Source organism: Pinus tabuliformis, chromosome 1_2 (genome assembly GCF_031772625.1).
Source record: "Pinus tabuliformis cultivar Carrire ecotype Pingquan chromosome 1_2, CPIR1, whole genome shotgun sequence".
Taxonomy (NCBI): domain Eukaryota; kingdom Viridiplantae; phylum Streptophyta; class Pinopsida; order Pinales; family Pinaceae; genus Pinus; species Pinus tabuliformis.
In genome coordinates, this window is record NC_142298.1 from 334,842,604 (window position 1) to 334,914,692 (window position 72,089).

The 72,089-nt window shown below is 35.8% G+C and overlaps 1 protein-coding gene and 1 pseudogene across 1 annotated transcript; both read left to right on the plus strand.

Annotated features, from left to right (window-relative positions):
- The first annotated feature begins 17,360 nt into the window (after window positions 1–17,360).
- Window positions 17,361–28,918, plus strand: LOC149205732 (aldehyde dehydrogenase family 2 member C4-like; annotated as a pseudogene).
- Window positions 28,919–59,366: 30,448 nt separating this feature from the next.
- LOC149205733 (aldehyde dehydrogenase family 2 member C4-like) lies at window positions 59,367–65,211 on the plus strand. The gene is made up of 11 exons (XM_089393542.1): window positions 59,367–59,565; window positions 59,700–59,830; window positions 60,290–60,432; window positions 60,529–60,682; window positions 62,014–62,243; window positions 62,352–62,441; window positions 62,522–62,695; window positions 62,783–62,920; window positions 63,862–63,999; window positions 64,155–64,216; window positions 64,331–65,211. Exons 2-11 carry the CDS (start codon window positions 59,737–59,739, stop codon window positions 64,602–64,604), a joined length of 1,497 nt encoding a protein of 498 aa, XP_089249668.1. The 5' UTR covers window positions 59,367–59,565; window positions 59,700–59,736; the 3' UTR covers window positions 64,605–65,211.
- The last annotated feature ends 6,878 nt before the right edge of the window (window positions 65,212–72,089 follow it).

Here is a 72,089-nt window from a genome sequence, read left to right on the forward strand (position 1 = left end):
GAATATGTACAAAAAAAATTGTAGCCATTGTTATATTTGGATGTTTGTTTTGTTATATTTCGATGTTTGTTAAATAGTGAATTGGAGTTTTTATTTTCTCAAGGGACCATAATAAAGTGGATTTCAGTTAATAATTTATGGTAAAGAGTGCTTTGATAATGTATCATAATCATAAAGTGAATTTAAATTAATAATATATGGTAAAGAAAATTTTGGCTAAGTATTTAAATTAATTGTATTACAGTTTTTTTATTTTTATTTTTTATATTATATTAGAGGAATCTATTTTCTTTAAGGGACAGTTATGAGTGGATTTGAACTAATAATTTATGGTAAGGAGTGATTTGATAATGTATCATAATTATAGAGTGAATTTAAATTAATAATTTATGGTAAAAAAAAATTTGACAAAGTATTTAAATTAATTGTATTACAATTTTTTATTTAAATTAATCGTATTACAATGCCATCAAAACTATTTTTAAATTTGAAAATATAGAGTTTAATGTTAATGAAAATTATATTTGAGTTTAAAAAGAAAAATAATCTTATTGGCCCATTATGTTATTGCTTATATCTGTTTGATCGTTCGAAATACCTAGTTATTATTTTCCAAGAGGAGAAAGAAACTCGGAGTGTACATGTAGTTTACACATGACGACGTTGACATTTATCAATGGTTTTGTCAATTTCCTAATTGACTATCCCAATTATACAAACCCTCATTCTACGCATTGGGTACAGTGATAAATATCCACAGACTTGATTTATTGTGGAACTATACATTCTTTATCGTGGACTTTAATTTTTGGAGGCCACTTGCCAGGACAAGGGGGTGACCTCCTTGGGATGCTTCTCAATGGAGGACAAATGTCCCTTGCTGCTTCGAGGTTTATTCCCCATTGAGGGCTCTCCTTTTTGCGTTGACTCGGATGGTGGAGGCCGTTGCTAGCAGTATTATGCTTAGTTGAATACATGAAAGGTCTTTATTGTTGTTCTTGCTCGCGATGGAGGGTTTCTGCTCTTGTCCACGCACAGAGGGTTTCACTGTGGTAAAACTCTGAACCCAACTTCTGTCTTTTCATCCTCGCCGCTGCTCGAGAAGGCCTTTTGCTCCTTGATTGTTCTTCCTTCTTGACTACAGTGTACTACTTTGGCTTTGGGCGTGGCTACAGGGGTACCGAAGGTGTTTTATGATAGCTCGGGTAAGTCAACAAAACACTAAGGCATTGTTTATTTAGAGTTGCAGTGTTTGATTCAGTCGCCAATGTTTTCTAACTAGCCTCAATATCAGGGTATGCATGTGCAACTTGAGAGGCCTCACTCCGGCTGTCGAAACTCAGCTTGGTCTTCAATGGGTATGAACTTCGTTCTGTATATCTTTCAAGAAATGAAGGGCGTGCCCCTGGTCTCATGAATTGTTATGTTGCATGTATATGTTAGCAAGAGCTAGGGTTGCTCTAGTTTAGAGCTTCTAAGTTTTTAGCTAGATTCAGCTAGTTGACATGTATTCTCTGTTAATGAGACCATGAGTCTCTAGCCTTTGAGGCATTATTTTTAGTTTTATGAGGGTTGGGCCGGAAATCTTTGTTCCTTCCGAATGTATGGTACTTTTCTTTAATTTTTGTGGTGACTGCTGTCCTCAAATTGGTTGCATGAATAAGCCGGCTCGGCTTGAGTTTGATTATGTAAAACTGGGACATTTTCCTCTTGAACTGTAATTTCTGATGGCAGTCTTTATCTCTCGTTAATGTATGGTTCATGGTTATTTCTTATGAAAAACCTACGGCTCATTTGCTTGGTGTCTATACTGGAATATAACTTTAAGTGACTCCTTCACTCACTGATATTTAATACTCTGTTTTCTTTGCTTCCTGGCTTGAATGTATTTGATCTCGCAGACTGTTTCTTTTCGATAGGTTTTCCATGTTTAAATCTTTCCTTTCATGGATAACTGCAGCCTTGCGGTTATATTTCTTACAATTTCCTACTGATTGCTTCCTTTCCAACTAAAGAATTAGTTCCAGTTTCGTTTATCGGTACCCAGATTTGGGGATTCCACCGGATTGGAATAGAGTTATGTTTTTGTTTTAATATTGAGAAGGAAATGGTTCTCTGTATTTATTGAAACATAGATGTTGTTCTTTCCTACTGGTATTGGGCCATTATTTATGCTGCTATCTGGAAATTCTTCTGAATAGATACACAATGTTATCTCTTAAGCTTTTCGAAAATTCTGTCTCATGTTGCCAACTCCTGAACTTAAAGGGGTTTCAATTTATACATGTTTAGTGAATCAATTTTCTTTAATTACTATTCGTATATGCGACTATATTTGGGATTAGCATTTTGTTTAAGGGTTACTGCTATTAGTAATTAAGCAAGATGTTTCAGATGTAACATATTTGGTTTGTAATTTAGAATTCTATTTTATTAGTTATTGTTGATAGTATTCAAGAAAGATATTCCAGATGTAAACTTGTTTCACTTGTAACTCAGCATTCCATTCTAAGAAAATTACTGCTAATAATAATTAAGCGAGATATTCTAGATGTAAACTTGTTTGTCTTGTAATTTAGCATTCTATTTTAAGAAAATTACTTCTAATAATATTTAAGCAAGATATTCCAGATGTAAACTTGTCTAGCTTGTAATTTAGCATTCTATTCTATGAAAATTATTGCTAATAATAATTAAGCAAGATATTCTAGATGTAAACTTATCTTACTTGCTGAACTCCTGATAATCTTATAACTCGTTTAACCTCCCAACCTTGAGACTTGCACTCCAGCGCCTTCAGTCTCCCCTCAAGGTACCCGAACTTGGTAAATTATTCAAGAAAACCCCGTCTTGAATAGCAGCAGATATTCGATCTTAACCAGACTTATCCACTGCTTGTCTGTCTGTCTCTACATCACAGAGATTCTCCTTTCTTACTCCATTCCCTTGATCGCAGATTCCCATGTCTCCCATGCTCTTGATCTCTTAGGGATGGATTTTTCATAGGAGCAGTTAGGGTTGGGTAACTGCCCCACCAACTGTTTCCTGAGAACTCATTTCCATCACCCTTATGACAAATATATCTCATGAATTAAAACAGTTTCTTTCCTTAACATATTCCAGTACTAAATTTCTTTTAATCAATTTGATTTTTTTTTCTAATTATAAAAACTCAAATTAGTTCTAGTTTGTTTTACTGGTAGTAAAAGTAAATATTCACAATCACAGGGGATATCACATCCCCCCCCCAAGGATTGAACATCGTCCCGATGTTCCTCTATGGGAAACAACCATGGATATAACTCCCTCATAGTTTGTTCTTCTTCCCAGGTGGCTTCTTCAGGTCCATAATGTTGCCACTAGATTTTAACTTGGGTGATAACTCGTCTCTGCAGTATCACTTCTCTTCGATCGAGTATACCCATTGTCTCCACCGACCTGCTTGACAAAATAAAAGAATTCGGTCATTAAAAAAAATTCATTCAACAACTAACTTTTACTTCTGCATCTGTATATCTATACATTTTTATGTACGTCTACAATAGATTGTTTTGAGAGATTCGTCTTTCTGACTCACCTGGATGTCCTGCTAGTTTATTATATGTTTAGCATCATAAATATATCTCTTAAGTAAAGAAACATGAAAAACATCATGCACATGAATGTGGCTGGGTAGAGCGAGCTGGTATGCCACTAGCCTGATTCGAGCTAAAATCTGGAAAGGCCCATAGAATCGGTGTGCTAGCTTAGCACATCCGGTCCATTGCAAGGTGATTTTCTTGGCCTTAACCCGAATGTACACGTGCTCCCCTACTTGAAACTCTTAGAAGATCCTTTTCCGATCAGCAAAATTCTCTTGCCAGTCTTGAGCAGCCTTTAAACTAACTCACACACTTTTCACCATATTTTCCATCTCTTCCAACATATCTGGTCCCAACATTAGTTTGTCATCTGGCCCGCTCCAACTCAGAGGTGTCCAGCACTTACGCCTATATAATACTTCAAATGGGCTCATCCGTAAGGATGTATGGTATCCACTGTTGTAGGAAAATTCTACTAGATGCAAGTAGTCTTCCCATTTAGATGGTTGTTTCATTACATAGGCTTGCAACATATCTTCGACAACTTGATTTACTCTTTCCATCTGCCCATCCGTTTGAGGATGATATGCAGTACTGAAACGTAATTGGGTCCCCAATCCCTCAAATAGGGCCTTCCAAAAGGCTGACGTAAATTTTACATCTCAATCAGAGATGATCATCTTAGGTAAGCCATGCAACTTAAAAACATTTTGCATAAAAATGTTAGCAATTTGTACTGCTTTATAAGTTGATTGTACATGTATGAAATGAGCAGATTTTCTCAGCTTATCTACCACCACCATGATAGAGTCATTTATCTTTTTTGTTTTAGGTAGTTCAGTAATGAAATCAATAGATATTGTCTCCTCCTTCCATTCTGGAATGGGTAGTGGGCGAAGCAATCCTGCTAGGCGCTGGTGCTCTTCTTTTATGAGCTGGCATTCCAAACAGTGTCCTAGGTATTCTGCTACTTCTTTCTTCATACCAGGCCAAAAGAATTCCTTCCTAAGGACAGAAATCAATTTCTGATATCCTTGGTGTCCTACGTAAGGACTTTTATGATATTCATTCAAGATTAATTCTTTAAGAAATTTTTGGTTAGGCACATAAGTCTCTTCCTATAAACCAACAACTCATTTGGAGTCACTTTGTACCCCATTTGATGTTCGTGCCTATTTTCCACTTTTTCTTGCTACCACAAATGGTTATATACCACATCTTGCATGTCTGTTTCTTGAATCCGATCATAGAAGGTAGTGCAGGACTCATTAAAAGAAATATCGTATAAGAAATTTACCTTCCAGCTTAGAGCATCCGCTACTCGGTTTTCTTTTCCCTTCAAGTGCCTGATTTCAAAATCAAATTCACTTAGGAAGTCACCATAATGAGCTTGTCTAGCATTTAATGTGGGGTGTTTGAAATAGCTTGTTAGGCTTTGATTATCTGTTAAAAGAAGATTTTTTTTGCGCAACAAGTAGTGTTGCCATAGTTTCAAAGCATGAATTACCGTTGTCAACTATAGTCATATGAAAAATAATTTTGCTCGTATTCCTTGAGCTTTCTTGATTAGTAAGCTATGACCCTACCCTCTTCCATTACTATGCCACCTACCCCCTCCTTGCTAGCATCTGTGCACACTACATATTCCTTACTAGGATCAACAATACTCAAAATTGGAGCAGTGGTGAGCAGGTGCTTAAGCTGGTCAAAGCTTCTTTGACAATTAGTGGTCCACCTAAAGGCTCTTCCTTTCTTTTGCAAAGAGGTAATAGGGTATTCTACCCTAGAAAAACCTTGCATAAACCACCTAGAATATCTAGCTAGGCCCATAAATGATTTTATGTCAGCCACATCATTCGGTACCAACCACTCCATAATGATTTTTATTTTTTCAGGCTCTACCGTGATTCATTCCTTGATGATAATATGTCCCAAGTACTGGATTTGTTCCTTGAAAAAGTCACACTTGTTGTACTTAACATACAGCTGGTGTTCTCTTAGAAATTGGAGGACAATGCGGAGATGTTCCTTATGTTCTTCCATGCTTCGTGAGTAGATCAAGATATCATCAATAAAGATCAACACGAACTTGTCTAAGTATTGATGGAATCTGATGTTCATGAGGCACATGAAGATGGCTGGGGCATTGGTCAGTCCAAAAGGCAGCACCAAAAACTCATAGTGCCCATATCGAGTTCTAAATGTTGTTTTGTTATATCTTCCTCCTTTATTTGGATCTAGTGATAACCTGATCGGAGGTCAATCTTGAATAAAACGGCTGCCCCCTTAACCTGGTCAAATAATTCATCTATACAGGGCAAGGCATATTTGTTCTTAATGGTCAGCTTGTTTAACTGATGGTATTCCATGCACATTCTCATTCTTCCATCTTTTTTCTTAACAAACAATACTGGAGCTCCCCAAGGGGACACACTGGGTCGTATATACTTCTTATCTAGCAACTCCTGCAACTGCATTTTTAATTCTGTCAGTTCAAGGATACCCATACGGTAAGGGGCTCGAGAGACTGGGGCAGCTCCCAGAATTAACTCAATGGTAAAATCTATGTCCCTTTTTGGGGGTAAACCTGGAATTTCCTCAGGGAAAACATCAAGAAAGTTTTGTATTACTGGTATATTTTCTAACACATCAGATTTCTCCTTAAGGACAACATAACCTACTTGAATGGAAAAAATCTGACAGCCTTTTCTGATGCATTTTTCTAGTTGGGAAGCTATTACAGGTCTTATTTGCAGAGGCTTTTGAATGCCCCATATTTCTCGTCTTTCCCCCTTATTGTCTCGGAAATTAATGGTTTTAGTTTTGCAGTTAATAAGGGACCAGTGCTTTTCCATCCAATCCATACCAATAAGGATATCATATGATCCTAAGGGTAGTATATTCAATCTGCTTGCATGGATTGGGCAAATAGCTCTAAAGGGAAATTATTGACCTTGGCCAAAACTCTTCTTTTTTCTCCCGTGGCTAATTGCACCAACTGTAGATTTTTAAATTTTACTGCTTGTAGCATACATTGTTCCACAATCTTGGGACTAATGTAACTTAAGGTTGCCGTGAGGTCAATCAAAATAGCTACAATTTGGTTAAAAATTTTACCTTCAAACTCGACCATTGTCGGCTGAAATTCTAGCTGGTGGTCTTCGAGGGTTGCGTTAATTTTGGGCAGACTCCTTGCTATTTCCCCTACTGTAGTGGCTTCTTGTAGCTAAGATATCTGGTTAGTTCCCCTACACTGTGGGCAATTTTTGACATAGTGCAGCCCTCCACATCCCAAAATTGTACAGGGGCAACTTCAATTTTTCCCAGTTGCTCATTAGTTTTTTGCTTCGCCTGGTAGCTTAAATCTAGGTGGATTTTTATTGAAGTTTCTATTAGTCTATCCCTTAAAAATTCCCTTGCTTCTTGAGCCTCTGTTTCCTTTATGTCCGAGAATGAACTTATTTATCTTTTTTCATTCCATTTCTTGTTCATGTCCCTTTTGGTCTTTTCTGCTGATAGGAAATCCGTGCTTTGTGGATCACTTCATCCATGGTCTTTGGGTTGTCAAATTCTAGTTGTTCTTTCATAAATAAAGGTAAGTTGTTGATGAATCGCTACACCTTTGCTTTTTCTTCACGTATGTGGGGCACATAACGAAGCAACGAGCTTAACTTTGTTATAAATTCATCCATGGTCAATTTTCCTACCCGGAGATCATGAAACTCTTTAGATTTCTCATCATAAAATCTTTCTGTTAGGTACTTTTCTTTAAAATATATTTGGAATCTCTCCCAAGTTATACTTTGTTCATCCATTCCCCGAACAGTCTTTACTTCCTCCCACCATAATGTGGCCTTTCCTTGTAGTTGGAAAATGGCTAAACAAGCCTTCAAGTTATGGTCATATTCGTATAGTTGGAAGTATTTGTTCATATTTATGAGCCATGCTTCTGCTGCTTCTTCCTGCTCTACATCGAAAAGTGAGGGATTTGTTTTTCGAAACTCCCCCTGGAGTTCCATTTTCTGTTTTTCTGGGTTCGGTGGTTGGATACATTATCAGACTCTTCTTCACAATTCTCCTCACCACCCTCGGTTTCCCCATCTTCTGTCCGGAATTATGGCTCCCTTGACATATTCCTACATTCAGGGCTAGGAACTAGTGGCCAATTATTTTGTCTATTAGATAACCCTTTTATAATATTTTCTTGTTCCAACATCAATCTCTCGTTATCTACCCGTAAATGGGCCATTTCATCTTTTAACCCTTGTACTGTCTCTCTAATGTCTGTACCGGTATCTCAGGGTTCCTCACCCAGCTGTACCCATACTTCAAGATTGCCCTCCTAAAATGGCGGGGCTCCTGCTCCTATTGCAGGTCTGGATGGTAGGTTCCTTGTTCTTCTCATGCTGATTGTTCCTACTTCCTACATGCATACGACAAAACTTGTTATTTCTTACCCAGAGGTCTCAGTTTTACAACCTGAGCGCTATGATACCATATGCAATGTCTCCATATAAAAAAAATTGAAAATGATTACAAATCACAACATATCCATAATTGCTAATTATATTGACTTATCATTAACGATATTATTAACTACAATAAGCACTGTATACATATGTCATCACTATACATTTGGGGTTGGGCGGATGTTGTTACAACCATAGCTTAATTTGTAGGCAGGTTTATGATTTCCAAGGTTTACATTTATCAATTGTTTTGTCAACCACCTAATTAAATATCTGAACTATACAAACCCTCATTCTACGCATTGGGGTACTATCATAAATATCCACAAACTTGATCTATTGTGGAACTCTACATTCTTTATGGTGGACTTTAATTTTCGGAGGCCACTTGCTAGGACAAGGGGATGACCTCCTCTGGGTGCTTCCCCATAGTGGATAATTGTCCCTTGCTGCTTCGAGATATGTACCCCATCGAGGGCTCTCCTTGCCGCATTGAATCAGATGGTGGAGGCCGCTACTGGCAGTATTATGCTTCGTTGAATACAGGAAAGGTCTTTATTGTTGTTCTTGCTCGCGATGGAGGGTTTTTTCTCCCGTCCACGCGCAGAGGGTTTCACTGTGGTAAAACTCTGAACCCAACTTCTGCCTGTTCATTCTCACTGCTGCTCAGGAAGGCCTTTCGCTCCTTGAATGTTCTTCCTTCTTGACTACAATGTGCTGCTATGGCTTTGGGCATGGCTAGGGTACTGGAGGTGTATTGTGACAGCCTGGGTAAGTCAACCCAACACTATGGCATTGTTTATTTAGAGTTGTAGTGTTTGATTCAGTTGCCAATGTTTTCTAATTAGCCTTATTGTTAGGGTATGCAAGTGTAGCTGGCCTGGGTCCGACTGTCCAAACTCGGCTTGGTATTCAACGGGTATGAGCTTAGTTTTGTATATCTTTCAAGAAATGAAGGGCGTGCCCCTCGTCTCATGAATTGTTATGTCGCGTGTATATGTTAGCAGAGCTGGGGTTGATCTAGTGTAGAGCTTCTGAGTTTTTAGCTAGGTTGAGCTGGTTGATATGTATTCTTTGTTAATGAGACCACGAGTCTCTAGCCTTTGAGACGTTATTTTTAGTTTTATGAGGGTTGGGCACGAAATATCTGCTCCTTTCGAAAGTATGGTATTGTTCTTTAATTTTGGTGGTGACTACTATCCTCAAACTAGTTGCATGAATAAGCTGGCTCGTCCTGTGTTTGATTATGTACTATTGGGACATTTTCCTCTTGAACTGTAATTTATGAGGACGGTCTCTATCTCTTGTTAATGTATGATTCATGGCTATTGCTTATGCAAAACCTAGAGCTCATTTACTCCGTGTCTGTACTGGAAGATAATTTTAAGTGACTCTTTCGCTCACTGATATTTAATACTCTGTTTTCTTTGCTTCGTGGCTTGAATATATGTGAACTCGCATACTATTTCTTTGCTATAGGTTTTCCATGTTTAAATGTTTCCTTTTGTGGATAATTGCAGCCTTGCGGCTATATTTCTTACAATTTCCTACTGATTGCTTCCTTTCCAACTAAAGAATTAGTTCCAGTTTTGTTTATCTGTACCTAGATTTGGGGATTCTACCGGATTGGAATAGAGTTATGTTTTTGTTTTAATATTGAGAAGGAAATGGTTCTCTGTATTTATTGAAACGTATATGATGTTCTTTCCTACTAGTATTGGGCCATTATTTATGCTGCTATCTGGGAATTCTTTTGAATAGATACACAATGTTATCTTTTAAGCTTTCCAAAAATTCTGTCTCATAGCTTAATTTGTAGGCGGGTTAATGATAAATAGGATCAGAGCTGTAAAACAATTCGTTACTTGAATTTCATTAACTTGTTTTTGTTGACTCTGGCGTGGTATCTACTAAATCAAGTGCAGATGTATGAGTGGCTGTCAAGAAAACGTTGTAGAGATATCAAGAAGTATTATTAATTGACAAATAATATTAAAAATGGAATGTTACACATCACATGTATTTGAAAGTCTGAGAAAGATCGTTACGCCAACTCTCTATGGGTTGACTCTGTTGGAATTTAATTCCAACTGCAACAATGAACAGCTGTACATGAATCTGATTTGCAGTAAATGTTAAAGCTGTTCGGTGCAGCCAAGTCGCCTTTGATATTTCCGCACATTAATATGCATTAAAGTTTCAGTTGATTTCCCCTGCAGACAGCCGACTTGTTTTTTGATAAAGGCATCACCGCCTTGCTGCAATAAATTCTGAGATAAACATTAGAAGATATTTTGTAATATTTTATTGTTTTAATCAGATATCTTTCAGCATATAAATACCGCACAGCAGTTCTGTTTTAAAGCTAGCGTTAGAAGCAGCAGCAGCAGCTGAAGAATCACACAGAGCAGAAGAAAGCACGCAGCCGCGTGAAGAGGAAGAAGAATAATTTCAGAACAGTGAAATGCACAACAGTGCAGAAATTTGAATGTAATTTGTTTTTATGTTCATCTGTGTGGAACAGAATCGTTCCTTAGTGAATTTCTGAAGTAGATGTTCAGCAATAGAAGTTTTGAAATTCCCTCTGTATGAGGAAGACAAATCTGTAACAGTTAGTTTATTTTGATAAATACAAGTTAAATTTTTCCTGTTGTTGTTACACCGTCACCGTTGCTGAAACACCTCGTAACTCAAAAATTACTTGACGTCAAAAGTTTACGTTGCTGAAACACGACGATCAGCGTTGCTGAAACACCTGTTTCAGCAACTGAAAAAAAACTGTGTTGCTGAAACACCGTTTCCAGCAAGCGAATTTTTCTGTTTTTCTGTGTAAAAACAGAGTGCGATTTTTGTCTGTTTGTTATGGGATTTATCAGAAAATTCCAACATGGTATCAGAGCTAGTCTAGGCACTCAGTGAGTCAAAAACAGAGATTGTTTTTCACTGTAGGAGCTGTAAGAAGTTTGTTAAGCAGATTTTTCTAGCAGAGAAAGTTTTTGCTTGTTTTTCAAAATACAGTCAGTATCTTTTCTTTACCAGTACAGGTTAAGATGGCAGATGCTGGAACAGGTTTGACAAATCCCCAACTGCCTCAGTTTAATGGGAAAAATTACAGTTATTGGTCCATAACAATGAAAGCATTGTTTGCTTCTTAAGGAATATGGGAGCTAGTTGAAACAGGGTATACTGAACCTGCAGATGCAACAGCACTGGCTGCTTTGACAGCAGCAGAAAGAGACCAGTTGAAGAGTGACAAGAAGAAGGATGCCAAAGCCCTCTTTTTCCTCTTCCAATCAGTACATGAAAGTGTTTTTCCGCGGATTGCAGCAGCAACAAAGTCTAAAGAGGCATGGGATATTCTCCAAACTGCCTATCAAGGCATGGAGAAGGTGAAGACTGCAAAGTTGCAGATGTTGAGGAGAGACTTTGAAAATCTCAGCATGAAGGAATCTGATACAATAGACTCATTCTTCACCCAGGTTATTGGCTTGATAACCCAAATAAGATCTCATGGTGAGATTCTTGAAGATAGAAGGGTTGTAGAGAAAATCTTGAGATGTTTACCCTCAAGGTTTGAATCTATTGTGGTGGCAATAGAAGAAACAAAAGATCTCTCACAGTTCACGGTAGATGAGCTGAGTGCTTCTCTGTTGTCTCATGAACACAGACTGGGTAGAGGAACAGATTTCTCTTTTGAGCAAGCATTCAAGACTCAGATGTCTTTTGGCCAAAGAAGAGGTGGAAGCAGAGCAAATTACAGAGGTCGTGGAAGAAGCCAAAACAGAGGCAGAAATTATCCAGCTAGCACAAGCGGAAGGAGCTGCAATCAGAACCAAGCTGAAGGTTCAAGCAAACAACAAGCTCATGGACAAAGGTATGACAAATCCCAAGTCCAATGTCATTATTGTAAAAAATTTGGGCACTATGCCAATGAATGCAAGAAAAAACAAAATGACATGAACAATAGGCAGAATGTTAATTTTGCAAATGAAGAAGATAAGAACCCAAAGAATGTGCTGTTAACATGTAACATAGCACAAGACAAACAAGATGATTTTTGGTTCTTAGACTCAGGTTGTAGTAATCACATGACTGGAAATATTGCAATGTTTGCCAATCTGGATGAAAATGTGAAATCTGAGGTAACAACAGGGACTGATGATAAGATAACTGTCAAGGGTAAGGGCAGTGTCAATATCCGAGCAAAAAATGGAGAACAGATGACTGTGCAAGTTGTATACTATGTACCTGGTCTGAAATGTAATCTTTTGAGCATTGGACAGCTCATGAACAAAGGTTACAACGTGTTCTTCAAAGATGATTTGTGTACTATTAGAGACATACCTCCAAGTAAGAAGATCATTGCACAGGTGCAGATGACCAGCAATAGAATGTTTCCTCTCAAACTCAGGGCAGATTTGAAGGAAGGCAGAACTATTGCGGCTGTAACACAAGAAGTCTTTCAAGAACAGGTGAAAGATGTGAATTGGTTGTGGCATTTGAGATTTGGACATCTCAATTTCGGAGGCCTGAATCTATTGCACAGAAAGGGCATGGTAAAGGGATTGCCGTTGATTGAGAAACCGGACAGCCTTTGTGAAGGCTGCATCTTGGGCAAGCAACATAAAGAAAGTTTTCCAGCAGGAAAGAGTATAAGGGCAAAAGCACCATTGGAAATTGTTCATTCTGATGTGTGTGGACCGATGCAAATACCATCATTTGCTGGAAATAGATATGTTTTAACTTTTATTGATGATTACACCAGAAAGACATGGGTGTATATGCTGAAACAGAAGAGTGAAGTGTTTGAGAAATTCCGCCACTTCAAAACTCTTGTTGAAAAGCAGAGTGGGCATTATATCAAAGTGCTCAGAATAGATAGAGGAGGAGAGTACATCTCCCAAGAATTTCTGCGTTTTTGCAGAGAGAATGGCATACAAAAGCAGTTCACAGCAAGGTATACACCTCAGCAAAACGGTGTTGCTGAAAGAAAGAATAGGACCATTCTTGACATGGTTAGAAGTATGCTGAAGGCAAAACACTTGCCGTATGAGTATTGGATAGAAGCTGTTACTTGCGCAGTTTACATCTTGAATAGATGCCCAACTAAAGTTGTCATGAACAGAATACCAGAAGAGGCATGGAGTGGTCAAAAGCAAATTGTCACTCACATGAGAGTATTCGGTTGTGTGGCATATGCACATGTACCAGATCAGCTAAGAAAAAAGCTTGATAGTAAGGGGGAGAAGTGTGTCTTTATTGGCTATTGTGATGAGTCAAAAGCATACAAACTCTATAATCCATCCACCAAGAAGTTAATAGTAAGCAGAGATGTGCAGTTCATTGAAGATGAAGCTTGGGATGGAAGCTTGGAAAAAACAGTGAATGTGAAGACAATAGTGTCTCATGAAGAAGAAGAGGAAGGGACAGCAGCAAATAATCCTTCCTTGCTGGCTCCTCCTACACCACAACAAGTACAACAAACCACACCACAAGCTGGAATCCGAACAGCCTTGAGAAGTCAAGGAAGAACAGTTGCTGTTACACCACAAACAGCTACTGCTGAAACACCACAGGGATCAAATACACCCTCAAGTTCGGATGGAACTCCAAGCACACCAAGAAGACCAAGATTCAGAAATCTGAGTGAGATTTATGAACAAGGAGAGGTAAGTAACAATACTGGTCTGAATTCATTATTTGCTTTGTATTGTCATATTGATGACCCAAACCATTTTGAAGATGCTGTAAATGAAAATAAATGGATTGAAGCAATGAATGAAGAATTTGGTGCAATTGAGAAGAGTAAAACATGGGAGTTAGTGGATCTCCCTAAAGGCAAAGATGCCATTGGAGTTAAGTGGGTCTATAAGACCAAAAGCAATGCTGAAGGTAAGATTGACAGGCACAAAGCAAGACTTGTTGTGAAAGGCTACAAGCAGCAACAAGGCAGAGACTATGATGAAACCTTTGCACCAGTAGCAAGGATGGAAACAGTCAGAACAGTGTTGTCTATTGCAGCACAACACAAATGGAAGATTTATCAGATGGATGTTAAATCTGCATTCCTGAATGGAGTGTTAAAAGAAGAGGTTTATGTTGATCAACCTCCGGGCTATGAAGTTGAAGGACAAGAGCATAAAGTTTGTAAACTGAAGAAGGCTCTTTATGGGCTGAAGCAAGCTCCAAGAGCATGGTACAGCAGAATTGATGCTTATCTGATTGAGAATGGGTTTGCTAAGTGTGATGGTGAACCCACACTCTACATAAAACAGGATGACGGTAAGATTATTATTGTTGTTTTATATGTAGATGATCTGATTTTTACTAGCAATGATGCTTCTCTCATTGCTGATTTTAAAGCAGTCATGAAGAGTGAATTTGAAATGACTGACTTGGGCTTCTTAAGATATTTTCTTGGAATTGAAGTAGACCAAAGTGAAAATGGTGTTTTCATTTCTCAAGATAAATATGTAGAAGCTGTTTTGAAGAGATTTAACATGCAGAACAGCAAGGCTGCTGTGACTCCAACAGTAGTGGGGCTGAAATTAACCAAAGAAGACAGCAGCAAATATTTTGATCCAAAATTGTACAAGAGCATAGTTGGCAGCCTTATGTACTTGACTGCAACTAGGCTGGACATTATGCATGCTGTGAGTTTAATCTCCAGATTTATGGAAAGACCGAAAGAGACTCATTGACAGGCAGCCAAGAGAATTCTAAGGTATGTGAATGGAACGAAGGGGTTTGGTATTTTATACTCCTCTTCTGAAAGTTTCATGTTGACAGGTTACACTGACAGTGATTGGGCTGGAAGTGTTGATGATAGGAAAAGCACATCGGGATATGTGTTTCATATGGGATCGGGAGCCATCTCATGGGCTTCCAAGAAGCAACCAGTTGTGGCTTTGTCAACAACAGAGGCAGAGTATGTGGCAGCAACAGCAGCAGCGTGCCAAGCAGTATGGCTGAGAAGAGTTCTCAAAGATTTGTATCATGAACAAGAAAATGGCACAACCATTTACTGTGACAATAGCTCAGCAATAGCATTGTCTAAAAACTCTGTTTTTCATAAAAGAACAAAGCACATAGACACCAAATATCACTTCATACGTGAATTGGTTAACAATGGTGAGATTGTTTTGCAGCACTGCAGAACAGAGGATCAGCTTGCAGACATCTTGACAAAACCATTAGCAAAGAAAGGTTTTGATCATTTCAGAAAATGTCTGGGTATGCAGTAGTTGAAATTAAGGGGGAGTGTTGGAATTTAATTCCAACTGCAACAATGAACAGCTGTACATGAATCTGATTTGCAGTAAATGTTAAAGCTGTTCGGTGCAGCCAAGTCGCCTTTGATATTTCTGCACATTAATATGCATTAAAGTTTCAGTTGATTTCCCCTGCAGACAGCCGACTTGTTTTTTGATAAAGGCATCACCGCCTTGCTGCAATAAATTCTGAGATAAACATTAGAAGATATTTTGTAATATTTTATTGTTTTAATCAGATATCTTTCAGCATATAAATACCGCACAGCAGTTCTGTTTTAAAGTTAGCGTTAGAAGCAGCAGCAGCAGCTGAAGAATCACACAGAGCAGAAGAAAGCACGCAGCAGCGTGAAGAGGAAGAAGAATAATTTCAGAACAGTGAAATGCACAGCAGTGCAGAAATTTGAATGTAATTTGTTTTTATGTTCATCTGTGTGGAACATAATCGTTCCTTAGTGAATTTCTGAAGTAGATGTTCAGCAATAGAAGTTTTGAAATTCCCTCTGTATGAGGAAGACAAATCTGTAACAGTTAGTTTATTTTGATAAATACAAGTTAAATTTTTCCTGTTGCTGTTACACCGTCACCGTTGCTGAAACACCTCGTAACTCAAAAATTACTTGACGTCAAAAGTTTACGTTGCTGAAACACGACGATCAGCGTTGCTGAAACACCTGTTTCAGCAACTGAAAAAATACTGTGTTGCTGAAACACCGTTTCTAGCAAGCGAATTTTTCTGTTTTTCTGTGTAAAAACAGAGTGCGATTTTTGTCTGTTTGTTATGGGATTTATCAGAAAATTCCAACAGACTCGGTTAGTCCAGAGTTAATTTTAATCACAAATGACATTCAACAGTTTCTGGTCGTGTGAATGGAAGGTAACGGAGGTAAAAGGAGAGTATTTAACAGTTTTTTATGGTGATATTGGAATGTAACGGAGGTAAATTTGAGAATGTGTGCATCACTCCCATGTACAGAGTTGACGTGTCTGTGCCCCTCACCTAGAGAGATTCTCGGCTCTGTCACTCAGTCATTAGATTCCTATAAATAGGATATCAATATGTTGATTACGCTGTCTGAAGGTATTGCTCATAATGGAATTCTTTCAATTTCATTTCCTTTTCAACTTTCTTGGTTTTGGGTGCATGGCGTTTCCGGTGGATCTGTTTCAATGTTAACACTTTCTAATTATAACGAATGGTGTGCGGTCTTGAAGGATTCAAGAAATTCGAGTTGCGTGAAAGAATGGCAGGCTCAGATAATGGTACCAATATCGTGTCTGTCAAATCACCAAACTTTTCATTTGTGGATGCAATTTCAGATATTTATATGTTATTTTGAAATATTGGGTTTCGTTGGTTTATTTTTGGATATAAATTAGGTAGTGTAAGTATGTTGAGAAAATAATAGAAATTGTTGTATGATTTTGATAAAATTTTGTGGTAATTTTATTAAATCTCTATTATAATTAACAATTATTTTGAGTGCGGTAAGGATTTTTGATGGTATAGAATTCATATATAATATCAAAAATGATTTAAACATTCCTACACTTGAATTTTTTTTTTTAAGAAATTAGTAATCTTACCTAAATTGTAGTTTTTTTAAACAATGCTAGTGAGTAAGTTGAAATATTTGGAGTTTTTGCTATTTTATTTTTGGTTATAGATATAAAGGGCCTTGTCTTCTTCCAAGGCCACACATTCTCCTGGCAATTTTTAACTGAATTTCGAGATTTTTTTTTCAAAAAATACTATCATAAGAATGTTTGAATTTGTTTTTTTTATGGTAGAAATGGATTTATCACTCTCAAAAATCACCGGAGCACTTAAAATCTTGAAATTTGATAACTATAATTCAGATTTCTCAAAATTTCTGCAAAATTTTAATGTCACACCGAAATTTCCACTATTTTCCAAACAAATTTGTATTTCTATATATAAACTATGTATAAACTGACATGATTAACCACTGTTTCCGAACTGGAATGCTAAAATATTCTGATCTTGGCGTTTCTGTGGATTAATATTGGATGCGAGGATGAGGCGAAATTTCTGTGCAGGGAAGACTTTTGAAACTTTGGATCCTCGAACAGGAGATTTGATAACGCGCGTCGCAGAAGGTGATAAGGAGGATGTGGATTTGGCTGTGAAGACTGCCCGGGAGGCTTTTGATAAGGGAACTTGGCCTCGAATGTCTGGCATAAATAGATTGCCTTGTGATTTGGATCTGATGAAGAATTTCCGTTTTTGTGTGTAGAAAAGGGGTCGCTTTCTCAATAAGTACGCTGATTCGGTAGAGCAGTATCTAGATGAACTAGCAGCTCTTGAAACCCTACATAATGGAAAACCACTCATCCATGCTCGTGCGGTCGATTTGCCGGGGTGTATCGAGACTCTCAGATACTATGCAGGTACTGAACAGTCAATACTCCATGATACCCGTGCTTAAAATAGCTCCCCTAAAGGAATTTTGAGTCTTATATGTATCTTGGGGCAGGTATAAGATTGAAAATTCCTATTATATTATGTGTAGGTTGTGGTAGGTGTTAAGGATGGAATGTTTTGTTGTTGTAGGGATTCTGTTGTCTTTTTGGATATAGGGTTTGAATCTCATATTATTATATGTCTGTGGATTATTGTTTTTTTTCTATTTCTAGTTTGAATATTATGTTATGACATGTTTATCCACATGTATAGATCTATCTTAAAAACAGATCTAACATGAGTTTAGAGGGATCTTATTTCTTCATGTACAAATTTTTCTATGAGCCTACATTATTTAAATGTTTTGTATGGTTTTTTATTTTCAGATTTTTAAAATTCTTTATTTTCACTAACATGAGCAAAATTTCAACTTTCATGAGGGACAGACAACTTTACACATCACACTGAGTTGTAGAATAAGCTTCTCAACTCAATAATATAATTATCTATCTTGATTTCTGATTTCTCATTTCTCAAAATAAAGATAAATATTATTTGTACCAAATATAATAAACTATTTAATATTTTAATATTTTTTTATCTTATATAACATATTTGTTTATAATGCCACATTCTATTTAAATTTTTTATATTTTTTATCTCTGATAACATATTTGTTTGTAATGTCATATTGATTCCTTTATTTTGATTTCTTATAATAGAGATAAGCGTTATTTGTACCAACCAGATTATTACAATAAACCATCTAAACTTTTTTCTCTCATGTAACCTATTTGTTTGTAACGCCACCTTGATTCCTTTAAATAGCCGGTAAAGGTAAATGTTGTCGCTAGACTGTTGTCTTTTTATGACATATTTATTCCTTAGAATAAGAAATAGGTGTTGTTCGTGTAGTGTGTACCAATAAAACAATATGTATTCTGTGGTAGGTTAACGAGAGTTTGTCAATATGGTTCATTGTCAAGGTTGTAACTTATAAGTTATCACAAGTATAAACATCGCAGGACCTCCACTGTCCAGTAATAATAAAAATACGTCCACTGTCCAATAATACTAAAATATTATATTGACTTACACTGCTCTGGAAATGCAATTAACAATGGTTTCTATGTGATTAGGCTATATAAATTTCATGACGTGTACAGGAGCGGCTGATAAAATACATGGGGAAACCTTAAAAATGGGAGGGCAATATCAGGCATATACTTTGCATGAGCCTATTGGAGTGGTCGGTCCGATTATACCATGGAACTTCCCACTTGTTATGTTTTTCATGAAAATCTCTCCAGCTTTGGCTTGTGAATGCACTATAGTTATCAAACCTGCAGAACAAACTCCTCTAACTGCACTCTATTGTGCACATCTGGCCAAGGAGGTAAGTCATTATATGTGTCTGTAATTTCTATTCACCGTTGAAGTCAGAAATCATTTCTTATCCCCTAAGAAGTTTTCATGCCAATGTTTTGCTGTTGTGTTCTTAATGTGATAACTGGTTTTGGAGAAACGGCTGGTGCTGCAATAAGCAGCCATATGGATATTGACAAGGTAATCATGTTTCTTATTTATCTTTCTTAGCATCAAGGTACCATGGAAGCAATATTGGTAAAGAAGAATTTGTTTGTGTGTAGGTCGCCTTTACAGGGTCTACTGATATAGGTCGGGTTTTCATGGTGGCCGCTGCCCAGAGCAACTTGAAACCTGTAACCCTTGAACTCGGGGGAAAATCTCCGTTGATTATCATGGTTGACGCTGATATTGAGGAGGCCGTGAATCTTGTCCATACGGCCATATTTTTTATCAGTGTAAGCACAACTGAACGATGTAGTCATAGTCTGTTATTAGGTCCGCTTCCATTAATCAAACCAATTACTGTTTCATTGGGATGGCAGGGACAAGTATGCTGCCCAGGATCCCGGATATATGTTCAAGAGGGCATCCACGATAAATTTGTGAAGAGAGTAGTGGAAAGAGCGAAGAAACAGGTGGTCGGCGATCCTTTCAACCCAGAAGTTGACCATGGTCTTCAGGTAAGTTTATGTTGATCTGTGCAATTATGTCCGCAATTTTCTGTAAGGGGCTGACATTTTTAGAACTGTATTCATCAGAATCTGGGTTACCAATATCTGTTTGAATTCGGCATCATTTCCTTTAAAATTTCAAATTGCAATTCCACAAATGAATTCCATACTCTCTGAAAGCTTATTGCAGTATAGTTATCTAATATTAATTAAGCCTATTGCAGTATAGTTATCTAATATTAACTTTATGTCCATTGCAGATTTTAGGAATAACTTTATGTCCATTGCAGATTTTAGGAATATTTAATTGCAGGGAAACTGTAATGAAGTATAATTATGCAGTGGTGAATTTATGTCTATTATAGATTCCAGAGATATCTAGGAAACTGATTGTTGGGAGAGAAATGAATGGTTTGATTTTTATTTTCAGATCAAAGAATATTGCCTTTATGCAATATCTAAAATTATTTACCAAAAATTCTAACATATTCTCAAAATCTACAATTCACATAATAAAGTTGTAGTTTATACAACATGTAAATCTCATATTAAAAAAAAATCTTAAAGTTTTCAATTTTTTCATAGAAAATGAGCAATGTCTATTATTTTTGCTAAGTAGATTGAAAAGGCGCAATTTGAATAGAAAGAAGCACTATAATTATAAAAATGTGTATGCTGAATATTCATGTCAATATTCTTTCCTGTCTGAGCAGATTGACAAGACACAATTTGAGAAAATATTGGAATACATTGAGCATGGGAAGCGAGAAGGAGCAAATCTATTGAGAGGCGGTAGTCGCGTGGGTGAGAAAGAATTTTACATCGAACCAACCATTTTTTCCCATGTGTAGGTTCTCTCACTGAACACTATACAGCTGGATGCCAAAACTTTTTACTTTGACAACAGTTTAAAATATATATATATAAAGTTTCCTAATGTTTTAGGGTGGATTTCTTTATGCGTTGATGTATTTGGAAGACATGAAGATTGCGAAAGAAGAAATATTTGGACTAGTCATGTCCATTTTCAAGTTGAGGTAACTTCGAAATCTAAATAAAAAAATATTAATTATTACATTATATTATTTATTTTTTGTTATCATTCTTGTCACACTTAATTGTTTTTTGTAACTTTACAATAATATTTGCAGTGAAAAAAATGGCAATGTTTGTATTAATAAAATGAAACTTATTGATTAGCTTTATTAAAGAGAGTTTGAGCTAGAAGAGTCTGGCTCTGCAGAACGCTCTAGATTGTTTATGCACATTATACATTAAATAGAAAACATGGTTTTAGGGAAGTTACAACAGCATCCTAAGAAATAGAAACTAATTCCTATCGTGAGGTTACATGAACTAACTCTATCTATTCTAAAATATTCTCCATTATCTTCAACACTCGGGCCCCTTAATGGAGAATGGGTTCACATATATGCATAACATCTCCCTACACATTTGAAACTTAACTTTTCCAAGAGGCTTAGTGAAAATGTCTGGAACATTATCAATTGTATTACAAGATTCCAAATGGATTTCTTTGGATTGCAATTTTTCCCTGACAAAGTGGAATTGTGTATCAATATGTTTAGTGTTTTTGTGAAAGAATGGATTGTTGGCCAGCTTGATTGAACTCTGATTGTCGCATCTGATTGTTGTTGCGATTGTTTGTTCTTCCCCAACATCCTGGAGAAGTCTTCACAACCAAACCGCCTCACACATTGCTGCACACATGGCTTGATAAGTTCTGCTTCTGCTGAGGACAAGGACACTGTGTTCTGCTTCTTGCTGCTCCATGTGATCACCGCGGATCCAAGACTGAATGCATAACCTATTATAGATCTCCGATCATCTACATTTCGTGTCCAATCTGAATCTGCAAATCTTGCCAATCTAACATCAAAAGAGTCAGTGTAAATAATTCCATAATCTACAGTACCTTGTAGATACTTCAAAAAATTCTCCGCTGCATTCAAATGGCTTTCAAGTGCCTTAGACATAAATTGGTTTAGCACACTGACTCCATAAGACAAATCAGTTCTAGTGATGGTTAGGTAGACCAGACTCCCAACCAGTTGTCTGTAAAGTGTTGCATCCGCTGCTTTTGAGCCATCCTCACACTGCAATTTGATGTTCTGCTGCAATGGTACTAGTGCCAGCTTACACTGATCCATTCTAAACTTTTCTAACAGGCCTTTGATATACTTTTCTTGAAACATAAATGTTTGACTTGAATCTCTCCAGATCTCGAGACCTAAACCGTATCTGAGTTCACTGAGATGCTTCATCTCAAACATCTGTGACGTCTGTTGCTTGATTTCATCAATTAGATATGTAGCATCACCTGTAATTATCAAATCATCTACATACAATGAAATCAACACTACTCACCCTTGTTCATCTTTCATGGTGTAAAGATTAGGGTCATTTTTACTTCTATTATAGCCAGCTTGTAGAAAAAATGAATCAATTTTCTCATACCACGACCTGGAAGCTTGTTTTAGTCCATAAAGTGCTTTCTTCAATCTACAAACTAAATGTTCTTTTACCTTTTGGACGAACCCTTCTGGTTTCTCTAGATAAACCTCTTCTTTCAGTTCTCCATTCAAAAATGCAGACTTTACATTTAGTTGGTGTATCATCCAATGTTTCTTAGTAGCTAAAGCAATTAACATTCTGAAAGTATTTAATTTAGCTACAAGGGCGAAGGTTTTTTCATAGTCTATCCCTTATTTTTGTGAGTATCACTTTGCAACCAACCTAGCTTTCAGTTTTTCTATAGCATGGAAAATTTTAGGGGCGAATTTTCGCCCTTTGGCAAAATTAAGGGGTTTTAAATTTTTAATGGGTGAATATTTTGTATCATAGTACATTTTTAAATCACCTGAAACTTATTTTATAAAAAAATTAGGTATGGAGGTTAGCCCACCTTATTTTAAGGGAGAGGGAGGTAAATTTAGCGTTTCAAATTAGGAGTTACAACCTTCCATTCACCCTAATTGTCAATAATAGGTTTTATTTAAGTGAATCCCATGTGCCAAATACCATATTTATAAAAAAGGTATGGTAAATTAATAAAAATATAAATAAATGAGAGGTATGGTACATAAATAAAACATTTTTTATATTTACTCCATAAGTCACCTTATATACATGCAATGCAAGGGTGTAAACAAATAAAAATATAAATAAAATGGAGGTATTGTAAATAAATAAAACCTCTTTTTATACTTACTCAAAAAGTATGGTAAATAAATAAAAATATAAATAAACTAAGGGTATAGTAAATAAATAAAACCTCTTTTTATATTTTGTCCATAACCCTCTTTCTATTTATGAAGGCTCCAAAAAAAGGTTTTATTTAAGTGAATCCTATGGGCCAAATACCATATTTGTAAAAGAGGTATGGTAAGTTAATAAAAATATAAATAACCTAGAGATATGATAAATAAATAAAACATTTTTTTATATTTACTCCATAAGTCATCTTATATTTAAGGACACTCAAAAAATGCGTTATATTTAGGTGAAACCCATACCATGGGCTAGATTATTATTAATACCATGAAAAAAACATTATTAACCCTAATATTAGTATTAATAAAAATAAAAATAACACATGGTATTGACCCATGGTATTCATGTGGAATGTACCCTATTTAAAGGGGGGAATTAAACCAACATAGATCCATCTTTACTTTGGATCTACTAAGCTGCGAGAGGGATCAAATATCGTGATATGCAAACTAGCATAGAGTGAAAAAATATTTGATTCCTCTTAGGGCTTGGTGGATCAAGAGTTAAAATGGATGTTCTAATTTAATGTATGTTAAACATTTTAACTTGGTTAAAATAAAAAATAAAATAAAAATCAATTATTAATTTTATTAATTTTTATAAATTATTAATAGTAATTTTTAAGCTCCAGGTTTATCATAACCCATGGTATTGACCCAAGGTAATACCATGGTATTCATGTGAGCATAGACTATTTAATGGGGAAATTCTATCATCATAGATCCATCTTAACTATGGGTCTACCAAGTACTCAGAGGGATGAATAGATTTCATCCCTCTAAGAGTGGTAGATGTGGAGCTAAGATGGATATAGGTTGGTTTTTATGATAATGAAGATATTAAATAGACTTAGGAAATTATATTGTAAAAACATCTTAAGGTGAATGGTTAAAGCTACATTTAGTCACTTCACAAAATTTAGTAAAAAATGCCAATATCTCCATTAATATTGGTTTTTCTGATTTAACAAAAAAAATTCAAAACTGTGAAACCTTATCACTATTTCCGCATCACCCTTGCAGAAGATTTCCCGTCGTTTTTCAAACATTCTCAATATGATATCTCCATGAAAAAGTTTAGGTATTGATGTTGAATTAGTTGTTTGAAAAATAAGCTGGTTTGTAGAACCTTTCATCTTTTGTGCTATTCTTAGTTTGTCCTAATGATTTGTAGGGGTTGGAGCCACTGCACCATATTTTCCTAAAAGGTGAAGATTGTTCACCAAAAAGGAAATTAATCTACATGTTACAACGCTGTTAAAAAATGGAAGACATATGAGGGTAGTGAATTATGCTAATAAGCAATTTAGATTAGGAGAGACGTAATTAAATTTTATTATTTAATTAAAGATTTCCAATTAAAATAATAATAAATCTACATTTATATATTCATATATTGATTGAAAGGCTTCTTACAATGGTCACTTCTTTCAATTAGATCCCCTTCAAGCCTTTGGGATACCTAATACTTTATTATATAATATAGTTGGGGCTTGCTACTTGTTGGCGTGTTGGGGTAAACAAACTTGATGTGTTTTTTTATCTCGCAGTTGGAGTCTATGGAATAAGAAAGAATTTTGATAACTCGAAAAAAGTGGTAGCTTGACAAAAGTTGTAGAGAAGAGATTAATCTCTCCTACCTTGACAAAACTCGTGGTCAATATCAACACCTACAAGAACTTTGTTGTGGAATATTATTAAAACTAATAGAAGGATATGAAAGAGTGTATTGTAGAACCTTGACAAACATGCCCAGTGAAACTTGGAACATTGTTTGTAGGAAGATAAAATTATGTTTCTTTTCTCCAAACATGTATGTTAGTATATTACAATTTATTGAATATGTTTTCTTATTATCATATATGGTTTCTTACTTTAACAAAACATTCACCAAGACTTCACAATGTTTTATTATTCAGTAATTGATCTGCCAAGACCTTACAAGATTTTATAATTCAGTGAAAGATTCTCCATCACTATAAAAGATAATATAATCTGGTGAGAGATTCACCAAAAATATTATATATACATATTATATTATTGATAAAATCGCCTCCCATTTTTTGTATGTATCATGGGGATTAGCCCATTTATTATAAATATAAATTTAGGGTGGTTGTTAAAATTTTCCCTGTTTTATAGTTCCATCTGCATTAATTTTCGGTTTATATAGCCATTTACAACCTATGGTCGGTTTTCCTCTAGGAAGTTCAACCAATTCCCAAGTGTTATTTTTTATTATTGAATCATATTCCTATTCCATGGCGGTTTTCCATTCACTACTTTCATTTGCTTCTTTATAACTAAACGGTTCAACCACATTCATCATACTAGTTATAAAAGCATTTTCCCTATATCTTGCAGGCATTTGAGCTTTCCTACCTGATCTCCTGAGTGTTGGGGTGGTGGTTTCAAACCTTATTTGATCATCATTTGATTTTTCTTTCTGCTGCTGTTGCTGTTGCTCATCCTCTGCCTTAGTCTGCTACTGACCCTGACTATTCCCTGCTTCTCCTTCATCCACAAAGTACGGAATGTACCATTCCTCATTGTGCTCATCAGGTTCTTCATGATCCTGCTCATGGAATTTAACATCTCTACTAACAATCTTGTGAGTAGAGGGATTAAATAATCTGTATGCTTTATATGATGAACAATACCCTATAAAAATATATTTGATGGCTTTTGAATCTAATTTTCTTCTATCTTCCTTTGGAATGTGGGAAAATGCTTTAGATCCAAATATTCTCAAGTGTTTTGCTACAGGCTTATATCCATATAATGCTTCAAAAAGAGTTTTAGACTCAAGACTTTTTGTAGGACTCCTATTTTTTAAATAAACTGCAGTATTCACTGCTTCAGCCCAAAAACCATTTGAAAGATTTTTACCTTTTAGAATACTTCTAGCACATTCCACCAGTGTTTTGTTCTTTCTTTATGTTACTCCATTATACTGTAGAGTATAGGGTACTGTAAACTGCTACAAAATTCCATGATTTTTACAATATCTGATAAGCTCATCCTTCCTGTATTCTCCCCCTTGATCAGAACGGAGAATTTTTATCTGTTTCCCTATTTTTCTTTCAATCATATTTTTAAACTGCTTAAAGTATTCGAATGTATGACTCTTCTTACTTAAGAAATACACCCAAGAAAACTTCGTATAGTCATCAATGAACAATAGGAAATGCAGTGCACCTCCTAATGATTTTGTCTCCATGGGTCCATAAAGGTATGTGTGCACTAACTCCAGTATATCCCTTTGTTTCTTTTCTACTGGAATAGGGAATTCGTCTCTATGCATTTTTCCTAATATACAGTGATCACAATCATTATGAACTTGCTTTAGCATAGGAAGATCTCTTACCATTTCCTTCTTTTGTAGTAACAAAAAATCATTGTAGTTGATGTGGCCGCATCTATGATGCTAAAGCTTTTCTGTAGTCAGGCTCATTGCTGTCAATGCTCGAACTGGTGCAGGTCTCACATCCAACCTATACAGTCCTCCTGTTCAGATTCCTGTAACAATTGTCTTCATGCCATCTAGCAGATCTTTAATGTAATGGTTAGATTTTAAAAATTCAACTTTCAAATCTTGATCTGTAATCATAGATACATAAATCAAGTTCTTTGTTATACTAGGCACATACATAACATTATAAATTTGTTTGATATTACCATTAGGTAGGATGACAAAAAATTTCCCACACCCTTTGACTCGACGACTTCTGTCATCACCTAGGTAAATCTGTGCGCCTTCGTTCATTTCTTTAAAATCTTCAAGCCAATGCTTATTCCCTGTCATGTGCGTTGACGCTCCTGAATCTACATACTAGATATCTGCATCAACATTCTCATCATGATCTTCCATGAACAATCTTAAATTCTGCACCTGATCACCATTCGCGAGATGACCTGCATGTCTTTTCAACTTTTGCTATTCTTCATGATATTTCTTTTTCTTACATTCCCTGGAAATATGACCCAATTTTCCGCAATAAAAACATTTAGTTTCAGAGTATTTTTTATTCGGATGCATAACTTGGGTCTGATTTGGCGTTTCTATGAACTCGCTCTGTTTTGTTGTTGTGGACCTCCTTTCCCTTTGTAGAAGTTTTTCTTCGCCATCAATGCAAGATCGACACTCTGGGGCTTCAGAGTCGATCTTCTCTCTTCTTCGTGCATCAATATACCTGTCAGCTCTTCAAAATGTGGGATTTTCTCTCTGGCATTTATCCCAGTGATGGACATTAGATAATCATCAGTGACACCATTCATTGTAATGGTTACAAGATCTGTATCGTCAACTGTATGACCAATGTCTGATAATTTGTTTTTCAGATCCTTGATCCTTGCTACGAATGAAACAATTTTTTTATTCTCCTCTATCTTCATGGATAAGATCTTACTCTTGAGGAACAGAAGATGATTTGAATTCCTCATCTCATACAATTCCTTCAAAATTCCCCAGATCTCGTTAGCTGACTTACATTCTCTGATGTGCGGTATGATGTAGGCTTTCACTGACATCTAGGACTTGCTTTTCTTTCTCCTTTCTCCCAATCTGGGATCGATGCTGATCCAGCCACGGGCTTCGGCTCATTCCCATTCACAATCATCCAAGCACTCTGCACTTATAGCAGAGTCTACATCTTGAACTTCCAATTTGCATAATTGGAACCATCGAGCTTGTTATGCTCATTCATGCATGCTTCAAAAATATTGTTATTCATCTTGGCGATTTAGAAAAAAAATTCGACAGGTAAAAGATGTTAAATTTACCCCAGATCTGTGACAGAGACAGATCACTGATCTTCAATGTTGTTTGATCTCATAGCACACCTGCTGATCACCGTGGCTTCCTTCTCAATCTCTAGACAAATTTTTGTTTTTAGCTACAGCCTTGTTCTTGGCCTCTCCACGCAGCTTCTCTGATAGCAACAACATTTGTTCTTGGCTTCCCCACGCAGCTACAGTGTTGTTGTTGGCTTCCACGATCGTCGCAGAAGTTCATGTCTTTTCTACGACGTCGTCGCAGCTATACACGTCTTTCCTGCGACGAACTGCGATGAAAAAAATTAGAAAATATGTGCGAAGGTGCTACAGTGCCCTCTTTGCAGAGGTACACTCATAACTAGTGATGATTTTAGAATCGTCGTAGTTATCTGCCTTACAACTGTGATGATCTCAGTTCAAGAACCACCCACCAGCCAGCGTACAGGTTCCTCATCCCTGACGCTCTGATACCATGATAAAAATGGCAATGTTTGTATTAATAAAATAAAACCCACTGGTCAGCTCTACGAAAGAGAGTCTAAACCAGGAGAGTCTGTGTCTACAAAACACTCTACATTGTTTATGCACATTACACATTAAATAGAAAACATGGTTTTAGGGAAGTTAGAACAGCATCCTAAGAAATAGAAACTAATTACTATCCTTAGGTTACGTGAACCAACTCTACCTATTCGAGGATATTCTCCATTATCTTCAACATGCAGGACCATTGAAGAAGCCATAGAACTGGGCAATAAAACGATATATGTTTTAGCTACTGGAATTGTGTCGAAGAATATAAATACAGCCAATAGGCTTTCAAGATCTATTTGAGCAGGAGTGATTTGGGTTAACTGCTACTACACATTTTTTCTCATGCTCTATTTGGAGGGTACAAGATGAGTGGGATCGGTAGAGAGCAGGGTCTCGATGTTCTTAAAAATTATTTGGCAGTCAAGTGTGTTATAATTCCTCTCCATGATTCACCTTGGTTGAAGAACTATGATTTAACCTCTATCAAATGTGTTTGTCAAATTCTTCATAGCTTTATATATTTACGTTGAAGCTTCAATAAATTTTTGTATGTAATCACTTGAGTCAATGATGTCATTTCATTCACATGAATTCCTTAAAATATTTATGTATCAAATTAGTCATTACATTTACATGGGTTTTTATTTAAATAATTATACATATAAAATTGAAATGATATTATTTATAATATTATATTTTTTAATTTTTTGAATGAATTTTGAACTATTTATTATTGATATGTAAATTTTTAATAAATTATTTGTTTAGTATGAATTTAAAATTAGATAAAGTAATAATGGTGAAGAGGATTTTGATTATGTTTAGTGATATAATTTATGTTTATTAAATTTTAAGAAATTATTTAAGTTATTAATTTACAAGATTTAATAGCTTTATAAATATTTTGAAATTGCTATATATAATATTTTTGAGATAAAATCTTTTTTGTTGTCTAGTTTTTTAATAAATTCTATTATAACCCCTGGTTTATCATGTGTTGAGAGGGATCAAATCCGTTGAGACGTATGAGTGGCTGTCAAGAAGATGTTGTAGAGATATCAAGAAGTATTATTAATTGACAAATAATATTAAAACTGGAAGGTTACACATCACATGTATTTGAAAGTCTGAGAAAGATCGTTACGCCAACTCTCTAAGCGTTGACTCGGTAAATTACAAGATTTAATAACTGAAATTTCTATATATAATGTTTTTGAGATAAAGTTTTTTTTATTGTCAAGTATTTTAATAAATTCTATTATAATCCTTGGTCTATCAAGAGTTGAGAGGGATCAAATCCCTTGAGGTGGAATTTTCTTAAAAGAAAAAATAAATTAAGAAAGGTTTTCAAGTCAAGGGATTTGATCCATCTTGACGTTTGATAAATCCAATTCCACCATTAGTGTAGATATATGTTGGTTCTAACTGTTGCGTCTACATAAAAATTTAAATGATCATCAATTATGTACATTTAATTTTTTTATTATTGAATATCTTCTATAATCTAAATAGTACTATCAAGAAAACCACTTCAAACTTTACATAAGGAATAATGTGAATATGGTAAATAACATTGTTCAATGATGATGATGGGAATGGTAAGATATATCACAAATAGATTATAGAATAATCTCAATCAATATTCGTCGCCATTTATTATAGCTATACTTGGTAGATGGGAATGGTAAGATAGATCACAAATAGATTATAGAATAATCTCAATCAATATTCTTCACAATTTTTTATAGCTATACCTGGTAGGCTTCTTATATTTTTGTATCAACCATAGGGAGGTTGAATTTGATTGCCATTCAAAATTCCAAGTCAAGACAACAAGTTGTACCCTACCTCTCCTTTCCAATACTAATAATTACTTTCTCCAACATTAATTGTTGCTACTTCATGATGCCTCAAGAAGCACCCCACTTATGAAGGTGGGTATCATAAGGACTACTCATCCAAATTGATGAAGTATCAATGAAAATTTCAACACCTTGGGGTGTACTTGGGATTACAAGAGACTTCCTTAGTCTTTGTATTTTGAATTGATCATCTTTGAAATTAGAGTCCATGTGACATTTGCTACCTATTCTTAGGCATCTAGGCTTAATATAAATTATAGAAGTTGGTTATATGACCTCTTCATTTAGATTCTTACCATTTGGTCCCTTATAGTTGAAGATGTTGGAATGATCTCGCCTTTTCTTTCATAATTCTAGTTCTAGTAGCTAATGATTTGGGGCTCATGTAAGCATTTTCCTCTAATCATTTTTCTATGGTCGTGATTTGAGATCATCTAAATGACTACTTATATTTTGTTTAATTTTTAAGTTATATTATTGTACCAAGTGATTTCCTAATGTTTTTGATCTGTGAATAATTATGGATACTCCATTGGGTAGTTCAACCCAACATATCTAATAAATTTTATACTTAAAATACAAAATCTATATTATGAGGATCATTTTCCTTACCATTATGGATGTATTAGGTTTCTATTTTTATGGATATAATATAAAAAATGAAGAAATAGAGAATATACAAAATACAATTACTTATAATCATAATAACACAAGATATGACTCGAGAAATTGTTTTGGGAGAGAACCCAATTGGAAGGTGATGTTGCTCTACTATCTCTTTCTATAAATGTACATGGATCCAAATACAAAGAAGTGAGATCTATGGTTCATATAATACTATAGTGCATAAACCATCTTTGTTCTCTCTCACTGACCAGGTGCTTAAAATTAGGCTCAAAACTCAAATTGTCAGAATCTCCATAAAATTAGCTTTAGATTGAAGATCTTGTCATCTTGATTCCAACAGTGTGAACGACTCTCAAATCTGAGCTCGTATGAAGAAGTTAGAGCAAGTCAAAGTTTAGGTTTGCAGGTGGGTCAGTGTTAAAAATCGGCCCCAGAAATAGCTAGGGTGATGCAATAATCATAATCGCACATCGCAACAGGGAAGGCAGAAAGACATTAAAGAATCAACCCTTGAGAAGGGAAGGGTTGCGATGCAATAGTCGCAACCGTAGATCATAATAGCACAACACAGAAAACGTAGTTCTGTAGATATAAGACTATTAGTACTCCACCAATTGTGAATTATGAAAATATCCCAGATGTGATAAGTTTATGAGTTCTGGTTAATAGTTCTGTCGTGTCCGCCATATCGCAATCGCACTTCACCCCGCCGTATACACAAACCATAAGCCCTTCAGTTCTCACCAATTGTGATTTGCGATGGGATAATCGGTGTTGACAGATTATGGACCGTTGCATGGTAAAATTTGCGCTCATTTAGCACATTTTGGATATAATTTTTAGGATCATGCTGGATTTGGAGCAATTTGTGGAGCGAATAGTGGGAAAACTAGGAGAGGCTGTAACTTCTTCAATTTTCAACCAAATTGGATGCAAAAAGAGGCTAGATAGCTATTTTTGGTTATTCTGAACTGATTAGAGTAGGTTTCAAAAGCATTTGGCCATTGTAAACACAAAATTTTACACTTTGGAGCATAATAGGGAGGCCCAAGCCATTGGAAGCTAGACGAAGGAGACGTAGCCCACGAGGGTTGAACTCCTTTATCACATTCCTATTGTAATGTGTTTTTGATGATGTTCTGTACATATTTATTTAGTTGTTCAATCTCTTATTTATATTAAATTGCTCATAAAATTAACATAAAAACTCATTATTTCACTTGCAAAAAATCATGAATCCTTAAGCACAATGAAAGCAGTTTGTTTCTAATCGGAGAAGGATCTTAGAACAATAATCTAATATTCCAAATCAGATCATTTTGGTATCAGAGCTCTAGGTTTTCTTTGTGAAATAAGGATTTAATTGTTTGCAATTTTATGTCATGCTTACAAAGTTAAAACTCAAAAGAGGAGAAGGGAAGCTGGTTGGACGCGCTGAAGTTGGGTCAAGGGGAAAGAGAACAAGGTTTCCACAATCTCCAACACCAGTTCAGCCTCGAGTTGCAATTGACACTCCAGAGATCATGTCTCATGAAGGAGAACCTACAAATATGATAGAAGATGAGAAGACCTTCAGAATGACTTTCTTTGATATGAGAGAGATGGAAAATGTCCTCTCTAAAGAGAGGAATACCAAGTTGCAAGGGGAAAGTTCCAAACATCCCAAAGGAGAATTCTCTTCAGAAGGAGGTAGTGAAAATGGAGACAAACCTCCACGCTCTCCACCATATTCTTCATCTTGTTCTTCAAAAGAATCTTCACCCTCTTCCACTAACACAACCCTTACACATACTCATCATCATTCTTCAAAAGGAACTGGTAAATCACCTTTTCTAAAACTTGATGTTAAATTTGAGTTGCAAATGTATAATGGTGAAGTGAATGTAGAGAAGCTTGATAATTGGATTCATCATTTGGAGGTATATTGTAGGATTCAAAACCTTCAAGAGGATGACATAAATATTCAATTAGCTTCCTTGAGGATGGAGCGTGCAACATTGGTGTGGTGGGAATCAAAGACTCACGAAGAGATTTAAAAACATGGTAAGATCTTAGTTTCTTGGATTGATTTCATTGTTGCAATCAAAATACAATTCTACCCTCTAGCTTATATGTAGAAATCCATCATGAATTGGCAGAACTTTAGACAGCTCAAAGGTAAAAACGTGCAACATTACACCCAAGAATTCAGAAAAAGGTCTTTGACGTTAGGTGTAGATTTGCACTCAGAGGACACATTGCTGAAGTACATAGGGGGTTTACACAGTTACCTTAGGCATAATATCTTAATGTTTAATCCCAATAATCTAGATGATGTGTGTGTGCAAGCCACTCATCTTGAGGCAAGAGGGAAAAACACCCAAGAAAAAGGTAGTAAAAAGCCATTTAAGAGTAAAGGAAAGGAAAAGGCTTTGAAAGGGAAGGCAAAGAAAAATGCATTTATCAAAAAAGAAGGAGAGAAAATTACATGCAGACATTATTCCAGAGAGGGTCACGAAGAAGCTCATTGTTGGAAATTTCATCCTGAAATGAGACCAAAGAAAAACAACAACAAGGGAAAACAAAAAACAACTGCAACCACTCAACAATATTTGGGATTTGATTCGGGTGATGAAACTAAAACCCAAATCATGGGTTAAAAGGAAAAGAATTCATTGCTAGCACTAGTTCTTCAAACTGACAAAATGAAACTCCAAATGAAAAGAGGAGAATAGAAATTTTTCACATAAGGGCGATATCAAAACACAACAACATTGATATGTTGTTCGATAGCGGCTCTTAAGCCAATCTTGTCTCTGAAAACATTGTCCAAAGTTTAAATTTGGAAATCGTTCCACATCATAAACTGTATCCACTGGGATGGGTGTGTGACAACGCGCAATTGGAGGTTATGAGAAAGTGTAAACTAAAATTTGCCATTACTGCAAATTTCATAGATGAAGTGGAGCTTAACGTTGTGTCGTTAGATATCTGTGGCATAGTTTTGGACATCCCCTACCTTTATGACAAAAAAACTATCTTCCATAGACATGAAAATGAATATCATTTATTCAAAGGTGGAGTAGAATATATTGTGAGAGCTCATAGCAAGAAAATAAATCTTTCTCTTGTTAATGTAGGGAAGATGAAAAGACAAGTGAATTAGAGAAAGAATTTTGTGCTTCTAATGATCAAACCCAACGATGATGTTGATAATGAAGGTTTTAAAGGTTGTGATTCAAATTTGAAATCTGAATTGGTTGACGTAGTTAACCAATATGACGAGATGTTTTAGGAACCAAATGGATTACCTCCCAAGAGAGGAATCTAGCATTAGATACAATTACATCAATATTGTCCTCTTCCTAACATTGGCATGTACAAGATGTCAGTGATGGAAAGTGCAGAAATTAAGGAGAAAATTCCATAGTTATTGAACGAAGGGATCATTAGACCATCTTCCTCGCGGTGTGGTTCACCTATTGTCTTGGTTCCAAAGAAGGATGGAACATTGCGCATGTGTGTGGACTTTCGTGTATGGAACAAAATTGCGATAAAGAACCATTACCCACTGCCCAGAATAGATGATTTTCTATCAATTGAAAGATGAAAAATATTTTCACTACGTTGGAATTAAGAAGCGGCTACCATCAAATTAGAATAGCTGAAGAAGACATTTGGAAGACTGCATTCAAAACAAAATAGTGTTTGTTTGAATGGCTAGTTATGGCGTTTGGTTCATGTAATGCTCCCACTACATTCATGCGTGTGATGAATGATGTACTGAGGCCATTTCTTGGTGATTTTTCCATAGTCTACATAGATGGAATCTTAATTTTCAGTAAATCTTGTGATGAACATATCATGCATGTAAGAAAAGTACTTGATGTCTTAAAAGAAGAACAATTGTATCTTAAGATGTCAAAGTGCGAATTTGGAAAAACTTCGTTAGTTTACCTGGGTCATATTGTTGGCGGAGGTGAGTTGAAAATAGCTCCCTCCAAGGTTGATGTCATTGTGAATTGTCCAAGGCGCAAGACAATTGTGGAGGTAAGAAGTTTTTTGGGAGAAGCCCAATATTGGACGAAATTCATTGCTAATTTTTCTCTTATAAAAACTCTTTTGCATGTGTTGACAAGCGTGAAAAAGTTTTTTCAATGGGGAGGCAAACATCAAAATGCCTTTGATGCATTGAAGGAAAAGATTAGTACAGCTCCAGTACTTGCACTTCCAGACTTGAGATAGTCATTTGAGATTCACACTGATGCTAGTGACTACACTATGGGTGCAATCCTCATGCAACATGGTAAGCCTATATGTTTCATTCATAAACATATAATGGTGCAATGACTAATTATCCTACATATGCCAAGGAATTGTATGCATTGGTGCAAAGTGTGAAAAAATGGAAACACTACTTGATGGGTAAGGAAACAGTCATTCACACTGATCATCAACCATTTCAATACCTGTGATCACAATGAAAGTTGCAGCAATCAAGGCACTTCCGATGGATGGGTTTTGTTCAACAATACCACTTGGTAATCAAGTATAAGAAAGGTATCTACAATAAAGTTGTTGACATGCTTTCTAGTCCTATTGTTAGTGCAACTACTTTACTCAAGCATACTTTTGTTTACATGAAAGTTATATTGAGCAATGTGCATTAGATAATGAATTTAAAGATGTTTATGCAAGCTTGAGCCAAGGTAACCAAGTAGTGGAATTGGATTATCATTTGCATGATAACTTGTTGTACCATATTAGCAAGCTTTGTATTCCACGGGGAGAAAGAGTTAACATCATAAGAGAGGCACATACTTCTCTTATTGCTGGTTATTTTGGTGTAAGTAAGATGGTGGAACATCTAAAGAGGTATTGTTATTGGCCTTGTATGCTTGAAAGTGTGTCTCGTTTTATTAAAGGATGTTCATTATGTGCAATCAGTAAGCTTAGCAATAGGAAGTTAGGATTGTACACACCACTTCTGATTCCTTCACGACTGTGGTAAAGTGTTTCTATGGATTTTGTATGAGGTCTTCCATTGTCAAAAACAGGTCATGATTATTTGTATGTAGGTGTGGATAGGTTTAGGAAAATGTCTATTTTGATGCCATGTAAAAAGAAAGTTACAACGAAACAAACTGCTCAGTTATTCTTTCGAAATGTTTGTGTGCATTTTGGATTGCCCACATCCATTGTTAGTGATCGAGAGTCTCACTTTGTTGGTAATTTTTGGTCAATATTGTGGGGATTCATGGACACCAAATTGAAAAAGAGTACAGGTTTTCATCCACAAACAGATGGTCAAATATAAGTGGTGAATAGAACAATGATACATCTTCTTCATGGGTATTGCAGCAAGCATCCTAAGTTGTGGGATGAACATTTTCACTATATTCAACATGCTTATAACCAAGCCAAGCACTCTTCAACTCAAACTTCGCCATTTGAGGCATGCTTGGGATACTTGCCTAAATAACCTTTGGATTTTATTTTTGACAAAGATGTTGCTATTGAAGGTCATAGCAACATAGACAAAGCAAGAAATTTCATTGAACAAATCCAATTAGTACACCAAAAGGTTTGAGAAAACTTGTGAAAATCCAATGCAAGTGCAAAGAAAGGCACGATAAGCATCGTCAAGATCACAAGTTCCACGTTGTTGATGGATTTTGGCTTCAAATTAATAAAGAGAGGCTCCAAGAAGAAGTTAAAAATCTGAAACCAATTAGATATGGTCCATTCAAAATTTTGGAAAAGATTGGTAACAATGCCTTCAGGTTGGATTTGCCTTCGTATATGAAAATTTATGTTGTTGCTAATGTTGATAATTTAAGGTTGTATGAGCCTAATTTTATTGAAGATAAAGGAGAGAATATTCAAATTCCATCTATTGAAGTATTTTTTCATGAATTCCTTGATGAGCTTCAGTAAGACACTATACTTGACAGAAGAACAACGACATCAAAAAGGGGAAGTATTAACTATCTTCGAGTGGGTCTCAAGGGTACAAATACTTTAAAAGCCAAATGGATGGAGGTTGGAAATGTGAGGGAATTGTACCCTCACCTACTAGAAAATTGAAAGTGATCTTGTTGGGGTCCAAAAGGCTTCTAGTGGGGAGGAGTGATCAGTGCTCAAAATTATGCTCAAAACGCAAAGTGTCAAAATCTCCATAAAGTTAGCTTTAGATCGAAGATCTCGTCATCTAATAATTCTAGCATTCACATCACACTTTTTCCTTGAATACTTGATATCATCATGGTCAGTATGTGTTCGGCCTCAAAAATTTCATCCACTTTCACCTTAATGTCCGTCATTTTACCCTCATTCCGTAACTCTGTAACTACATAACCCTACATTAAGTAACCACTTTCATGATCATATGGCTTTAGCATTATATTTTCAAAAGTCATTTATTTTAAGTATTTTAAGTGAATTTGTGATTAAATATTATAAAATTAACATGGTTTCATATATACATGCAAGTGGTATATGCTTTGTGATATTGTAAGCCTACTTGGAGCTTCTAGAAGGGTCCTACTTGGCCTCCTAACTACAAATTCAAATTTAAAGTTACAACTCATGAAGATTTGTGGAGTAATTATAGAAGATGAGGATCATTATATATGCATATTAAAAGGAGAAGAATCATGGATGACAGGATTTTGAGAGGATATGTATCTCAGATTTTTATGAGATTGGTTGTAACCACATGAGATAAATGTAGATTTAGGAGAGATTTGAGGGATCTGCATTTATTGATCAGTCATCCTCAGTTTTTGTATAAATAGGGGTGCATCCTTCAAAAGAAACATATCTCTCTATATATCTATATATCTATGTATTCTATTCTTCCAATCAACAAATTAGTTTAGTCCAAGGTTCTTTAGCATATTGTTACTTTGAGGATGTGATGGTAGTTTGGTGTGCTTGCTGAGGAATGGAGGGCCCCCATCAACCATAGTTTTCAAATCTTTGTACATTGGTAACATAATATAGTTTTGTTATTTTATTTCTTTTCATGCAAGTGTGCTTTCAATTATGCAAGTGTGAGTGTGATTTCCTTTCAGTAAGAGTGCTTTCAATTCCATAAGTGGTGTGATTTTCATCTATGAAAGTGTGATTTTAGTTTCGATATGCTTGTTTTGGATTGGATTAGATTAGATTGATTTAATTTCTTACTTTTAATTACATTTATATTAATCTAATCTGAAATATAACCACCTAGTACATATAGTTCAGGTAGACATCGTTAGTTTACAAAATCTTGGGTTGACAAATTAAATGACAGGGATTTAACTAACCATTAAATCACCCAACAATATCCACAAAGTTTTTATAACCATTGATGTAGTGTCCTAATTTATTCAAGGAATGGACAACAACTAGGAGTTCCTTCTCAATCATAGTGTAATTCAATTCAACCTTAGACATTATTTTTCTAATGAAGTAAATGGCATAAGGAAACTTGTCATATATCTGGCCTAGAGCTACTCCTACATATTTTTCGGATGCATCAGTATGGATGTGGAAAGGGAGAGCCCAATTTGGGCCTCCAACTATGGGTACAGTAGTCAACTTGTCCTTCAAGATTTCTAGGGCCTCTTGGCAACTATCTAACTAGAAAAATCTAGAGTCCTTGGCCAGTAGTCCAAATAATGGTGAGGCTACTTTGTTGAAGTCCATGATATACCTCCTATAATATCCAAATTGGCCTAAGAAACTCCTGATGTCCCTCTGCTTTTGAGGAGTAGGTACCATTTTTATCATAGACATTTTATTTGGGTCCACTTTATTGGACATTTTATAAACCAATGCTCCCTGCATGTTTTGCGATATGGACTAACCGCCTCTCATGGATCCTTATCTCTGATGATGTGATTGTTGACTAACACCTGTAGGTTTTGGTTTAACAACAATCGTGATTCCCATCAAGTGGTATCAAAGCGTAGGCCACGAGTTCGATACACACTCGACTCGCATTGGGGGGAAGATTATTGGACATTGGATAAACCAATGCTCCCCGTGTGTTTCGCGACATGGAATAACTGCATCTCGTGGATCCTTATCTCTGATGATGTGATTTTTGACTAATGCCTATGGGTTTTGGTTTAAAAGAAATTGTGATTCCCAACACACTTGTATTCCTTCCTGGGATATTAAATGACCCAAAATGGTCCCTGCATTAATCAAGAATTCAAACTTCTAGAGACTAACTGATAGGTTAATTTTAGTGCACTTATTTAGTACTTTCCCCAAGTTAGAGAGAGCCTCTAGGAAGTTGCACCCATAGGTAGTGAAATCATCCATGTATATCTCTACAGAATCATGGACTAGATCAACAAAGATGCTCAGATCTGCCCTTTGAAAAGTGGCAGGGGCATTACATAATCTAAAAGGAAGGACCCTATAAGAAAAGGTACCCTAAGGACAAGTGAAGGTGATTTTATCTTGGTCCTCTAGGCTGATCTAGATCTGATTATAACCACTGAATCCATCTGGGAAAGACAAGAACTTCTTTCCTGCAAGACCATCCAATAATTTATCAATGAAAGATAGAGGAAAATGCTCCTTTTTAGTGGCTTTGTTTAGCTCTCAGTAATCCACATAGATCCTCCATTTTCTATTTTTATTTGGTACCAAAACTAGAGGGGACACCCACTCACTATCTGAGATGGGGTAAATGACCCTTCATCCAACCACTTCTGTAATTCTTCTTTGACTATTTCTTTAATGGTTGGGTTCATTCTCCTATGAGGTTGGCACACTTTTTTGCAACCTTCCTTAATGTATATGTGGTGAGTACGCATCGAAGGATGGGCTCCCTTCATTTCCTTATAGCTCCAAGAAAATACATCTAAGTGTTCTCTCAACATGTTACATAACTTCGCTTCTTGGTTGGCTGAGAGAGAGGTTGATCTTCAAATTCTGAGATGGACCAAATTATACCATTTTGACATGTGAAGCACTTGGGTCACTAGGAATAAATCAATCCAAGGGTTATCTTCGAACTCCTTCACCAGCTCATCAAGAGGCATGGTGTTGGGGGGATGGTTCTAGAGGATTTGCTCAATGAGGCCATCTTCATCAGGTTTTCCCCCTCCTATAATAACATCTAGGATGCATATTGGATAGGATTTCGTATGACATACTTCATCCTCCTCCTCCTCTTCCAACCATAAGGGTAATTCATGCTCTAGGGATGGTTGAGGAGGAGGTTACAAGCCCAGCTATTTGGACAAATTCCCATTCTTAATGGTCTTGTTCCTAGTTCTACAATTTATGTAAGAATCAACAATGGCTAGCCATGGTCTTCCAAGGATGAGAGGATAACCATGGAATTTGGTCTTGGGTTGTAGAACTATGAAGTCAGCAGGATACTCCTAGGAATCAATAGAGACCATTACATCCTCAACAACCCCCTGAGGAGTTGTTGTGGGTCTGTCTGCAAGTTGCAATATTGTTGTGGTCTTTCTTAAGGATCCTTGGAGATTTAGTTTGAGCATGGTTTCCTTAGTCATCAAATTCATGGCAGCCCCAAGATCAATCAAGGTGTGAGGGACAATGATGCCATCAATGTGCACATCTACCACATGACTTCCAGGGTTTACATACTTTCGGAAAATCACTCTCCCCGGCATTAGGTCAGAAAATTGACCAATGGCATTAATGGTAGGGGTGTCTTTCTTTCTCCTCCTTGGATGTTTAAAGATTTTCTCCTTGATTAGCTTGATGTAGATGGGGACATCCTTGATGGCTTGGAGTAGTGGGAACCCAAAAAAAAAGTTTTTCAGTTCTCCTAGAAGTTTAGTCTCTTTTGGGGTGTGCTGAGTGGGATAGATCAATCTTTTAGGAAAAAGAGGTGGATTGGCTTTAGGATCACTCTCTTCATTTTCCTCTTCAATATCCTCATGTGGAGATGGAGGTTGGTTATCTAGGAGCACTATTCCAAACCTGAGGTTGATTTATTGAATTTCCACAACATATGCAGGGTAAGATGTCTCTCCAATATAAACCTATTGTGCTTGTTTGTTATTTAGGTTCAGATTTGGTTGAGTAGGCATTTAAGGTTGCTTGGGTGGAGCAAGATGAATTAGTTGTTGTTGAGATGGAGGTGGAGGCAGTAAAGCAGGAGGTTGGTTGAATTGAGACCTCCAACCTTGTGATGGGGTATTCCACTGAGGATGTGGAGAAGCATATGGCTGAAATGATTGATTGGAAGGTTAGGGAGGAGACTGAGGTGAATAAGAACAAGGAGAAAGTGTGGACCATGAAGGATGAGTAGGATAATACCAAGGGGGAAGGAGTGCATTCTGATTGCAATTGTAATAGGAATGTGATGCACCTTACATTCCCTGCTAGTATGGTCGAGGTCCTTGAGGCCTCCTTTGATTTATATAACCGAGTTGTTTAGCCCCACCTTCAGCCCCTTGGTATATAACCTTTAATCTAGGTAGAGAATGAAATTTATCTGTGGAATGGTTTTCCTCACAGACTAAGTAGAACTTTATAACATTTAGTAGACATTACTTTATGGGGTGCCTCCTAGTGCATTTAGGGCAAAAGCTAGCTAAGCATCTCTCTGCTTCCTCTTGTTTCCTCTTGATTTGCATAGCGTCCATTTCCAGAGCAAAGTTATGCAACATTTCACTTTTAAAGTCCTCCAACATGTTTCCAATTTCACTCTTGATAGATGTGTTGGAGGAAGAGGAACTCGTCAAAGCATGACTAACCCTACCCCTTCTTTCTAGTAGCCCTAGAATGGTTTTTGAACATTGTCTTGATATCATTATAGGGTATTGGATAAATATCCCCTCTAGCCAACATGTTTAGTGTTTCCAATACGTCCTCCTAGATTCCTATAAGAAGGACTAACTTGAGTGATTCAGGATCAAGGGTGCATTTGGCCCTTTTTTAACTGAGTTGGAACCTTTCCTCGTAATCCTCCAGGGATTCATCAAGCTATAGGGTCATTCTAAACATTTCCTCTTTTGTGTGTTTAGACCTACAATAGTTCATGTACTTGTTATTAAAGGATTGTTTCATTTAAGCCCAGGTAGTGATGTTATCCCCAGGTAGACCCATGAACTACCGCAAGGCTACATCCTTGCGGGTGGATGGGAACAACTTGAACCTTTGGTCATGAGAGGTATAATCATAAGTTTTTCAGATGAAAACAAACTCAAAAAAGAAGGTATCAGGGTCTTCTGAGGTTAAGCCATGGAAGTGAGGAAGGGCAAAGGGACTTATATTCTTCACCCTAGTATCCCCATTAGTCTCTCTAATGGGAAAGCACCCCCATTTCTGTTTTCAACTTCATTTTTGTTTTCATCCATGGTGTAAATTTGTGGAATGGCATCTTCTTCTTGTTCCCTAATAGGCTCTTCAAAGGTTTCAGGTTGTTCTCCTAAGGAGTCTTCTAACTCTCTTGCAGTGAGAGAGGGAAGCTGATAGTCACCAAAGAAGAGGGAAGGTTGATTGTTTGATGGTGCAGGGGTATTTGGAAAGAATTTCCCTAAAGTGTCTCCACTCCTACGAGGCATGAAAGAAAAATGTTTTTCCTTTTTATGAGTTTTTTTAAAAACCAAATGCAAGATGGAAAGGAAATCAAGAGTAACATCTATCCAGAAAATGAAAAATAGAAACAAAAAGAAGAAACTACATCAACTAGAAACCTCCTTGGCAATGACACCAAAAAGTGATGAGCCTGAGTATTGCAGCAAGATTACTGCAACTCCTAGGGTTGCCAGCTTTACTTTATCAACCCAAGGTTTCGTACAAACTTGGAGGTGATAGTGCTATATACACAACAGATGCATCATTCTACTCATGTCACTTCTCAACTGGGGCACTTGACCATTAGGGTTCCAAACCATTCCTCTATTGAACTGAAGGGAGTTTGACTGCTAACAATGGAATGTAAAGCTATTTCTAGTCCAAAGAAGGTAAATTCTTATAAAACCAAGAAATGAAAGTTGCCAACTTGTAAATGCTATGAAATGACACCAATCACTTGCAGAAAGGAAATTATTCTAATATTGTACTTGATCACCTAGCTATCAGGGTTGCTTGAAAATGGAAGATTATTATATCATTTCATAATTCAAACATGCATGTATTAACTATCTCATTCACACTTGCAGAATAGATAAAGTTCTAATTACTAAACTTAGAAATAAAAGAGCTAATGCTATTTAATCATGCAAGAAGGAAAGGAGTGAAAGGACTTGTCTAGGTGGCACTTTTGGTTATGGAGCCCAAGTTGAGGGGTTAACCTACACCTAAACTAGGCTATACTATCATTTTTAGGTCAAAATAGGCTACTACAGGATGTCTTGAACTGCTACAGGAAGCTGGATGAGAGGTCTTGGAGGACAAGAATGGTGGAATGAAGTGTTGGAAAGGTGCATGACAGTGGTGGAAGGTGTAGGGAAGGTGAAACTCACCCAAGGCCAAGCCTAACATGCCAAGCAGGTTGGATTTTCTTAAGATGGTTTGCTCATGGTGGTTGGAAAACAAAGGTTCAGAATATGGGCTAGCATGCCTCAAGAGAAGGTGGAGAAGACCTAGGTGGACTTGGTCAGAGGATTCCATTCCTCTAGATCAATAATCCCTGCAATAAAACCTGTCTCTCTTTGCATTAACAAATTATTTCATGTCAACATGGAAAATATGAGTTGAATTTAAAAAATCTGATCTAACTATTGTTAAGGACTAGATCTATGAAATGGACTACCTTCTAAGCTACAACAACCTCCAGAATAAGAATAACAACTGTAAATATTTCCAAGGAATCATAAATAGATATCTAGCTAAGAATGAGACTTAACCTAGCCAATGAATAAAATACAAACTTTGTTTTTGGGATGTTAGAGTGGGGTCCCCTAATCATGGTCCCATAAGGAAGATGAGATAGAGGTCACTATCACAATCTTTCCTGTTATATTTTCCTTCACTAGACTGCAATAGTAAGATACTCTTTAAGATAATGAAAGCATGAATAAGCAACAGCTTAATCAACCTTATAAGCTAAACAAAAACATAAATAAATTTAGCAGTTAATCAACATTCTAAGCTAATAATACAGATACAAAAGAGAGGAACTTCTGCTGCTAGGGTTGGGCCCTAACCCAAGAGCTTCAACCCTCCAAGTCAACTCAGTGATGGATCAAAACATAATTTCTCATTATCATAAAAATGTCAAATACATCATAACAATAGCAATCAAATCTACTTCAAGTTAATGGACTCTTGGCTATAGTAAAACTTTGAATCCTAATGAGTCCCTTAGCTTGCTTATTTATAAAAAACTGGAGCTACCAACAACTCCCTAACTCGAGAATAAATTTTCCTTGACTAGAACTAACTTGGTTGTCAATGAACTTAGCTTGCTTGGCTGCCAGTGACAATGAGTTGATGAGATAGAGGGGGGCAATATTCAAATGATTTGAGGAGTTAAGGAGGGAGATCACTTCCTAGAATCTCTCTTGCTTCCCTACTCCGAGTCCCTGCATTCAAGTCATCTCAAAACTGCTCCAATTTTCTACATTTAACACACATTAAGCCATATGACATAGTAAGTCACTTTTACTCTTCTCACTAAGCAAAATATAAGAAAATCTATAAATAAGTGTGAGAAAATACAATTTATTAAGTTGGAGAGTTGCATTGTGACCCATATAGTTTACCTATTCATGAGAATCATCAAATTTATCTACATTTGTCCATGGTATCAAGGGTAATATAACATATATCTTTTTATCCCCATGTTCGTGAAGATTTGATGTTCAATGTTTTGATACAAAAGACCCCGTGGAGATTTTATAGAAAGAGTAGGTTATGTGTTTTATTCACTATGACATGAACATGATGCCTCAATTAAAAATATATATATTTGGATCGTCAAATGGCTTTGGACGGGTTCTCACTCATGGGGATTTTTCTTTCATAGGGCCTCCGCCTCCTTTGAAACCTTGCCATGAAATGATCACCATCAATTTGACTCTTTTGATGTGAATAGCTAGACTCATTCATACCTTTTCCTCTAAAATTTTGTGAAGAGTCACAATATGCACAAGTAGATTGGATAGATGTAGGTATTAGGGCCATCGAACATGGTACCCCTTTCTCAATAACCCTACTAACAAGCTGGTGGAACCCTTATTATATTGGAACCATACTTTGGATATCTAGAATCAAATGATTTAATGTATTGCTTAATTTTCAACACGAGGAAGAATATTATAAACTTTATATGATTTGCAACATTATAAACTTTAATTGATGTTGTCACATTTCTGGTTTCCCTTAAGGGAAGTTTTAGTTACTCGGTACACGCCTTAAAGTATGGATTTCACTAGTTTCAATCCCATTTCATTTCCTATGTGAGCATCACCCAATGCAATGAGTGCTAATTGAACTATTCAAACAATGATAAATTAGTTAATTGAAACTAATATTTACGATTACAGGTCATGATGACTTACCCTTTGTAGATAATCTCATATATGACATTTCATAAAATCAAATTATTGAAATCCCTCGATGTTGAAATAAAAGAGTGAAGTGAACTAACTCAGTAGTTCATAGGGCACAATACTTGCAAAGATTTTTGCAAATGGGATAGAGACATAAGCGGGATTGATTATAGGGAAAGCTACATAGCTAAGCTGAGTTGAGCTAGATCAGTCTTGGAATAGGTGACCTCTCAATAAGTTTTAAATATCAACGATAAAGCTTGAGAAGTGTTGATTAATGCTATGTGATTCATTTTCTCATTCAAAGTTCTTGGTAATTGTTCAGTATGCTTATCTAATTTTATTGTCAAAGCTCCCATTGTGATGCATTCCAAATATTAAAAATTGACATAGGTAATCCTCATGCCTAGACTTAAAAGAACATGCCTTAGTTCCATGTTTGAATAAGCAAAAATTGGATTTCCAAGCACATAAACATGGCCATATTTGTAAATTTTTTGCTACTCACATTCTCCGCATGGGGCCAATGAACTTTTCGATATGTAACACTGGATCATATCAACAACCCCTTAAAACAACTTCTCAACTGTCAAAAGAAAAAGAGAGCATTGTCTAGTCTAAATTTATATACAAAACATGTCAAAAAACAACTAAAAATGTGTGAATCCTTGGTTTATAATATTCCAATTGTTATATCTCTTGCATATGAAGGATAAATGATGTTCCATAAGAAGTAGTGCATAGAAAACACAAATGGTTTTTTGAGGACTAGTTGCATGATACTTTTTGATGCCTTTTTTATGTACTCTATAAAGCATATTGTAAAAATTTTCATCTTGGGGAAACCTTCTTAATGTTATGATTTTGAACATTTGGAGGTCAAAATTAAATTATGGCAACTCCATGATGCTCCATGATCCTTAAAATATATCTAGGTTAATGCCTACCTTCAAATATGTCGTTCTTTTTTATATTTATTTGCTACCTTGTTCATGACTTGTAGGACTAACATTTGGCTAAGAAACTATGAGTTATGGGAATCTAAGACATCAAAATCATAGAGGGATTGCACTTGACCTAGACCACACCAACCCTTAACAATTCTAGCCTTTTTTGTACCCATGAGGATTTGAACTAGCAACCTTCACACAAGGAGTGCGTTAGAAAAACATCCTTCATTCATTGTTCTAGTCCCATGTGTTTCAAATAGGTCATTCTATCATGATGCATAGTTTGGTTTAAAGGAGTTCCCACTATGTTATCATATTGTAGTTTTAAATTAGATTTGGTCAACTCCAAGATGATAGACAACTTTAAAATATTTGCGTAAGTCATTCATTGTACCTGAATTCTTCATTTGACCTAAAAACACAATTTCCTTTTACGTAGTTTCATATCTCTAATCCATTTCCCATACATATATATGTTATTTCATAAGAAAATTTTAGTGGCTAAATTTCTCGATGGTCTCAAATTCCATGTTTTTTGCCCAAAATAATTCAAATATTTTCATTTTTTATAAAAGTGATTCACCTAAACTCTATAAAACAAAATTATTGAATAACGAAAATTATATAGAAATGTATAAAATCTTTAAAAATTTAAATATTTTTATAAAAATATAGCTAAATGTTTTAAAGTTTGTATACCAAAGATTAATTAGATTAGCCAAAATTTTTGCATTGAATTTGATTATACATTTAAATTTAATGTATAACCAATTTAAATAAATTTTTTATTTTGTACAACTAATTAATAATATTATTTCCTTCTTATTTATTTTCCTTTGACTTGATTGATGTTTTATTTGATTATTTCTTCCATTAATTTGGATTAGGTTATTTTCTTTTTTTTGTTGAAGCAAGAGTCGTGCCTTCTATTCATATTAACCAAAAAGGATTAATTACATAAATTACAACCACCCCTAAGGAATCGGGGGACATTGAATTAGTTTTCCCTCCCAGGGAATGGGCCAGAGAACCCAAGGCTAAACAGTTGAGCCATGCGCTCCCACCCCTACATCCTCCAAAAAACAGATGCAATTTGATCCGTCACAAAGGAGCGAAACAAGGCAAACAAGTTGGAACTAGAACCGGACCCGAAAAGGAATTGAAAACCAAACTAATCAGATTTCGGGTCCAAAAAGTGGCATAAATATAGCGTATGTGGTCCGCTCGAAATTCATTGCTACCTGACATGAAGCTGAACAAGCATAGACAATAACAATAAGGTGCAACTCTAACCTGGACCCAACAACATTCAAAGTGATCCTGGGCCGTTGATCCGCCTCACAAGATCCAACAGTTGAAGAATATATCGGATGGAAAAGAAGCCTGGAGAATACCCACCCGATGAGGGTGGTATTCTCTCTCCTACTAGAGCCATGTGTTGCATGTTGAGTGGCATCGGGCTCAAATCTTTGAAACCACTTTCCGGAGTTGAGAGCTTCCGATAAGCCAAAAACCACTGTGAGGGCAGTATTGAAACTAAAGGTAGTAATGAGGAAGGTTTCGAATCTACTAAGGAAGCAAAGACTCTGGCCTAAACCCATCATTCTGTGATTTGAATCTCCACCCTTGACCCTCAGTTGTTTGATCCAACGGATGAGAGGAGCGATTCCCGCCATTCGAGCATCCAAAAACCTGTAGACCAACCTCGCCGGTTCGCTATATCCATTGCCAACAGTTATATACCTATGGTGGGGTGTTGTTGTTCCTTCTGACTGGAGACTCTTCACCCCTTCTTAGCGCCGAGTAAAACTGAGTTGATCTGAGTTAGGAGAAAGTTTTGAAAGAATCCTTAATCTACAGATCATCTCCCACCCAAGAACTCTATGTCTGAGCTGTTCTGGACTGATAAAGCTAACAAATGCCTATGTGCCATTTTCAAAATTACCTCTAGAAAACCCCTTCATGTTGATTGTGTATCTACAAACCCAACCTCTGCTACTGCTGACCTTCTTTATTCTGATGTATCTCTCGGTCCTCATTCGCCTGGTTAAGACAATCATCCCTCAATCTACCCCGAGGAACCTCTTGCCATTTGTACTTATTACTACTTTTGATGTAGAGTGCACCTTTGTTGGCAAATATGTCTGCCAATTTATTGGCCGTCCTGCACACATGTGTGAAGCTTAAGGTTCTCATGTTTTGCAGGTAGAGATGGATTGTTTGATAAACCTATAGAAACCTGCAGTGTCTTGAGACCTTTTCTGGAGCCAAACCACAACAGATTCTCTTGATCGAATTGATTATCAGCTCAAAATCTACTTCAATTATGATATTTTGAAGATTATCATACTTCAGGATTTCTAAACATTTCTCTAATTCCATTAGCTCCACCATATTGTATGTGGCTCTTCCCAGATTGAAATTAAAAATGTATTGTATGCAACCCTTATCATCCGTTATTACACCACCATAACCAACCATACCCAGATTCCCTTTTGAGGCCCCATCTATGTTACATTTCATAAATCCTTGAGGGGGAGGGTGCCAAAAATCTTTATTAGTGACCAGTTACTTTACAACCCTGTTCTTGCCCTGAGGAATAAGCCCCTGCATACCCAACTGAAGATGTATCTTCACATCAGCATTTGAAGGGAGAGTGTTAGGGGGTGTTTGCATTAAAGTTCCAACCGTCTCCTTGAGCTATCTTAAAATTTGTTCCATGATGTTATGGGAGGAAACTTTTTTTATTTTTGAAAATTCTATTGTTGCGTTATTTCCGTACATCCCATATTAGGAAGCTTGGAGTTAAAGCCCAAGCTTTGTTTATCATTTCATAATCAAAGAAGTTCCTCCTCCAGTTGCTTAGGGTATTGGTAATGCTTCCTCTGTCCCTGTCTATTTGTCTGAATATTAAGGCAATACCATCCCACAACATGGAGGTAAATATGTAGGTGTTGAGAAGGTCCTCCATTGCTTCCTCTTGTGATTCACATAGCTAGCATCTGGATGGGCCCAAAATGCCCCTTTTTTGGATATTCTCCCATGTCATAATTTTCTTATGATGTACCAGCCACATGAACAATTTGGTTTTCATCCATCCTTGGTTCTTCCAGAGATTCTTCCATACCCAATCCAGCTTTGTGGAATCAAGCTCAAGGGCTATGCATTTTGCCTCTTTAAGGTTAAATATGCCTTCATTGTTATCTCCCCATCTGAGTTGATCAGGATCAACTGATATCAATATCTTTCTTTGATCCAAAATGGCCATTAGAGCATCAGCCTTTTCTTTCAAGGGGTTATCATCCCTGTAATCCATTTTCTTCCAGGTTCTCCATTTTCCTTTGTTGTTTGTCTGATCCCAAAAATCATTTACGTGGAGTAACCCTTTGTTATCATTATCATTTCTGAGATCCACAAAGTCCTACCTTAATAGCTTTGGTTCCTATTGCCATTTATCCTCCCAAAACCATGCCAGGTCTCCTGCTCTAATCTCCCAGAAGCTATTCTTTTGAACTATGTCTCTATTATTCCAAGCTTTATTCCAGATGTGGAAGCCTTTTATGATGCCAGACATTCTTATGTGGTCTTTGTTTTGCCAATTTCTTGCATATTTCTGGTTCCAAATCTTAGCCCAAGGAGAATTTGAATCTTTTATCCATCTCCACTATAATTTTTCCCCCAAAACTTTACTTAGCACTTCAGGATCATCTAGTTCTAAACCTCTGTGGTTTTTAGGTTTACAAATCTTTTCCCAAGCAACCAAGGCCCATTTGTTCTTTTCTTCTCCTTTACCCCAAAGGAAATCTCTTTGGATATTTCTACATTGTTGCATAACTCCTTTTGGAGCTGGAAGGGATGAAAACATGAAGATGGGGATTGTTTGTAGGACAGCTTTTGTAAGCACCAATCAGCCCACCAAGTTCAAAGATATGTTAGTCCATATTCGCGTCTTGTCCTGCAGCTTATTAATCACAGACTCCCAAACAGTGTTGTTTGGAGGTTTGTCTATGAGCAGTACACCAAAATATTTGGAAGGTAGCATTTCCCTTTGAAAGCCTAGAATTATGGAGATATTTTGACTGAATAACAATGTTAGTATTGAAAAAGAAAATCTTTGATTTGGAGAGACTGACCTCTGTGCCTGCCGCCATAGCGAAGTAACTCAGGATTTGTTTGTAAGCAAGTGATTCTTTGACTGTGGGAATGCCCTGTAGCATGGTATCATCTTCAAATTGCTGATGGATCAAAGCTTGCCCATTACTGGAAAGTTTGAGACCCTGGATTTTACCTGCTTCTTTAGTGGACTTTATGGCTCGACCTAGTCCTTCCATCATAAGAATAAAGAGAAAGGGGGGTAGAGGATCTCCCTGCCTGAGGCCTCTTGAAGGTTTAAAGGTCTTAGATGGAGAACCATTTACTAGAATTGAAAAACTAGAGGAAGTCACCAGGGCCATTACCCATCTTACCCAGTTGTGGTCAAATCCAAAAGCTAGCAGGACCTTCCTGATGTAGGTCCAATTTAACTTATCATATGCCTTTTCTAGGTCCAATTGCATAATCATTCCTGCCTGCCTTTTACTCACCAATGAGTGAACCACCTCATGCGCTTGAATGATATTATTGAGAATTTGTCTGCCCTCCACATATCTCGTCTGCTCCACAGAAACCAGAGTAGGAAGAAGGGGTTTGAGTCTGTTGGAAATAATTTTGGATATTATCTTATACACCACATTGCATAAAGCTATAGGTCTAAATCTGTCTGGTGTCATAGCATTGTCCTGTTTAGGAATCAAGGAGATGAAGGATGTATTGAGCACCTTCAATACCATTCTATTCTTCCTGGAGTCCTCCACCACATTCAGAATATCTTGCTTGACAATACTCCAGCATGCTTTAAAGAAATCTACATTGAAGCCATCCAAGCCTGGTGCTTTTCCATTCTGCATTTCTTTGATGACCTCACTAACCTCCTCTTCATTCATCGACCTATTAAGATTATAATTATCTTCTCTTATTACTAGCGTAGGGATGTGCTTTGTGAAGTCCCTGATGAATTGTGATCTATTGAAGAGAGGTTCCTCTGCTATGCTTTGAAAATGTTGAACCAACATAGTTTCTATTTCTTTATGGGTATTGAGATGATGGCCTCTGGAGTCCTTGATCGTGGAGATTCTATTGTGAGACATGTGTTCCATTGTAGATCTGTGGAAAAACCTTGTGTTTCTTTCCCCTTCTTTTAGCCATTGTACTCTTGATTTTTGTCTCCAAAATATTTCCTCTTGTTTGCATAAGTCCTCCCAATCCTGTTGATGCTTGTTGGCTTGTTCATTTCTATCCCCATCAAAGCCATTTGTGATAAGGGTTTGATTAATTTCTTGCATTTTTATTTCAACAACTTTTTTCGCTTCAAAAATATTACCAAACTCATTCTTATTCCAATCTTTGAGCTTAAGTTTGATATGCTTCAATCTTTTATGTAATAGAAACATCCTTGTTCCTTGGATCTGCAGATCTTCTTTCCATCATTTTTCAATGTTGCTAATAAATTCTGGATGGGTGAGCCAAATGTTTTCAAACCTAAAAGGTCTATTCTTTGGGGTTCCAATGCCGATCGCCTCAAATTGAATAGGCCAATGGTCCGAGCCACCAAAGGGGAGAATTCTCACTATCATATCAAGGCTTGTGAGCATGAGGTCCTCTGAGATAATGAATCTGTCCAATTTTGAGGCTACTTGAGCCTCTCCTCCTCTTTTGTTTTTCCAGCTAAAGAGGCCATTATTTGTAACTATGTCAATCAGCTTCATGTTGTCTATAAAATTTTGAAATGCTATAGAGTCTCCGCTTAGTGTTCTAGTCCCACCTTTTTTTCTGAGAGGGATTTGATCATGTTAAACTCCCCGCCCAGAATTAATGGTATTCCTGAATGTCTAATTCTTAAATCCTCTAGAGAAGTGAGTAGTCTGAGTTTGTGATCAGGTCTCTAAGGGCCATAAAGATTTGTGATTAAATAAGTCTCCCTGTCTCCCACAGGCTGAATAACCACTGATAAATAATTCCTAGATGCTTCAACATCCACTATGCCAATCTTTTGAGGGTTCCAAAGTGTTAGAATCCCTCTTGCTGTTTTGTCTGCCTTGACTTCTAGAAATTCATATCTATTGAGCCATTTACTGTGTGTTTATCTTATTTTCTGAATTGAACATTTAGTTTCCTGGATGAAAATCATATATGGAGTTTCTTGTTTCATTCTATTGTTAAGGTTCCTTTGCTTCCTTTTACTCCCTAGACCTCTAATATTCCAAGATGTGAGCTTCATTAAGAAAGATTTGTAAAGGAGTAGCTGGTTAGATCTTTCATCTTACTTGAATCTATCATCAGTTTTCCACATTCTATTAGTAACTCATTTTGTTTCTTTCTACCCCTTTTCCTTCCTGGGTTTCTAGGAGCGAGTCTTGAGGTGGTTTTCAAGGTTTTCACCCCTTTGTTGTCCTGTCTTTCAAGGTTTCTTTTCCCTATCATCCCTTTAGCCTGAGTTCTCCACAAAAACAGTTGCTGCACTCTATTAAAATCATCTTGAAGTAATGAATTCATACCTTCCATGGTCCCTTGTTTCAGGAATCTTTCTAGATCTAGATGTTCTCTTTCGAAAATATCCTGCAGTTCATGATCCTCCATTTCCGCCTCACTCAGGGTCATTTCTTGGTCCATTTCAAGTTCCATGTTGCTTAGCATAGTCTCCTTTAGCTGGTTATTGTCCTGTGTCTTCTCCCTGTTTTCTTCCTTTTCCTTCTCCCCTGGGCTGTCCTCTGTGGCCTGATTTGCCTCTGTTACCTCTTCCTCTTCTTCTAGTATCTTGTACCTGTTCTGACTAGCCTGTTTTTCCTCGGTGTGGTTTTTCTTTTGCAACCTTTTCCTTCCTTTACCTCTATTTCCCACTTTATGAAAGCTTTCAGTATCTTTCCCTATTGTAACTTTACTTCTGCTCTCTGTATAGTTGAGAGGGAAGTCTCTGAATAGATGCCCATGTTCATGGCATTTGCGACATCTAAAAGGAACATGTTCATAATCCACTGTTTGCACCCGTTCTTCATCAAAAACTTCCAGGATCACCTCATTCGGTAGAGCTCTAAAGAGATCCATCTCCACACATATATGGGCAAAGGAGTTGTACATTCCCCTTCTTGTTGCCTCAAATATTTTAACAAAATGCCGTAATTTATTTTCTATTGCTAATAAAGATTCTAGTTGCCATTACTCTAGAGGTAAAGAGTAGAGCCTTACCCAAACTGGGACCGAGGTGAACGTCTCGCGCTCCGGGACAAAATTCATCATCCAAGGCCGCATATAGAGGCTTGCAGCTACATAGAAGTAGGGCCCTCCTTCAAACACCCTGTCTTTATCCTTGATGTTAGTAAAGACTACAGTAAAGAAACCCTTTGACCTAAGATGTAGGTCTATATCCCCTTTAGGTTTCCAGTGATATTTAATCCATGATTGTAGCACCTTCTCTGTGGGCCATAACCCCATGAATTTACAAATGATGGCCTAAGTACTCATGTGATCCCTATGTGCGTGTAGTGCTAGATCACTTAACACCACTTTGGGTGTGACAACAGTCTTAGGCTTACATGGACCGTTTTGTTTTTGTTTTCTTCTTGCTGTTTTTTTCCTCTCCTTCTTTATCGTTTTTTCCATCTCCCTCCATCCCATTATTCTGCTTCTGTGTATCATCGTTGCCCCATTTCCCTCCTCTTGAGAGACCTTTTATCAACCTCCAACGTTTTCTTTCCTCGGCTAGAGACTGCCTGATTGTAGGAGGGAGTTGAGCTCCCCCTTTACGCCCCTCCATGGCATTCAACGCCTGATTAATTTTGTAAACCCTAGCTCTTACCAGTCGTCGCCTGTTCCTCTCCTCTGCTTTGATTAATGTCAAATGCTTATAAAATGATTTAAAATCAATGGATTAAGTTAATTTCATTTTAAGGGTCATGTTATTTATTATTATAATTTCTTTCTCTTTTTTCGAATAACTATTAATTAAAAAATAATATATTAATAAACAATTAAAATTAAAATAAGGTTTGATTATTCTTTATGAGAAAAAAGTTTTTTGTTGTAAATCACATGATAAATCATTTGTCCATGCATTTCGAACCAACCAGTTTGATTATTCTTATTACATTTAATTTATTGTATAACCAATTTAATTGTTTTTTCTTTTTATAACTAATTCATAAAAGTAATTCCTTCTAATTTATATATTTTTTTCCTTTTGGTTCAATTTTTGTTTTATTACTTCTTCGTTAGGTTAAACTAACGTCATGTTAATTAAATATTATTATATAATGTGTTTATTATTTAATTCAGTTTATTTAAAAATAAATAAATAATAATAATAATAAATTAATTAGTATTTTGTTTTTTTTTTTTTTTCTCATAGAGTCAAAAATAGCTATTTTTAGCCGTTTTCCCCATAAACTTTAGGTGGTCTTGACTCTTTATTTAACTTACTTCTATGATCTAATTTTTTATCTGGTCTTGATAATGAACCACACTAGTTGGTTTAAAACACATCATCTTAGATCTACAATATGATTTCTTTCAAAATTGTTTGAAAAAGAAATATAAATTAAGAAAACTTGAATTTGAAAATAATTGACTATCATGTTATATTTGTTTGTTCGTTCGTTCGAAATATCGAGTTATTTATTTTCATGGAGGGGCAAGAAACTCGGTACATGTAGTTTACACATGACGACGTTAACTATAATCAGTAATTCTTTCTATAGCCGTCCTCAAATTTGGTAAATTATATTTTAATAAATATAGAGAAGAGGGGAAATTTGGATTTTTCTTTTTGTTAAAACTTACTAAAATAATTTAAAAAAACTTTTTTTTTGAACATTATGTATTAAGAAATAATTAAATTATACTTACTAAAAAACTTTTTTTTTAACATTATGTATTAAGAAATAATTAAATTATACTTTGAAATAATTTTTTGGAGACCTAGGAATGCTTTCCCCACAACAATGCTATCCAAATTAATTTTAGATTTAAACTTTAATATGCAAAGTCAATGACAATTAAAAATCTAACAACAATGTCATCAACACTATTTTTAAATTTAAAAATACGTATGTTAAAGTTAAATGACAATTGTGATCGAGATGTTGTATCAGTTGGTTCGCTAGGAATACTGAATTATTATGGCGTTGTTGGGAGGAATTCCCTGGATCGTTAAAAGTAATTGGTAAGTAATTGGTATCGGACAAAATATTTTCACGCTTTTAATGATAAAAATAGATTCAATATTATTAAAAAAATTTAAAACATTTAAAATTTTGAAATTTAACAATTGTAATCACAATTTACAAAAATTCTTAAACTTTTTTATCAAAATATTACTAAAATTTCTATCATTTTTAAAAGGAAAAATAATATAGTTAAACAATGGCCATTATTATTTTCAAGCCAGAACAAGAAACGCTCAGTGTACATGTAGTTTATGCAGTTTAAATATGACGGCTTATGCCATTAAAAATCCTTTCTATAGCCAGCCTTATGTTGGTTAAATTATATTTTAATAGATATAGAGGGGAAATTTGGATTTTCCTTTTTTAAAAGGATTAAAATATACTAAAACTCGGATTTTAAAAATAATATATTAATTCACATCCTTTAGAAATGTATATTTAATTAATTTTTATTAAAAATCAATAAATTAATAATATAACAAATATTTTAAAAATTAAATTAAATATAAATATAAAATTAACACTATAAATTATTTTTGTGGATAAGTAATAATATAATTGGCAAAAAAACATGTTATTATTGTAAAAAAATTTTTGTTAATTTATTATATTACTTATTATTATAATATAAAATTTAAAACTATTATTTTTATAAATTTGAACACAGTATAGAGTAGATGTGTAGGTGTAATGTAAGTATGTAAATAATTATAAAAGTAAAAAATAATTATGTATATTCACTTCAATTTTTTCATTGATGTTATGAACTTGTGAATAGGCTTTGTTACAATGGATTTGGGTTAATACCATGGCTTGACAATACCACATCCTAAAAAATCATATCCTATTTCACGATCAAAATATTTTATAAGAATATGACAAGATTCTTAACCAGATTCACCCCACTTTACCATGGATATTATTAACTTGTAAATAGACTTTGTTAGAATACCATGGGTGAATACCATGACTTATCAATACCACATGCTCAAAAACCATAACTGATTTCACAATTAAAATATTTATTTTAATTTAATTTTATAACAAGCTAATAGGAAAAGGGTTATAATTAGTTTTGAGATATATCTAATTTCTTTATCTTTAATACTACTAAAAATATTCCCATAGAAATTAAATTAAGGTTTTAATAAAATAAAAAATGAGAATATTTTTATATTTAAAGACATGAAATTTATATAACACAAATGGTATTAGTAAGAACCAACATAGGTCCATCTTAACTAAGTATCCAAACCATGGTAACAAGCAGCGTGAAGGGAAGAGAGGGGAGGGAGAGAGAGGAAGGGATATAGTGACAAAGTTGAAGGGAAGAGAGGGGAGGGAGAGAGAGGAAGGGATATAGTGACAAAGTTGGAGGGCAGAGACAGAGACATAGACAAAGTGTGTGTGTGGTGGGGGGAGAGAGAGAGCTGAGGGGAGAAAGAGAAGAAGAGGAGGGAAGAGAGGGAGGAAAGAACAAATACATAGGGAGATAGAGGTGGAGAGAGAGAGGCGGTGAAAGGGAGAGATGGAGAGATAGAGGGATAGACGAGAGGATGGAAGAGAGAGAAGAGGTGGGGAGAGAGAGAGAGAGAGAGAGAGAGAGAGAGAGAGGCACAAATATGGAGAGAGAGAGAGAGAGAGAGAGAGAGAGAGAGAGGAGGGAGAGAAAGACCTAGGTGGGAGATAAAGAGAAAGAAAGGACTGAAGAGAGAAAAGGAGAGAGATGGAGTTGGAGGGGGAGAGAGAGGGAAGGAAGAAGAAAGAAATAGAGGGAGAAAGTTAGAGAGAGAGGGGGGGAGTAAATACAAGTATAGATATTATATAGTATTATATAACTAGCTTAGATCCATATTAGCCTAGATCTATCAAGCTCCCAAAGAGATGAAATATCTAGAGGTGCAAACATTTCCTCAAGTTTTGCACTCAAAAAAGAGGTTTGCACCTCAAGAGATTGGATCCCTCTGGGTCAAGATGGATCTAGGCTGGTGTAAAAACAGTCAAAGTTAATTTAATTCACCATATCTATGTAAAGTAAATTTTACACAATAATGATGTAAAAAATGTGCCCACATAATCTTCCCCATTATTTATAGAAACCGAAAATTTCTCATCTATTGTAATCCTGAATGAGTGAAAACAAACTAGCATCAGAATTCGTGTGAAACCAGTTCCAATGGTTCACACCTTTTGGGGAGCTTTGGAACTGTATGGGAACGTGAGCTTTCAAACTATATGGGAATGACACACCCTTTCAACCGTAGCTGCAATGAGCTTTGAATATTGTTTTTTTGAGTTTCATCATTCCTTGGGGTTGGGGAATACAAAGCCTGTAGAGAATTATGTTGAACTGTCCAGAAAACATGAGCGTATGTTGAAACCTTCGTAGGAAGAAAGGCCAAAGACATCCTTAACACATAAATTCTTAATTGAGAAACTGGAGCACCTCTACCTAAGGGCAATATCTGGGATGTCATGCTGATGAGTATGTCTTTTGTTGTTTATGTATATATATTAGAGAAGATTGTGTGTGCATATTGTATGTGGCAATCAATGCTTAAACATTAGAGTTGCTTCGTTTTTCCTCTTAAAAATGAAACTAGAAAAACATATGTAAAATTGTTCCTTTGTATTTTTAAGCCAAATTATTTCAAACACTATTCATATGTAGAAAAAAGAATTAATGATGAACTTGACATTTTATATATATTAAAAAGAAAGATTAAAAAAAACCACCCATGAAATATATTTTTATATAAAAAATATTACATATTTATTTAAATTAATTTAAATATTTAAATATTTTGATTCAATGTAAATTTTAATTATTATATAAATAAAAAAATTATATTTTTTATTATATAATATTACTGTTTTGATTAACCAATTTCCTATAAATTTTAGAAAATCTCTGAACCTTTCCCATACCCTTATCTAAATTCCCAAAATTCTCACTTTCCAAAAACTCATGCAACTTATATATATTTCACTGATCACCGTGCTACTAGCTACTTCTACCCTATCATATTTCTGTCTAGCATGTCTTTGTTTTTGTGTATAACAATATTAATAAGGAGGTCAGAGCTCCTCTTACTTATTCATGTGTAGACTTTGAAGGAGCTATGGTAGCGATTTTAATCGTTATTCAGACATTAATTTAAAAGGAAAAGCAGAGAAATCATATTTGAAGTAATTTTTTTTACTGAATCCTTCCCTGGAGACTGCAAGTGATTATTTGTATTTAATTCGGAACACGTTAATCTCCAGCGTGCTCTCCCAGTAAATAGGATCACTAGCTGATAGCTACGCAGGAATAAAACAACTCGTTACATGAATTTCATTATCTTGTTTTTGTTGACTCAGGCGTCGTATCTAATAAATCAAGCGCAGGAGACGTACGAGTGGCTGTCAAGAAAACGTTGCAGATATATCAAGGAGTATTATTAATTGAAAAATAATATTAAAAATGGAAGGTTACACATCACAAGTATTAAAAATGGAAAGTCATACATCACGCAATATCAGAAGTATCGTCACGCAATCTCTCTAAGGCTTGACTCGTTCAGTTCAGAGTTAATTGAGATTCGTCCATTATCACAGGGAAGAAGGGTGGACTCGTTCAGTTCAGAGCTAAATGAGATTCGTCCATTATCACAGTGAAGAAATTAGATCTTTCTAGTTGCATATCAAATTTATATTTAAGATAGATTTATACTTGTTTTAATGACATATGACATTCAAAAATTTCTGGTAGTGTGAGTAGAAAAGCAACGGAAATAAAATAAGAGTTTCTTTTGTAAAATAACGAAGGTAAAAGGAGCGTATTTAATAGTGTCTGCAGGTGAGAGTGGAAAGTAACGGAGGTAAAATTGAGAATGTGTGCATCAATCCCACGTACAAAGTTGACGTGTCTATGCGCCTACCCTAGAGAGATTCTTGGCTGTGTCACTCAGTCATTAGACTCCTATAAATAGGATATCAATACATCCAGTAAGCTGTCTGAGGTTCCTTTGTTGAAGGTATTGTTTATGGTGGAATTCTTTCAATTTCAATTTCCTTTCCAACTTTCTAAGTATTGGGTGCATGGCTCTTCCTATGGATCTGTGTCTGACTTCAATGTTAATACTTTCTAATTATAACTAATGGTGTGCAGTCTTGAAGGATTCAAGAAATTGGAGTTGCGTGAAAGAATGGCCGGCTCAGATAATGGGGTAGGTAATGGTATCGTGTCTGTGAAATTCACCAAACTTTTCATCGATGGAGAATTTGTGGATGCAATTTCAGGTATTTATATGTTACCTTGAAATATTTTGAGTTTTGCTGGGTTATTTTTTCAATACAAACCTGCTAATCTAAACTCTAAGTAGAACATTTTTTTGTTTAAATAATATAAATTTTTGTTTAATTTTAAAAAGATATGGGGAATTTTTTTGAAAACCTCCCTTACCATAAAATTCTTGATAATAATAAATCTATTTCCACTACAAAAATGATTTAAACACTCTACAACTAAATTTCTTGAAAAAATAACAATCCTAACTAAATATTTTGAATTTTTGCTGTTTTATTTTATTGTTCGATATAGATATAAACTGTGTATCTGAAGGAAACATGATTATTTAACTATGTATAAGCTAAAGCATGTTGAACAACATTCAGAGCTTGGCATATCTGTGGATTAATGCATGCAAGGATGAGGCGACATTTCTGTCGATTAATGCGGGCAAGGTGTTGGTGGTGCAGGGAAGACTTTTGAAACTTTGGATCCTCGAACAGGAGATTTGATAACACGTGTCGCAGAGGGTGATAAGGAGGATGTGGATTTGGCTGTGAAGGCCGCCCGGGAGGCTTTTGACAAGGGACCTTGGCCTCGAATGTCTGGCTATGTAATATCAGTTTTTAGACCCTTGTGCATACATAGATTCCCTTCTGTTTTTGCCTTGTGATTTGGATCTCATGAAAAATTTCCTTTTTGTGTGTAGGAAAGGGGTCGCTTTCTGAACAAGTACGCAGATTTGGTAGAGCAGCATATAGATGAACTAGCTGCTCTTGAAACCCTAGATAATGGAAAACCACTGACCCTTGCTCGTGCAGTCGATTTGCCGGGGTGTATCGAGAATCTCAGATACTATGCAGGTACTGAACAGTCAATACTCCATGATACCTGTGCTTCAAATATTTCCCATGAAGAAATTTTGAGTCTTATATGTATCTTATCTTGTGGTAGGTATAAGATTGAAAATTCCTATTATATTATATGTAGGTATAAGATTGAAAATTCCTATTATATTATATGTATCTTGTGGTAGTTGTCAAGCAGGGAAAGCCATGCGGGACGGATTATATTGTATTTTTGGTTATAGAGTTTGAATTTAATGTTATATTTTTAGTTATAGAGATGCGGGACGGATTATATTGTATTTTTGGTTATAGAGTTTGAATTTAATGTTATATTTTTAGTTATAGAGTTTGAATTTTATGTTATAATATGTTTGTGGATTATTGCTTTTCTTTTATTTTTAGTTTTAATATCATGTTACAATATGTTTATATACTAATATAAATCTATTTTTTTTTAGAGTGATCTAATTTTTTCACGTGTGAATTTTTTTTATAAGTTGATATTATTTAAATGTTTTGTATAGTTTTATTTTTGGTTATAGAGTTTGAATTTCAGGTTATGACGTATTTGTGGATTGTTGGTTTTTTTTCTATTTCTAGTTTTAATATCATGTTATGATATGTTTATATACTAGCACATATCTATCTTAAATATTGATCTAATATGAGTTTAGAGCAATCCAATTTCTTCACGTGCAATTTTTTTTATGAGTTGATATTATTTAAATGTTTTGTATAGTTTTTTTTTAATTTTTTTAATTTTTAGATTTTTAGATTTTTTTTTATTTTGGCAGACATGAGCAAAATTTCAACTTCAATGACGAATGGACATTATCCATCACACTGGGATGTAAAATGAGCCTCTCCCCTCAATGAACCTCTTGACTCAATAATATAATTATCTATCTTGATTTTTCATTTCTTAAAATAAAAATAAATATTGTTTAGACCAACTAAATTAGTAAAAAAAAAATTCTCATTTCTTAAAATAAAGATAAATATTGTTTAGACCTACTAAATTAATAAAATAAACTATCTAAATTTTTTTATTTTTTCTCCTATAACATATTGGTTTGTAATACCACCTTAATTCCTTTATCGTGATTTCTTAAAAATAAATGTTATTTGTACCAATCAAATTACTACGATAAACTATCTAAGAAAATTTATCTCATATAACCTACTTGTTTGTAATGCCACCTTGATTCCTTTAAATAACAGGTAAATGTTGTCACTAGCTTGTTGTCCTTTTAAGATATATTTATCTAATATCTTGATTCCTTAGAATAAGAAATAGATGTTGCTCGTGTAGCTTGTACCGATAAAACCAAATGTATCGTGTACAGGAGCGGCTGATAAAATACATGGGGAAACATTAAAAATGGGAGGGCAATATCAGGCATATACTTTGCATGAGCCTATTGGAGTGGTCGGTCAGATTATACCATGGAACTTCCCACTTGTCATGTTTTTCATGAAAATCTCTCCAGCTTTGGCTTGTGGATGCACTATAGTTATCAAACCTGCAGAACAAACTCCTCTAACTGCACTTTATTGTGCACATCTGGCCAAGGAGGTAAGTCAATATGTGTCTGTAATTTCTATTCACCGTTGAAGTCAGAAATCATTTCTTATCCCCAAGAAGTTTTCATGCCAATGTTTCAATGTTTTGCTGTTGCCACAGGCAGGGCTTCCACCTGGTGTTCTTAATGTCATAACTGGTTTTGGAGTAACGGCTGGTGCTGCAATAAGCAGTCATATGGATATTGACAAGGTAATCATGTTTCTTATTTATCTTTCTTAGCATCAAGGTACTATGGAAGCATTGGTAAAGAAGTATTTGTTTGCGTGTAGGTCGCCTTTACAGGGTCTACTGATATAGGTCGAGTTATCATGGTGGCCGCTGCCCAGAGCAACTTGAAACCTGTAACTCTTGAACTCGGGGGAAAATCTCCTTTGATTATCATGGATGACGCTGATATTGAGGAGGCCGTGAATCTTGCCCACACGGCCATATTTTTTAACAGTGTAAGCACAACTCAACGATGTAGTCATAGTCAGTTATTAGGTCCGCTTCCATTAATCAAACCAATTACTGTTTCATTTGGATGACAGGGACAAGTATGCTGCGCAGGATCCCGGATATATGTTCAAGAGGGCATCCACGATAAATTTCTGAAGAGTGTAGTGGAAAGAGCGAAGAAGCAGGTGGTCGGCGATCCTTTCAAACCAGAAGTTGACCATGGTCCTCAGGTAAGTTTATGTTTGTCTGTGCAATTATATCCGCAATTTTCTGTAAGGGGCTGCCATTTTAGAACTGTATTCATCTGAATCGGGGTTATAAATATTTGTTGAAATTCGGCAACATTTTCTCTGAAATTTTAAATCGTAATTCCAGAAATGAATTCCAATTTCCATACTCTCTCAAAGCCTACTGCAATATACTGTATAATGAGGCAATGTTGACTTTCTGAAAACCTACAGCAATATACTTTATAATGAGGCAATGTTGACTTTTGGTCGATTACAAATTCTGGGAATACCTAAGAAACCAATTTTTGGAAAACCGTACTGTATTATAGTATAGTTATGCAATGCTGAACTTATATTGATGGCAGATTCTAGAAATATTTAGGAAACTGTACTATAGTTATCCAAGGCTGAACTTATTTCTATGGCAGAAATATCTAGGAAAGTGACTACTAAGACAAGGGTGAATTGTTTGATTCTTGATTTTCAGATTGGGATATTGTTTTTATATAATATATGTAATATCTGAAATTTCTTTATTTTTTTTCTTTATTTTCAGATTTCAAGATATTTTTAAAATAAAATCTGTCATCCAGACTTTTATATAATATTTGTAATATTTGAAATTGTTTGACTTTTTTCTTGATTTTCATATAATATTTATGATATCTGAAATTGTTTGACTTTTTTTCTTGATTTTCGGATTCCAAATTTTTTTCAAAAATCTATTATCCACGTAAAAATGTCACTTATACACCATGTAAATCTGAGGATCTAAGAAAATTATTTTTCTTTGGTCAAAAGTCAACAATGTAACTTTCTATTATTTTCCTTTATTTTAGGGAAATATATTGAAAAAGAGCAATTTAAATCGATAAAAGCACTATAATTATAAAAATGTGTATACCGAATATTCATGTAAATACTCTTTCCTTTCTGAGCAGATTGACAAGACACAATTTGAAAAAATATTGGAATACATTGAGCATGGGAAGCGAGAAGGAGCAAAACTATTGACAGGTGGTAATCGCGTGGGTGAGAAAGGATTTTACATCGAACCAACCATTTTCTCCGATGTGCAGGTTCTCCCACTGAACACTATACAGCTAGATGCCATAAATTTTTACTTTGACAACAGTTTTAAAAGTATATATATGGAAAAAGCATGTAGGATACACATGGATAATAAAATTTCCTAAAGTTTTATTGTTAATTTCTTTATGCGTTGATGTATCAGGAGGACATGAAGATTGGGAAAGAAGAAATATTTGGACCAGTCATGTCCATTTTCAAGTTCAGGTATGTTTGGAATCTAAATAAAAAAATTTTAATTATTAAATTACACTATCTATTCTATGTTATGATTCCTTTCACACTTAATTGTTTTCTACAACTTTACAATAATATTTGCAGGACCATTGAAGAAGCCATAGAACTGGGCAATAAAACAATATATGGTTTAGCTGCTGGAATTGTGTCGAAGAATATAGATACAGTCAATAGGCTTTCGAGATCTATTCGAGCAGGAGTGATTTGGGTCAACTGCTACTACACATTTTATCCTGATGCTCCGTTTGGAGGGTACAAGATGAGTGGGATAGGTAGAGAGCAGGGTCTCGATGTTCTTAAAAATTATTTGGCAGTCAAGTCTGTTATAACTCCTCTCCATGATTCACCCTGGTTGTAGAACTATGGTTAACCTCTATGTTTGTCAAATGCTTCATAGCTTTATATATTTAGGTGGAACTTTTAATAAACTTTTGTATATAATTACTTGTGTCAATGATGTCAATTTTTTATGCCGGAAGTATTGCTTTCATGTTATGTGTAATTGTTATTAGGAGTTACGAGGAGTCATTTTAGAAGTAGTTGTTTGCAATGTGTGAGTTGTAATGTATCAGTTGTAATGGTCATCAGTTAGTGGTAAATTAAGTAATTAGTATTTTATATATTTGTACATGTGATGAGTGAAAGTTGTGTTTTGTGTAATAGCTCTCTGTTCTCTTTTTTATTTATCTAATATAGTATCGGAACCTATTCTTTCTGGCTTGATTCCCTTATGGAAGGCGAGTGATATGTGAGTCAGCCTTCAGTTTTATTGCTTTGTAAATAGATAAGGATATAATGTGTGAGATCAGATTTAAATTATTGCTTTGTAAATAGATAAGGATAGAATGTGTGAGATCAGATTTATTTAGTGTGAAATTTCTGTGTTTTGTATGTTGGTCTAGTTTGTGGATTTGCAAATCTATTCATTCTTTTTGTTTTAAGAGTTGTTGTAATGATGTTTTAAGAGTTGTTATAATGAGATTGGGTACAAGAAATGGAAGAACAAAGCTCAGTTGCCTTCAAAATAAGGGGCCTTGTGTGAATTGGTGCAGATTGGACGAGGATCACATATTTTCTATCTCTGATCAGATTTCCGTAGCGATGGTCAACATTCAGGATCTTCTTGCAATGGGGTTTGAAGAATGGCTGTTAAATGCAACAGACAGTTCCATAGCTAGTAATTGTTTTTAGAGCCACAAGTTTTCTGTGCAAATCGAAATACGGAAGCTTGAAAGTCTGCATGGGGAAAACATCTGTTCGTTGTGTGTTTTGAGCTGTAGTAGCCGCATAGATTAAAGAGCTTGCCATAAGTTGCAGAGTGTGTTGAAAGTCGTGTCAGTAGTTCGTTGTTGCTGCGTGATCTCCTTACCTGCAGACTGCAATCAGAGCAATCTGCTAACTTGAATGTGGCGCAGTGACACATATGAGTTGAAACGAAACTCGTGTAGAGGAGTCCTGCGTAGTGTGTGGCATGCGTGTGCCCAGAGTACTGAACCACTCACAGTTAGCTTGGATGAACATGAATCCACTGCCCTGCAAATCTGCGTTTGGAGTATTTGATCTCAAGAATAACCAACGTGCAACGCAGAGACCCATCTGCATGTGGCACGAATCTGGTGCTGGAGATTATGTTGGAATATTAATTCCAACTGCTGTGCAGCAGCAGCGATGCGGGACATCGCCGATATCACATCAGCGAGCCGCAATAGAGGACTTACAAAAGAGTCGGCGTATCTGCGGTAGAACTGCAGTGAACAGTTGAACAGCAGCAGCTATTTTATTCATTTGTCCTGATCCGGCGCCCCACATTTATTCCTTATCTTTTAAGCCACCGCCATTACCATCTTTTCACTCTTTAATTATTTTTGAGTTCCCGAAGGAGGAAAGATCAGATCCAACACTACACCATTACTTCTCAACAACTGTATTAATGAGCAGAACGGCTGAAGCATGGCCGAGAAGAAAAGAACCAGCCTCGAGCCGACGCAGCATTTATCAGTTATGGGTTTCCACATAACCGACTCAAGAAGCACAGCAGAATGTCAGAAAGATCAGATTTTATTCATTATGAGCAGTAGAGTACAGCAGAAACTTCATCAGCAAGTTAAAGCGGTGATGACCCTTTCCCGCACTATAAAATGCAGACACAGCAGTGAAGAAAGAACAGAAACAGAAATAGAAATAGAAATAGAAACAGGGGAAATAAATAGATAGCAGAGGAGAGCACGCAGTAGCATGAAGAAAAATGTTTCCAGAATAGTGAAAAGCACAGCAGTGCAGATTTGAATGTTTTTTGTTTTAAGATTGTTTGCTGTGAGACAGAGATGCTGAAACAGCAGTGCTGAGATAGAGTTGCTGAAACAGCAGTGCTGAGAGAAAGATTTGCTGAGACAGCAGTGCTGAGACAGTTGTATATGCAGCAGCATAAATGTATTGAAAGTTTTACACACAGTAGTGTAAAATATCAGGCAGACACAGCAATGTCAATTTGGACAGATTGAAGTGCCTCTGAAGCAGGCATGGTGGAATTCCTCTGTTAAGAGGTAAATGTTATTTGTGTGGAACAGAAGCATTCCTTTGGTGAATCCCTCTGTCAAGAGGAAGGTGCTTTTCAAGCACAGTGTTTGGTGAATCCATCTATCAAGAGGAAGATGCTTTTCAGCATAGATTGGTAAATCCCTCTGTTAAGAGGAAGATGTTTTGTGATAGGAGTTGTGGAAATCCCTCTATGTGAGGAAGACTTAGTTTTATCAGTTAGTTTATTTTTATAAATAGAAGTTTCATTTTGAGCGTTGTTGTTACACCGTAACTCGAAAAATACTTGACGTCAAAAATTTACGTTGCTGCAACACCATGAACAGCATTGCTGCAACACAAGTTACAGCAACTGAAAAAAAATGCGTTGCTGCAACACCAGTTACAACAAAGCGATTTTTTCTGTTTTCGCTATATTAAAACAGAGTATCATTTTGATCAGTTTTTGATCCTGAGGCAAAGTAGAGTATTATTTTATGCTCTGTTCTTGTGTTTTTGAATTATCAGAAATCCCGAAAACAGAGTATTAATCTCTGTTCATATTTCTTTGTTTCGAAATTTATCAGAAAATTCCCAGTAGTGGTAACAGAGGATTTTTCCACTGTATTTTGTTTGGAATAACCGGAAATTCCCAACATGGTATCAGAGCTTGTCCAGGCTCTTTGAAGACATCAAAGAAGTTGAAAGAAGATTTCTTGCTGCAGCAAATTATCCAGCAGAGGGAAAATGTTGTCAAGGTATTTTTCAGATTAATTTTCTGTGTTGCTGTTGAAGAAACAATTAGTTATTTTAAGATACTCAGTCAAATGGCAAAGTCAAAGAAGAAAGTCGCCAATCCTGTTAAGAATGTGTCTCCCTCTACTTCTAAAATAGAAGACAATCAACTTGAAATCATTCTATTTGAGGTTTCAAGGTTTAATGGAAATTTTGATATGTGGGAAATAAAAATGAGGACTGTCTTACAGTCTCAAGGGATTGAAATTTGGGAATCAGTAATTGATGATAGCAAGATGGATAGAGAATCTAAGGAGCACAATGCAAAAGCAGCAAAGACAATTTTGGATGGGCTGCCTGATTCTTTAAAGAAGAATATAGGAAAATATTCATCAACAAAGGACATATGGGACAGACTTCATGACCTTCATGCAAAGGGAGCATTGACCACGACAATCAGTCAAGAAGGAAATTATGAACCTATCATAGAAGCTGAAAATGAGAAGGTTGACCTCATCAAGCTTCAAGTAAAAGAAAGGGATGAAGAGCTCGCCAAGCTTAAGAAGGAACTTGATCAATGCAAAAGGAAGCATCATGAAGAAGTCATATCCATGACAAATCAGTTGAATAAAGCAAGGAAGCAGGAAGATATCTTGTCAAATCAACTTGAACAAAGGCACAAGAGAGTGAAAAAACTTGTAGAAGAGATTGGACAGTACAAGGTAGAGGTCTCCTCCCTTAAGGCTGAATTACAAGAAGCCAGGAAGCAGGCACAAGAAGCTGAGAAGAGAATGGAGAGCAGTCAAGCAAAGAATGAAGAAATCTCCAAAATGAAGTCAGATATTATCTCTCTTAAAGTAGTAGCAGCTGAAACTACTCGTAGCAAGGAAGAAACTGAGGAACAACTTACAAAGAAGAATGATGAGTGTGAAAGATTGGAAGAAGAGATTGTCCTCCTTAGAAAAAAGGTTGAAGGGATGAACAAAATCTTGAAGAGCTCTCAAGCCTTGGATGATATGCTCAGCTATCACAGATCTCCATATGATAAATCAGGACTCGGGTATGTATGTGAACCCACAAACAAGAATGAAAATGCTTTAAGCAAAGGAGATGTGAAGAAGGCAGAAAGAAATTGTGATGCCCCTAGTTCCAGCAAAGGCAAGGAGAAAAATCAAGGCTACAATAGAAGAAATCCTACTCCAAGTAGAAAACTAGCTCCAAGAAGAAATGTTGATGACGACAAAGATGCGAGAGGCAATGGTTATCAGCAAAGAATTTCAAGGCAGAAAGGCTTCGGAAGTACATCAAGGAAACCTCCATATACCAGGTATCAAAGTTCATTTTTTGGTTATTGTTATTCTTGTTCAAACTTTGGTCATATGGCAAAAGACTGCATAACATTTCATAGAGATAGATGTTGTAGTCTCCGACAATCTCCAAGAAACAATTTTGCAAGAAGAAATCATGAATTTTTATTCATGAACAATGTTGAATGCTTCAAGTGTCATAACATTGGGCATATGGCACGTGACTGTAACTTGACATGGGCCTTTACACAAGCTAGACCCATGCAAAAGAAGAAAGTTACACAAGTATGGAGAAGGAAGAAAATACAGTCTGAAAGTCCCTTGAGCTCTCCAGCCGATCTAAGTTTCTTTTGAGAAGATTCCGCCGAAAGAAGATAATGCATACACTAAAGGGGAGCCTGTAATTTTTTATCATTATTGCTGAACTGTATTAACAATCATTCTTTGATGAAGATCTTCTTATAAGGAAGAGATATGGAATTAAATCTCCCATGACAACAGAGAAGGAGTAGGTTGTTGATATTCTGACCAAACCATTGGATCAGAAAAGTTTTGAGTTTTTTGTGAAATGTTTGGGTATGATTGAACGCCCAGCAGTTGAAATTAAAAGGGGAGTGTTGGAATATTAATTCCAATTGCTGTGCAGCAGCAGCGATGCGGGACATCGCCGATATCACATCAGCGAGCCGCAATAGAGGACTTACAAAAGAGTCGGCGTATCTACGGTAGAACTGCAGTGAACAGTTGAACAGCAGCAACTATTTTATTCATTTGTCCTGATCCGGCGCCCCACATTTATTCCTGATCTTTTAAGCCACCGCCATTACCATCTTTTCACTCTTTAATTATTTTTGAGTTCCCGAAGGAGGAAAGATCAGATCCAGCACTACACCATTACTTCTCAACAACTGTATTAATGAGCAGAACGACTGAAGCATGGCCGAGAAGAAAAGAACCAGCCTCGAGCCGACGCAGCATTTATCAGTTATGGGTTTCCACATAACCGACTCAAGAAGCACAACAGAATGTCAGAAAGATCAGATTTTATTCATTATGAGCAGCAGAGTACAGCAGAAACTTCATCAGCAAGTTAAAGCGGTGATGACCCTTTCCCGCACTATAAAATGCAGACACAGCAGTGAAGAAAGAACAGAAACAGAAATAGAAATAGAAATAGAAACAGGGGAAATAAATAGATAGCAGAGGAGAGCACGCAGTAGCATGAAGAAAAATGTTTCCAGAATAGTGAAAAGCATAGCAGTGCAGATTTGAATGTTTTTTGTTTTAAGATTGTTTGCTGTGAGACAGAGATGCTGAAACAACAGTGCTGAGATAGAGTTGCTGAAACAACAGTGCTGAGAGAAAGAGTTGCTGAGACAGCAGTGCTGAGACAGCTGTATATGCAGCAGCATAAATGTATTGAAAGTTTTACACACAATAGTGTAAAATATCAGGCAGACACAGCAATGTCAATTTGGACAGATTGAAGTGCCTCTGAAGCAGGCATGGTGGAATTCCTCTGTTAAGAGGTAAATGTTATTTGTGTGGAACAGAAGCGTTCTTTTGGTGAATCCCTCTGTCAAGAGGAAGGTGCTTTTCAAGCACAGTGTTTGGTGAATCCCTCTATCAAGAGGAAGATGCTTTTCAGCATAGATTGGTAAGTCCCTCTGTTAAGAGGAAGATGTTTTGTAATAGGAGTTGTGGAAATCCCTCTATGTGAAGAAGACTTAGTTTTATCAGTTAGTTTATTTTTATAAATAGAAGTTTCATTTTGAGCGTTGCTGTTACACCGTAACTCGAAAAATACTTGACGTAAAAAATTTACGTTGTTGCAACACCACGAACAGCGTTGCTGCAACACAAGTTACAGCAACTGAAAAAACTGCGTTGCTGCAACACCAGTTACAACAAAACGATTTTTTCTGTTTTCGCTATATTAAAACAAAGTATCATTTTGATCAGTTTTTGATCCTGAGGCAAAGTAGAGTATTATTTTATGCTCTATTCTTGTGTTTTTGAATTATCAGAAATCCTGAAAACAGAGTATTACTCTCTGTTCATATTTCTTTGTTTCGAAGTTTATCAGAAAATTCCCTGCAGTGGTAACAAAGGATTTTTCCACTGAATTTTTTTTGGAATAACCAGAAATTCTCGACAGATTAGTGCGAGAGAGCCATTGTGCGGACAGCAATTGCCCAGTTCTATGCATTTATTGTTGTTGGGAGAGTCCGACGAGATCTATTGAAAATCGTAGGTCAGTGTATTGAAACTCCAGGCCTGTAAACTATTAGATTGATTGGTTAATTGCTGCACAATTCATTCTAGTATCCCGCGCTGCATGCCATCGCCAATATGTTTAGAAGGAAGCAAACATTATAAATATGTTTTTAACAGGTTGTATTTAGCTATTTAAAAAAATATATATGTGCGACTTTTATTGGTTATATAAAAAGGTTGATGGTTTTTAAATTGGAAGCTCCTGTGTCTAAAAGGTCAAACTTTTTCTGTTAGTAATTTTGGTTATAAAAATTTGGTGGTTCTTAAACTAGAAGCTCCCGTGTCAGAAACATCAATTCTTGTAAAGTCAAGTTGTTTGATCAACTTTTGAACACATTCTAGATCTAAATCTCCATCCTATCAATTGACGGATAACTGAAAACGATGGTGGTTGGTCCATAGGATGGCTCATTAATTGATGGCTCTTATGGCGGAAGCCCCGACGAGCCGAGTTGTCAATCTTGTTGATCATGCAAAGTTATAACTGAAAACGATGGTGGTTGGTCCATAGGATGGCTCATTAATTGATGGCTCTTATGGCGGAAGCCCCGACGAGCCAAGTTGTCAATCTTGTTGATCATGCAAAGTTCATCAATGATGATAAGAGGCAGTTATGTTTTAAATGCAGGTCAAGTGACAGCTCAAAGATGTGGTGATGAAAGAAAAGTGTTTGAGAAATTGCACAGTGGAGATGGGTGCTCATGAAGACGAGTCGGACATATATTTATTTATTGTTGTAATATGTTTTCAAGTATTAAGGGAGGGTGTTGGAAGTAATGCTTCCATGTCATGTGTAGTTGTCATTAGGAGTTATGAGGAGTCATTCTAGAAATAGATGTTTCCAATGTGTGAGTTGTAATATATGAGTTGTAACGGTGATCTGTTTGTGTTGAATTTAGTGATTGGTGTCTTATATATTTGTAACTGTGGTGATTAATAAAAGTATCAAGTGAAATTTGTGTTTTGTGTAATAGCTTTCTGTTCTCTCTTTTATTTTTCTAATACCTTCA

Excerpts from the sequence above, each read along its gene's own strand:
- LOC149205733 (XM_089393542.1), top strand. The coding sequence starts at position 59,737 with ATGGCCGGCTCAGATAATGGGGTAGGTAATGGTATCGTGTCTGTGAAA. Across the intron at positions 64,000-64,154 it reads CCATTTTCTCCGATGTGCAG|GAGGACATGAAGATTGGGAA; the intron begins GTTCTCCCACTG and ends TTGATGTATCAG. Across the intron at positions 64,217-64,330 it reads ATGTCCATTTTCAAGTTCAG|GACCATTGAAGAAGCCATAG; the intron begins GTATGTTTGGAA and ends TAATATTTGCAG.